This window comes from Telopea speciosissima, chromosome 5, assembly GCF_018873765.1.
Source record: "Telopea speciosissima isolate NSW1024214 ecotype Mountain lineage chromosome 5, Tspe_v1, whole genome shotgun sequence".
Classification (NCBI taxonomy): Eukaryota; Viridiplantae; Streptophyta; class Magnoliopsida; order Proteales; family Proteaceae; genus Telopea; species Telopea speciosissima.
Genome location: NC_057920.1, coordinates 35141989 through 35214077, shown reverse-complemented (window position 1 = coordinate 35214077; position 72089 = coordinate 35141989). Strand labels below are relative to the sequence as shown.

General features: G+C 41.6%; 1 protein-coding gene across 1 annotated transcript; it reads left to right on the top strand.

The window, feature by feature from the left end:
* The first annotated feature begins 57699 nt into the window (after positions 1 to 57699).
* On the top strand, positions 57700 to 63750 carry LOC122662952 (structural maintenance of chromosomes protein 4-like). The gene is made up of 14 exons (XM_043858658.1): positions 57700 to 57855; positions 57944 to 58033; positions 58156 to 58257; positions 58381 to 58557; positions 58644 to 58774; positions 59820 to 59898; positions 60154 to 60311; positions 60387 to 60462; positions 60693 to 60821; positions 60902 to 61046; positions 62988 to 63118; positions 63224 to 63235; positions 63318 to 63470; positions 63556 to 63750. The coding sequence occupies exons 1-14, from the start codon at positions 57700 to 57702 to the stop codon at positions 63748 to 63750; spliced, it is 1734 nt and encodes a 577-aa protein (XP_043714593.1).
* The last annotated feature ends 8339 nt before the right edge of the window (positions 63751 to 72089 follow it).

Genomic DNA, 72089 nt, shown 5'->3' with positions numbered 1-72089 from the left:
AATTTTTAAAGGAGAACATCTTCTTCCATTTTGGTACTCCCCGTGCTATCATTAGTGATCGGAGCAAGCATTTTTGTAACCGTCCCTTTGAGGCCCTTATGAGGAAATAAGGTGTCATTCACAAGTTGACCACACCCTACCATCCCCAAACTAGTGGCCAGGTTGAGGTTTTAAATAGGCAGATAAAATAAATTCTTGAGAAAACCGTCAACCCGAAACGCAAGGATTGGTCTAACTGGTTGGTAGATGCTTTGTGGGCCCATAAAAAAGCCTTTAAGATCGATCTTGGTCAACCTCCGTACCGTCTGATATATGGAAAGGCGTGTCACTTACCTGTTGGCCTTGAGCACAAGGCTTTTTGGGCTATCAAGAAGCTTAACTTTGACCTACCCACTACAGGTGCCCATAGGAAACTCCAACTATCTGAGTTGGAAGAGCTTAGAAATGAGGCATATGAGAATGCTCGGATTTACAAGGCAAAAACCAAGGCTTTCCATGATGGGCACATTTTGAGAAAATCTTTTGGGGTAGGTCAGAAAGTTTTGTTATACAATTCTCGTTTGCACATCTTTTCAGGTAAACTGCGTTCTAGATGGGATGACCCTTATATTGTTCAGACTGTTTATCTTCATGGGGCTGTTGAGGTTGCCAATCCTAGTACAGGTGCTACTTTCAAGGTAAATGGGTAAAGATTGAAACCATACATAGAGATGCCCACTCCACTTGTAGAAGAGGTCATGGATCTCCATGAGCCTCTTTACCTTGAAGAATGACCTCCTGGTATGTTTGCCCTCCCTTGTCCTTACTCTTTATTTTCTACATGCATTGAGGACATTGCATAAATTAAGTGTGGGGGAGTGTGTTGAACTTGATGGTGAATTTTATGAATTTTGATTGTGGCGGTAGTTTGGTTATGTGCATAAGTCTCTTGGATTGCAAAGCGAGAGAAAAAAGGAATTAGATGCCCTAGCATGGCAAATAATAAAAAAATCCCTTTTTAAGGATGGTAGTTGGTTTGTATCCGGTGAGAGGGATTGAGTTAGAAAATATGAGCGTTATTTCATTTGATGGCTAGAATCCTCTTTGTGTTTTATGGACCCTTTGATCTTTTGACTAGTAGTTGAGACCAATTTGTTTTGGCAAAGCATGAAAGTGAATGAAAAAGAAAGAAACAAGAAAGGAAAGTGGAATTCCTTGGGACTAGACAGGGCACTGTGCCTCATGAAGCAGGGTGACTTGATCGAAATTCCTTGGAAGGAAACTCAAAAAACTCTTGCATCAATGTCTCAAAATCTTATTAGATATATGCAAAAAGCGAAGCTACCAAGTACTTGGGTTTCTGGTGTATGCTCCACCATGTCATTCAGGAAACAGTAGTGGAGTAGAAAAAGAGTTTACTACTGTAAAAGAAAAGCTTTTGCCTTACTGCCTGAAAAGAAAGTGTGGTCAAAAATACTCAAAGCCTAAGTCTTTGGTTCCATCGATGCTATGAGTGGTTTACTTGAAGGTGAGTAGTGTTTAGAAAATATGAAGAGAGCCCTTGAACTTTATGCATGCTTGTTACTTGAATTGATGTGAGGTGATAAAATTCAAGTGTGGGGGAACCTTTGGCTCCTTGATTTTTAATTGAGTATTTTTTGGGATTATGTGCACTTTCTTACTTATGCCATGATTGAAATTTGCAGCATTCTTTCTTATTGAATTTTGGGTGTACATTCACTGCAAACACCCACAAGACACAATTCGTCCACTAGGGGTAACCTAGGGGTTCAAAGGCTTGTTGCACAGGCTAAGTGCAACCGTGATTCCTACAAAAGTGAGTTAGGACTTTTGCATTTTAGGATAGTTTTTGTTTTGTTTACTTGAGGACAAGTAATGTTCAAGTGTGGGGGAATCTGATGAGCACATTTATGTGTGAAATCTTAGGGCATAAAGCATATATTTTACCACATTGGACAGAGTTACTTTGGTGTTTTCTTGTGCTTTTCAGGTTTTGTGCTATTTTAGGCTATTCTGGACTATCGGGAGCTGCATATCCCAAGTTACACGTAAAGTTACCATTTTTCTTTCCATGGCTGTAAAGAAGACTAAATTTAGAGCAAGATGGACGTGACGGAATGCAAGTACGCATTCGTTTTGGCCACCATGCAATCGATTATTCTTTTTAGGCCAGGAAAGGACAATGGGTCAGAAAGGAGCTGTAGTGCAAGCTCATAGTCATTTTACCACTGCCCAAGGACATTTTTGACATTAAAGAAGGTACTTCTAAGCAATGGTGGAGATTTACTGCAAGTACAGGATTGTTTCGATAATTTTTCATTCTTGAAGAGAGAGAAGGACTGCTACCCACATGGGGGGACCCACACTACCACAGGGTTCCACGATTTTTTAAGGCCCATAGCTGTCCACGATTTTTAGAGGGTGCACACACACCCTCCATGATTTTTCTAGAGGACTTAATGGGTATTTGATTAATTGATTGAGTGGAATCCTAGTAATCACCCTTATTCTCTCTCTTCTCCAACTTTTCAAGGGCACTTTTGAAATTTTATTGGGATAGATTTCTTTTGAAAAATATTCTCTCATCCATGGAAGGTTGAAAAGTCAAAGATGCCTTGATCTCATTGCTTGGAGAAGATATCTACAAAGAAAAGGAAGCATAAGTTAGAACTAGAAAATTACTTTTGTAAACATAGAAGGTTTATGTAGCTAGGATTCTCTTCTCTCCCTCTTTCTATTTTTTTCTCTTTTTCCTTGGGAATCAAGGCATTGTAAAGGAGGAAGGAGAAGGGAATATTCTCTTATTTTGGATTTCCTTCTCCCACTCTCTCTCCCCTCCACGTTTTTTTAGAAGGAGAGAGGCCCCAAAATCGTGGAGCCCCTCTCCCTCTTCCCTTTTCTCTTCTCCTCTCCCCTTCTCCCTATAAATACCCATAGCCTTGGGGCTTGTAATTTGTTCAAATTTTAGTTCAATTAATTAGTGAAATTTCTTCTTTTCTTCTTCTAGTTTTTGGCTTTCTAAATTCTAGTTTGATTTTATGCTTTAAATTCCATGATTGTAATGCTTTTGATTCATGCTTTAATTTTATGTCTTCAATATGGTTGTAATAATGCTAGTTTAGTTTCAATCTTTCTAGTCTAAGTTCCTAAGTTGATGACAAGACTTGGAGATTTAGAAAAGAAAGCCATGCAAGGTTTGTTCAAGTATTCAAGCTCTTCAATTACATTCATGCAAGCAATTTCAGTCCGTGTCAAGCACATCCAGGTTTTTACTCTCTAAACTCTTAATCTCATTCTCAGTCTCTTCTATCTCATTCTCCTTCTTCTTCTTTTGTTTTTTTTTTTTTATGTGGTTGTGGTGTGTGGCTGCAATTTATCCCTCCAATCCGCTTTAGTTTGATAGGTTAGATGGATATGTGTTAGGACGCCAATTTAATTCATGCCAATTTAGTTTGTTAGACGCTTGTGAGTTAGGACGTATTAATTTTTATTAGTTTAATTAGTTTAATTTAACACTTTAATTTGGTTCACTTTGTATTACTTTAAAGTGAGTAAAATAGGATGGCGTATATCTCCTTGAGTTCGACCCGTAGCTACGATTGATCCGTACGTTTGCGGTTATTATTTTGTGCAAACAGCCTCTTTCACGACGACCACCCCGGTTTGATCTCGTGTTAACCATGTTTGATTGCTGAAAGGAATTTCGCATATGAATAACTCTATACTTATCTTTACTAGTGAAAGTTCTAATTTGATCTGAAATACATAGGATAGCATCTTTCTAGGTTGCAGTTTGATAACATTTCCATATAGCAAGGAGAATTTCATAACTTAAAAAGAAGAAAATCACATAAGACAACAGGATCAATTTCTATAATAGGTATGCATCTTTTAGTTTATACCTGTGTTTAGCAAGCAAGTTGTTCCAACCTTTTTCCTGTAATATAAGCTTGTAAGTCCAAGTACACTAGGTCTCCTAACCTCATCGACTAGAGCAAGATAAATATAGCAGTCTTCGGCCCTGCTGGTGTCAAGATGTGCTAAGTATACTATTAGGTACTTCTTTGCTTGGGTTTCAATCCTCTGAATTCGAGCTAGCCTCTTTTTTAGTCGTCTAATGTAGTGCATGTCGCTGGGGTTTGTCAAGCTCGAACAACACAACCAACCTTGCCATGGAGAGATTTTTTTTTTTTTTTTGGACATTAGGTTCCTATGGTTCCCTATCTTGGATGGATGTACTTAAGGCTGCATGAACTTAGGTAAAACAGTTAAAAATCTTAAATGAGGTAAACAAGGATAAAAGCAAAAAAGCTGTATTTACAAAATTTAAGGCATCAGTCAATCACAAGCATATTAGAAACTTAAAGGATGATGCTAATTATAATTCTCTTTCCAGCTTGTGTCGGCACGCCACTCCCGATACCTAAATATGTTTAGTCAAACTTACTTGTTTTATATATATATTTTATCCCTACCTATCTATGTGCGGAGTTCTACTCTCAATATCCATACAGAAGTTCTTACATCCAAGTTCATATATACCCTATTTATATAAATGCAAATATACATGCCATGGGTTTCGCTTTACAAAAATCTCCTCTCTTGTTTTCTTTCTTTCTTGTATTGCATTAATATATATATATCTTATATTATTACATAAGTTTTTTTTTTTTTTGAATTTACCCCTAATGTCATCATGACCAACTACATGGTTTTAAAATGTCCAAAATGCATGTTTATGCAATGTTGATTCAAGCCAAAATTCAGAAATTACATTACTGCTGTCAGCCATTCTCTAGATGTTTGACTGGACGATTGGGTCAACCGTTCAGTGCAATCATCCAGAGAATCAGGGACTGATACAAACATAGTCTGAGGCCCATTTCTTTCACTTCTTTCCTCCATCCTAAGAGCTTTGGACCTTCCAAATTGTGCCCAAAGGGTTTTGCAGGTTACCCCCCACCATTCCAAGGCATCACATCATCATTCCTTCGTATCTACGCGTGCCCTAGGTGAGTTTGACAAATTTTCCTCTCTCTTTTCTCTATTTTTCCCCTCTTTCCCTTTGTATAAACCCTAACTTCTCTCTTTGCTGTATTGCAGCCATGTCTACTAGCAAAAGACATAGCACATCAAGGAAAACAACAGCCCCCAAGCGCCTACGGTCTGATTCATCGCCGCCACCATCACCGACCGTGCCATCACCCACATCTGGGGGTGATTCTTCATCCAAAGACCTTGAGTTCGACCAATTCTAGTTTGCATGTTATGAGTATGAGCAAGAATGGGAGAAGTTCAAAGACAAGAGTATTGTTAATGGAAGGGTGGTGCAAGTGGAGAACTTTCAGCAGTTTAAGCTTTTCAAGAGGTTCAATGCTTTGGGTTGGGCACCTATGCTATCTCCGACCCTTCCATGCTACCCAAATCTGGTTTGGCATTTATATTACAACCTTGGTCCGGCAACCGGAGTGCAAGGTATTGGGCTTCAGAGTAGGGTGAAAGGAGTGGACATGACCTTCACCCCAACTATCTTGGCTGAGATCCTACAGATACTTGATAGGGGTATTAGGTGTTTTTACAAACCAAGGGTGGATATCTCATATCAGTTTTCTATGGAGACTAGGGCTGAAGTGTTCAAGGCTCTTACTGGGTCAGAGAGGGTTCCAGAGTCTGAGGGGAGCTTTAGGCCCTCTGCTAGGATTTTGAGTAGGTGTATCTCCTACAACATCTATCCCAAGGGAGGTAACAGAGTTAGTATTTCTATGCTCTGTGCCTACATTACATATTGTCTGTTGAAGGCCGGAAAGGGGGGTCCCAAAATTAACCTACCCTATCTACTTATGCAGGTTATGCTTTACCATGCTCAGAACCCAGCTGATGGGAATCTACCTTATGGGAGGTTCCTCACTCAAGTCTTTATGCATTTTGGAGTTTCCCTTAATGGGAGTATGAGGGAGGTGATGGTCTAAAACCCATTAGTAAGACCTCCATCAAGAAGATGAGGATGTTGGGTGAGCCTGAGAGTGCTTCAAAGGATGTTGACAAAGAGATGGAGGAAATGGAGGAGGAGGATGAAGGAGCCGAGGATGTAGGGGAAGTAGGTGTGACTGGGGAGATACATGGGAGAGTGGATGATCCTGTAGATCCAGGCACACAGTTTGGTGATCTTCCTGTGCATGGCCTTGCAGAGGCTTCTAGTTCGCAGGTACCTACTCCAGTATCTGGGGTTTATGGTTGGGAGGATATGATGGCATAGTTCAGAGGTATACATACCCAACTTACCCAGATATCATTGAGGATGGACCGTGATTTTACTTCCCTGGAGGGAAGAGTGGGTTCTATTGAGCAGCGACTGGACTTCTGGGATTCCTATTACCAGGTTAACTCGTAGCAGTCTCAGCCTCCGCGGAGCGATGATCCACCCCAGGAGTAGCCTACATTTTCTGATGTCTAGTTTAGAAGTCTATATTTTATTTCAAGTTATGTTTTATGCATTTCCCTATTATCTACTATACTTTCAATATTTTTCTTCTAAGTTGTAATCGGGTGTAGTACTTTTAACCCACTCATGATGTAATGTCTTATGCCAACTTTCAATCTTTGAATCCTATTTTCCTTTACATTATGTCAGTTCCTATGGTGTGTTATTCACAAGTAATCTTATGTTTACTGAATTTTCTATATGTTTACTTTTTGTTATTAGTTGTTCTATCTCCGTTGTTTGTGATTATAGAAAGAGCTTCTTGCTCTGATACCAAGCTCTGTCACACCCCAAACCACCCCCAGGGAGGATTAGGTAGGTGACCCGAATTACATGGTAGCAATCCGCCAAACCCCGAGGATCTAGAAGCTATTAATATTATTCACAAACACACACACCCATAATGATTGATAAGAATTTAAATACAGAGTGCAGCAAAAACTAATATTTACATTAACTATGAAGTTGCGATACTCGCAATACAGTTACTGTTTACACAACTCCACCAACTGGGCAGTCACTACACCTCCAACCAATAGCTTCACAAAACAACAAAAGGGGCAAGACAACAAAAGCCACACACAAGCTATACAAAAAGGGAAAGGTTAGTAGACTAATATCTACATCAAAAGAATCCCTTAGGTTAGAAGAGGTAAGTTGCCCGCTCTTCATGGGCCATCTTCAATTGTCATCGAGATCACCTGTACCAGAGGGATAGCCTCCATCTGGGTCCATACCCACACTGTCATAATCCACTTCACCCTCCTACTAGAGATGAGCCTCCCAGCCAACATCACGTCCACCTGTAAATTCATGTAAGGAATATACAAGAGTGTGAGCTCCATCGAGCCCGTGAATGAAAATATAACCATGCAAGCACAACCAAATGAATCCTACATGAGATGAGGTTCTTTGTTATTATTAAGCCACCTAGCATCACAATTAGGGCAGGTAAAGGTGCTACTACAATCCCCAATACATGTATCCCTGGTGCGGGCTTCTAACCCCTTCCCGCGATACACCCATTAAGTTGTGGGAGAAGCCCGGTAGGCTCCACCATGCTCTTCATGGTTAGCCCAACCAGCCCTCTGGGATTAGTCTGTCATACCACCTTTCTTGAAGTTTGGCATTCAGCTGAGCAAACACCTTTTTGGTTTAACTTCTTTTCTTTTCTTTTTTTTATATAGGTTCTCTCACAGACATCTAACACCTTAACCCTTGTTGGCAAGGATTCGTAGCACGGGTGATGATACCCTAACCTAATGCATTCTATATGACATAGTATGAGTCGGGTTGTGTCAACCGTATCCCATTCTACGGGCTACTACGGGCCTCATTTCCAAATCGGCTACGGCATCTAATCTAGCATTTTCGCAAGTATAACATTAGCATTCAATTCCAATAGCCATCAGATACGAATCATAATCAAATAGGAATATAAAGTAATTTAATAAATAAAATAGTAAATATTGTTGTTGTTGTTGTCATGACTCATTAGTCATGTCACACCTACACCCATGGTGTAATTCCACTCACCTTGTGTCAATCTCACATGTTCTTCAGCTGGCTCGGTCCCAGTCGGTGTCTGACACTGCACCTCATGTTCGGGGTTATAACCTAAGTTGACCGGACCATTAGAACATGTCAAACACTTTCTCAAAAGGGTCTTACAGTTCCAGGATTGGTTTAGGTTTGCTCAATCATTGTTTAACAATTATGGGAACAGTAGCATGGTTCTTTTCCATGTTTGGCTTGGGTTACAGTGTGGGTTTCTGACCCCTTTTTAGGTCCACTGATACACCCAAGACATGGTTACTAGAAAGGATGGTTGGGGTTGGGTTTTAATGTAATTTTTATGCCCCCAACACTATCCTAAGCTTGCGGGTGATGGTCTAATAGGCTAGAATCAAATTAGACCAAGTACAACAGCATTAGACGGTTCACTGGACATTTGGACCAAATGTCTAGTGCATCCTCCAATCCCTGTTGGACATGGGTTTTCTTGCTCAGAACTTGATTCCAGTAGCTGGATTCATCCCATCTTTGATTTGGGATGTAATCAGAGGGTAATATAGCTTATAATTAAGCTAAATCAATGGTTATGGTGGTTCCTAAATCAGTTTGTCTAGTGGTTGATGGGTTTGGGTTCAAACATCAAACAAATTAAGCATACAAGGCTGAGATTTGACATGCAGCCATTCAAACCTCATTTACACACACAACAGTAGGCATGCACATGCATTACAGCCAAAATCTTAAGCCCTAGTATGCAAAACACTCCATGCATGCAAAGATCCATGCTCCTAGCTCACTATCTATGGTTTGCATGCATGATCAGGCATGAAATCTAGCTAGATGCATCGCTGGAATTTAAGATGCATATTATAGAAATCTGAAATAGTGTTGGATCATATAATTTCCCTAAAACTAGTCATGCATGCATGATCTAAGCAGCCTGAAGCTCCAGACAGTGATTCCATAGGAAATCCTACAGAGACAGCCATATAGCTTTGATCTTTGGGGTTCAAAATCAAAGAACAGATTTGGATCAAGGTTTAGAGGGTAGTTCTTAGGCTTGGTGAGCTTAGCTTGGGCTGTGGAGGAATTCAGCCAAGGCTTGCTCAAGTACAAGCCCTCCTTCTCTTCCTTCTCCTTCCTTCTTTCTTCTTCCCTTCTTTCTCTCTTCCTAACTTTCTCTTTTCTTCTCTGCTGTTTAGGAACAGTAACAGCCTAATTTCTAAGCTGGGCCCCTATTTATAGTTCCTATAGAATTAAAGTCTAATTGGCTAGGCAGTCCTATAGGAAAAATGCATTTTTAAAGGGATTTTTGCCTAGTTTAGCTACATAGGTGGGGTCTACATGGATTCCCATATGGGGATTGTTTTCTAAAATTCAAGGGTACATATTGCTGGTGTTTGAACGTAGTAGGTTCAGCTCCCACAAGCTTGGAATGGGAAAATGCAGGTTTTGGCATCACTAGAGCTTTGGGCCAATCGTTCAGTGCATCATCCAATGAATGCTGCACTGCTGAATTTTTGCCTGTGGTTTTCATAGGGGTTTGTTTTTCCACATGGTACCTTCCCCACACCCTACTACCCATACAAGGAGGATATATTTAAGAGCATGGCCCCCTTAGTACTCAGGAGAGAGAATTACCTGTGCTCTGTGTTGTACAGTAGGTGATGGGTTGAGCAGCTACAGGGTGTTGCAACCCACCTTCTCATAGGTATGGTGGATGTACTCAGTGGGGGCTTCTGATGAGCACATTTATGTGTGAAATCTTAGGGCCATAAAGCATGCATTTTTATACTTGGAATGGAGCTACTCGAGGGTTTTGTTTGTGTTTTCAGGTTTTAGGTGAATTCTTGTGAAAATGGAGCAAATGATGCTAAAGAAACATTTTTAAACTGTTTAGTGGTGTTTGGCAGTAGCCGGAAGCGTCCAGGAGTCGAGAAAATCAAGTTTGGATTGAGCACTGAAAGAATCATGCCAACTAGTCAAATTTAAACATGATTATAGTGGGCCCCTTAGCATAATTTTGAGGTGTTAATAGTATGGATGCGTAGCCCATCGAATTAGCTTCACAGCGGTTCAAACGGCACTTGATTTCGAGTTGAAACGAAGAAGTTACGGCCGTTTCCGTAACGACACACAAAAATGGCATGTAGGGGTTTGTTTGTAATTATCGAAAATTGGCCGGGGACAAAGTAAAGTGGAAGTTCAGATTCGAGAGGCTTTAGCATAATTATCAAAAGTTATTTTTCCTGTTAGTCGAAAGATTCCATTTGGAAGGCTCTGGAGCAGTCCAACTTCAACTTGAGATATCTTGGGCTCCCGAACTCCAAATTGGACGAAATTTGAGTCTATTTTGGGTGATTTTTCGCAAGGAATGCAATAGTGAGGCCTATATAAGCACCCCATGCTCCACGTTTTTTGAAGGACAGAATGGGTATTTTATTAGTCATCACTTTCTCTCTCCTCCAACTTTTCAAGGGCACTTTTGGAATTTTACATTGAATAGATTTCTTTTGAAAAATATTCTCTCATCCATGGAAGGTTGAAAAGTCAAAGATGCCTTGATCTCATTGCTTGGAAAAGACACCTACAAAGAAAATGAAGCACAAGTTTATAATTAGAAAGTTACTTTTTGAAAAATAGAAGGTTTATGTAGCTAGGATTTTTATCTCTCTTAGTTTCTATTTTTCTCTTTTTTCTTGGGATTCAAGTAATGTAAAGAAGGAAGGAGATATTCTCTTCTCTTAGGGAATATTTCTCCCACATCTTCTCTCTTCTCCCTTCTCCTCTCCTCCCCCCTATAAATACCCCTTGCCCTTTAGGTTGTAACTAGTTAATTTTTAGTTAGTTCTAGTTCAATTTTAGTTCAATTTTTATGCAATTTTTAGTTCAATTGATTAGTGAAATTTCCTCTTTTCTTCTTCTAGTTTTTGGCTTTCTAAGTTCTAGTTTGATTTCATGCTTTCAATTCCATGGTTGTAATGCTTTTGATTCATGCTTTCATTTTATGTCTTCAATATGGTTGTAATAATTCTAGTTTAGTTTCAAGTTTTCTAGTCTAAGTTCCTAAGTTGATGACAAGACTTGGAGATCTAGAAGAGGACGCCATGCAAGGTTTGTTCAAGTATTCAAGCACATCCAGGTTTACTTTCTAAACTCTTAAACTCATTCTCTCTCTCTTCTATCTCACTCTCTTTTCTTCTATCTCATTTTCCTTCTTCTTCTTTTATTTTTTTTTTATGTGGTTGTGGTTTGTAGCTGCATTTTTGTTCCTTTCAATTCGCGTTAGTTTGATAGGTTAGATGCTCATGTGTTAGGACACCAATTTAATCCCTTAGATGCATAATTTTGTTAGATGCTTGTGAGTTAGGACGTGTTAGTTTAATCATCATTAGTTTAATTTAGTACTTTAATTAATTTGGTTCACTTTGCATTGCTTTAAAGTTAGTGAAATAGAGTGGCGTACATCTCCTCGTGTTCGACCCATAGCTACGATTGACCCGTACGCTTGCGGTATTATTTTAACTCAAACAGCTTCCTATTGATTGTAACCACTGGGGTGATACACCACAGATCATTGGTGTGGGTAGCTGTTGATCCCTGTTCTTTAAGCAAAATCTAAGTCAGATTGGGGCAGGTTTGACACAGACACCCATCATTGTGATCCTCGATCACCGACTCCGGGTCATCAACATCGATGAAATCATACTCAAAAGGATGAACCTCAAAGCTCCCCACAAATCCATCATGTGCAACCACATCTAAAAAGTGTGCACAATGGGGGGTAAGCTCCACTAATCCCAGTGAGGGGATTGGGAAGCAATCACAAATAGTTCATGATGTATGAATTCTTTTTTCATTATTAACCACCTAGCAAATATGTCTAAGTCACTAGGTCGATGCTACTATGATAAATCGGGAAGCATCCATGGGTCACTTATCGCTATCATCACGATGCAACCTCAATTTTTGTCTTGGGAACCTGCAGAGGTCATGGTATCCTATCCCACCCATCTGGCAAACCCCGATAACCAATGATAATCCCTGACCCGACCTCTCCCACCTCCATAGGCAGTAGGGAGTCTTGGCTACCCAACACCTAAGCTTCTGTTGGTAAGGGTTGTAGCAATGGGAATATCATCCTAACCATAAGATACTACATGATACTATCGTATCGCGAGGGTATTCCGGGTGAATCAACGTCCCATACCATCTAGTACCCGGGTACCAACTCGTCACAGTGCATGATAGATCAATTATATCGCATGAAAACAATATTTAATAACCCATTTAATAATCCCGGTGTCGGCATACACCCTGACCATTGTAATCCATTCCATACATTTCCAAACACATCCACCGCACATAAATCAATATACATATGCATGAATATTTCATAATTGAATAATGCAACATTTGTATTTATGGATGATATTTAAGGCACGATACATGTTATAATGCAAAACACTCCCCAAAAGAAAATCACCCCCAACCCACTCACCTAGAGTTACTTCAAGTAAAAGTTCCAAGATTCGTTGTCCCCGTTCGTCGCCCCCAACACACCTCACCAAAAAGTGTAAAGTTGCCTAACAATGTGTGAGAATGGGTGTCATAAAGTATAGAAGAAATCCCCAAAATATCCCAGCAAAACTGCCCAAGGATATACAATTCAGGGCAGGGACGGTTGAAGTGGCGGTTGCTTCAGTACTTGCGATCGCCCACCATGAGGAGCCCTGGGTCAAAAGGAATCAAGGGATATATGGTTTAATCCCATGGATTGACCAATTTCTAGGATTTTGGAGCACAAAACCCTACTTTCACAAGGTAAGGATAGAGGAGGGTCAATGGGACACCAAGAGGTGGGCATTAGCACCACATTAGTTTACCTAGAAGTCCTACAAGCATACCTTGGGCTCGAAGTAGAACCCAAGACCTTACCCAACCCATAGGAGACTTCCAAACCCAAAAATAGAGGGGGGAAAGCGAGGGTAGAGGGTCTAGGGGCTTACCTTTATCCTAAGTGTGAAGAGTCTTAATGGTTGGTCCTTCCAAGTGGCCCATGTCCCCACCAATCTCCCTTCTCTGCTCTTCCTTCTTCCTTTCCTTCTCTCCTTCACTCTCCCACGATTTGGTTGGTGGAGAAGTAAATGAGCCAATGAATGCTCAAGGTTTCTTTTTATAGCTTAAGTGACCTCTAGGGCACGTTTGGTTGGCTAGCTCTAAGGTCCAAAACCATTTAATTGTTAAGTTGAGCAACGCGGGCCCACTAATCGACATCCACGAGGTATAGAAGGTTAGGGTCAAGGTTGACGATGCCCGAGACACTAACACACTGCCAGATTCACGGGCAAGTGGGCCCCGTAAATTTTACCTTTTTGAAGCCTTATAGCATGGGCGGTTTCATCAGTAGGTGCAACCGCCTAATCAACCACCCTTGTTGAGAAAGCCTTTTTCAATGCCTATTACTTCCAGGCCTTGGCTCACACTCATAGGGCTTCAAGGCGGTATGTGTACATGACATTGCGGGTTAGATGCTTACCAATGTGTGATCTCATCACTCATCAAGGTGTACTTTCCCAAACCCCGAAGGACTTCCTCATCTTGATGCATACTTTGCAAAGGCAACGAGTGTCAACGTTACAGGATACCGGGTTCTCCTTCCGAAACTCCTCACTCCTGGGGCTGTTACAAGGAGGGTAGTCGCTAAATTCATCGTCGACAAATTTCCCCCAATCTCAGATGAGGAATCTATCCTCAACAACTAATCTCATGTATTGATTGATGATCTTGTGGGTTGGTTTGATGACCATCGCAAACAACTCACCGGCTTAGGTTGTTGCCTCATCTACATGGCACATAATTAAGATTAAATTAGTACGGCCTTGGGTATGGGTACAACATATTCAATCATCAATAATGCATGAGATGCGGTACACAAGACTTTAAATTAAATTAAGTCAATCTAACCCACTTACCTAGTCTCTTAGACTTGGAGGATCAATCCCGCAATTCATTATCCAAGTGTACACGTACGTCTTCACCGAGGGTTTGTGTTTTCCCTAAATGATAGATTGTACAAGTGTGAATTAGTCACAAATATCCCAAGAAAATATCCCCAAAGTGTCCCTCATTCAACTATTGATTTGCCCCCAAAAGGTTGGTGATGAGCGAGGACACAATGGGCAACTAGCATGAGGACACAATGGGCAACTAGCATGAGAACACAATGGGCAAGCACCAGGGGCAACAGTGCCCAAAATAGGCAGGGGTGGCAGATGGGGTGGCTAATGGTGATCTACCACTCCTAGGCGGTTGATACAGCAGCAAGGCTTATGAACAGGCAGTAGATGGGGCGACTGATGGGATCCGCCGCCTAGGATCAGCCGCCCATGCCCAAATTTGTTATATTTTAGCTTGGGCTTCAATATAGGCCATCCCAAGCACCAAGGCAGCTCGGGTGTCACCCTCTACACAATCCATTAGGTCTATTACACTCCGGGAATACCTCTAATTTATGGGGAGGGATTAGGCTATGGTTCCAATGCTTGGAAACCCAAATCTGATCAAAAACCCACAATGGTTGTTGGGGTTTGCATACCTTGAGCTGGAGAGGGTGGAATGAAGTCTAGAACAAAGAGATTATCAATTAGGTTAGCTACAGATGTATAGTAAGTTTCCCAATCACATCCCTATAGAAAAACCCCAAACCAAAATCAATTAAAGAAAGAATTGAGAGAAAGGGGAAGAAATAGGTAAACCTTAGTGATCTAGAGCAAGGGGAAGTGAACCAGCAGCACCTCCCTCCTCCTTCTTCCTTCTTCCTTCTCCTCTTTCTCCTCCCTTTTTCTCCTTCTTTAGCTCCTTCCCACGAATTTGGTAGTGAGGCTGAGAGAAATGGGGTTTTAAAAGCTTATTTCTATTTATAGGCAAGTGTTACTAAGGCCTATTTGGTTGGTCTATGAAAACCCCAACTTAAAACTACATTTTTCTCATGTATGGGCTATGTAGAGCCATCACCATGACCCCACAAGGTATGAAAGGGCATGGGAGTGTCCCACATCATCTTTTAAGAGTTCATCAAGGCCAAGTGGACCCCACATCACAAAATCCTATTTTAAAGCATTATAGGCCAAGGCGCCTGGTCAGCCAGTGACTTGATTTTAGGCCATGTTGAGCCTTGGGTCTCACCCTAGGTCTGGTCCCTACCCTAGGACACATAGGGGCTATCAAGGTAGGTCAAGCCCTTCCCTTAAATGGCTGGACTACAGGGTTTGGGTCACTCACCAATGGTCCAAGGTAGGTCTAGGTAGGGTGTGGGTGTCACACTAGGCACCTTGCTAAATCCTCTAAATCCTTGAGTCAACATCAGCCTTTTGCTGGATCCATGCTACGTCGTATAGTTATCCCTCTATCATTCCTCTATGGACTTTGCCACTTAGACAACTTCAACATAAGTTTGTAGCCGGTGGGTCACAAGCACTGCACTAATCCCCAGACTTAGACCTTTCTTAAATTTCTTGGCCATCATTCTATTCAATTCACATGCTCCGGTGCAAAGTAAAAAATATCTTCAGATTTTTGTTGGTATTCCAAAACAGACTTTGAGCCTTGTAGTAACTCCATAAACTCTGCCTCCTTACGGTCACGAATGTTTTTGGGAAAGTAGTTCCCAAAGAAGGCATCCCTAAAGTTCTCCCAGGTGGGGCTAGGATGCGTGGCTATCATCAGTTATTAATAGAAGAGTGAGATATAATTACTACGGAAAAGGATATAATGCGTTATACACAGGAATCACGGAGAAGCAGCTTGTCTGGTCTCTACCTCTAGAGCACCCCAACAACATGATAGAGCTGATAGATCAAGAGTGGGGCTAAGAGTTTGAAAAAACTAACACTTAGCAGAAACATCAACAATCTACAACACCAGACCCAAGAAGGAAGCAACAACGCTAAAGATACAAAGCAAAATGACATGTGTCTCGCAAAATGCTCGATCGAGTCCTTAGGCACTAGAGGCTAGCGTCGCCCGATCGAGCCTTCAGGGGGGGAAGGAAATACTCCCACCACTTGGTATATCCTAGGGGAAAAGAAGAGTATCTAAACGTCAGAGTAAAAAAAAAAATCTCTCAACCTCGGTCAAGAGTAGCAAGGCAATATAAAAAGACAAACGTCGTCCAAAGCCAACAGTGGAAACGTTTACAATAAAAGATTCATTTTATTGATTGCGTCGAATGGTAGTAGTAATTTAAAAGGTATTTTACAACATTACAAAGAGGCCAAGGGCCTGAATGAAAGAATTCTTCAATGTCTCGCTGATCTTCAAGGTATTCCAAGTCTTTAACGTCAGATAGAACTTCTGGATCTCCAAAGTCTCCAACAAGTGAAAAGCCTCCAAGGTCAACCAAACCTCTGAAGTTGTCCCAGAAGGTCAACATGTGGAATGTCCAGCCTCTAGGTCATGTGAAGAGATTCCAGACCAGTGTCGTCGGGCAGTCCTATGAAGAAATCTTTGATGTTCTTCACAAGAGCCTCGAAGGCCAAACTGACCACTATGCTCATGGGAACCATAGTAAGATTGGCTATCCCCCGGCTCTGCCCTTTGCCCAGGGACCATATCCTAAGAGAAACACCATCGATTGGAGAAGCAGGAGGCAAGCCCCAAGGTGCGTGATCTTCCTCCTCCCAAAATTCAAGCCATAGATGACTCCTTAAGGTGACTGAGGGGGAAAACAAACCTAGTTGTATCAGCACCACAACCACCCCAGGCGTCATCTGAAGATAAGGTTCGGGTTTGTAAGGCCATCGAAAGATAAGGTCTGAAAGATAGGTTGTAGGCAAATAACCACCAGAAGAAAAATGATAGGCACATGCATAGTTACAACATAGTGCCAACCCCCACTTGAGAAGGTGTTTCAGGCGATGCCATACCAAAACAAGAAACTTCAAGTTAGAACAACAAGCACCACAACCCAGAGCAAAGGTAACAAAAGTGGACTTCATGGCGTCTGTAAAGGAGAGAATTGGAAGGTACAAGACATAGTATGATGAAGAAACCACCCTTATATAGGAGAAAGAATGTTTAGGATGAGAAGAGCATGCAATGGTCCGAATTGAAGGATTGACCAGCACCTAAGAGGATTACGGAAGGAACAACTGCACCAATAATAAATTTATTAGGAGCTCCATTGTAAAGTTTAGGCCTAGCTATTAATCGGGAAGCGATGGAAACGACGACATCTGTGACTTTGTAGACACTGAATTTTGTCACCCCCCCTCGACAATGATGACAACAGGACATGGATAGACATCGATAACTCTCTTAAGGACTCTTGCCCCTACATCTGAGCCAAATTACTCTGGCATCCCTAAAAATGACTTATAAGACCCTTTTACGAAATGCTGAAGGAGGTACTGCTCACATTCCCCAACCACGGCGGTCCCGTTATGCCTGGTGATGTCATGCCTAGAGCACAGCGTCGCCGTGAAAAGGCATTCCACGGTGCCATGGTAACCCACCACGGCGCCATGGAAAAGGACAGACGTCATCTACGGTGCCGTGGATAACCCTTCCATGGCGTCGTGAAGGCCTTCCATGGCGCCATGGAGGACCATCACGGTGCCGTGATTTGTGGGGCTCCCCTATAAATAGGAGGGTCCCCCTCCCCCATTTTCATGAAAAAAGAGGGTGAGGGAGACCTTCCCTGTTCGTTTTCTTAGCCTTTTTGCCTTCTTTTGGGCCACTTTGAGGGATTTCGAGCAGTTTTCTTAAGCTATGGGTAGATCCGTCGATTACCCACTTGAGTGACCAGTGCTCCCATTCTAGTTAAGTCATTATTCTGTTTGCATACGGATAACAAAAACCCCTTATACAGTCATTTCTCTACCCGAAGTCTGAGTAAAGAAACTCATCTCATATAGCTCTTACTCTATCTGACAAGAGAGAAGCAAGCCGATCATCTGTCTCCACCTGAGTCGTGGGACATCACATATTTCTCATTTGGTATATTTCTCTTAATTCTTTTTATTTCTTGACAGGTATTTGTCTCTTTCCTTTTCATTTTGGCATAATGTAGACCATTAAAGTAACTCACTTTAATGTACATGGTAGATGATTTTTTCTTTTCTTTATCATGTTTAATGCATCATAATCTAGTCTTGCATGTTGATATAGGGCATATTATTAAGGGAGAATTTTTGAAACCTTGCATCTAGTAGAAAGACCGGTTTAACCGGATGAGATGAGGTGCTAATACCTTCCCACGCTTGTAACCTGACCACTTACTCATAATCTCTTACCAGATCATATGGAATCATGTAGCCCTTTCTGCTAACCCCAGATGAGGCTACACCCATTAGGTTCTACGCCCTAATCCTAGGTGGCGACTTCATTTCTATGAAGCATGATCCCTATCCCCTATAATGATGTATCGAAATGACACGCGATAATCCATGAAAGGCAAATCTTGTCGCCATAAGGCCGAGGAAACCCCCCTCACAAGGACTGCGGTACTCATAGACTGCAAAAGATTGTTTCTCCAGGAACTGGATATCTCCCAAAAATATTTTCAATTCAATCCTTTTTTTTTTCTCTCCACTCGGACCAATCCGCTCACTCGGCTTCTTGTATTTAAAGTGATTCATGTATTTACTCCAATAATACTATTGTTCCATACCATTATGGAAGAAGATCCAAGTAAGATATGCAACGTGGTGATTTTCCATTGGAAGACTACGAGTACAACGCTTGAAATGACATGCGATAATCCATGAAAGGCAAATCCTATTGCCATAAGGCTGAGGAAACCCCCCTCACGAGGACCGCGGTACTTACAGACTGCAAAAGATTGTTTCTCTAGGAACTGGATATCTCCCAAAAATATTTTCAATTCAATCCTTTTTTTTTTCTCTCCACTCAGACCAATCTGCTTACTCGGCTTCTTATATTTAAAGTGATTCGTGTATTTACTCCAATAATACTATTGTTCCGTACCATTATGGAAGAAGATCCAAGTAAGATATGCGACGTGACGATTTTTCATTGGAGGACTACGAGTACAACGCTTGAACACCACAAATGGAAACATTTTCCAATATGAGCATTAATAAAGATTCACTGGAAAAAAGACGACTATTCCACGTGAAGCGCCAGATTCCCATAGATACTAGCAAGAGTAAAGGCAGAGAATAAGAATCGTTCTTCCAGAAGAGCCTTAATAAAGTAACGATTGCAACTCGCATTACGAAGAGACGACAATGGCACCACCATAGCCAGCCTCCAGATTGGTGGCAATCGAGAACCAACAGGAAGCCGTAACACCTGGACACATACGATAAGTCTACAACCGCCCAACAAAAAATCTTGACCAACCTTGTGAAAAAGCATAAAACATGGAGCTAGAGCATCATCCAGGAAAGTAAAGCGCAAAAGAGTGGGGAACGCCAGGAGAGGTGTTCTACTCCAACACACCCAAGGTGGATCTGTTGGAGTGGGGGTGTCACACAACCCCCTGGGAGGATTAGGTAGGTGACCCAAATTGCACGGTAGCAATCTGCCCAACCCCGAGGATCCAGAAGTTGTTAATATCATTCACAAACACACACACCCATAATGATGGATAAGAATTTAAATACAGAGTGCAGCGAAAACTAATATTTACATTAATTATAAAGTTGCGATACTCGCAATACAATTACTATTTACACAACAGCACCAACCGGGCAGTCACTACACCTCCAACCAATAGCTTCACAAAAGAGCAAAAGGGGCAAGACAACAGAAGCCCCACATAAGCTATACAAAAAGGAAAAGTTAGTAGACTACTATCTACATCAAAAGAACTCCCTAGGTTAGATGAGGTAAGCTGCCCACCCATTATGGGCCATCTTCAACTATCACTGAAATCACCCGTACCAGAGGGATAGCCTCAGTCCGGGTCCATACCCACACTGTCATAATCAACATCACCCTCCTGCTCGAGATGAGCCACCCAGCCAACATCACGTCCACCTATAAAATCATCTAAAAAGAAATATACAAGAGTGTGAGCTCCACCGAGCCCGTGAATGAAATATAACCATGCATGCACATGCAAGCACAACCAAATGAATTCTATATGAAATGAGTTTCTTTATTATTATTAAGCCACCTAGCATCACAACTAAGGCAGGAAAAAGTGCTACTGCAATGCCCAATACATGTATCCCTGGTGCGGGCTTCTAATCCCCTTCCCGCGATACACCCATTGAGTTGTCAGAGAAGATAGGTTGGCTCCAGCATGCTCTCCATGGTCAACCCGATCAACCCTCTAAGATTAGCCTATGATACCACCTTTCTTGAAGATGGGCACCTAGCCGAAAGATACCTTTTGGTATAAATTCTTTCACAGACATCCAACATCTTAACCCCTGTTGGCAAGGGTTCGTAGCACGGGTGGTGATACTCTAAACAAATGCATTCTATATGACATAGTATAAGACGGGTGGTGTCAACAGTATCCCATTCTACGGGCTACCACCAGCCTCATTTCCAAGTCGACTACGGCATCTAATCTAGCCTTTTCACATGTTTAACATTAGCATTCAATTCCAATAGTCATCAGATATAAATCAGAAATCAAATAGGAATATAAGTAATTTAAATGAATAAAATAGTAAATATTGTTGCTATCATTGTCATGACTCATCAATCTTGTTACACCTACACCCATGGTGTAATTCCATTCACCTTATGCAAATCCCATTTGTTCTTCTGTCAGCTCGGTCCCAGTCGGTGTCTGACACTGCACCTCGTGTTCGGGGTTATAACCTATGTTAACAGAACCATTAGAACACATCAAACACTGTCTCAAAAGGGTCTTAGAGTTCCAGGATTTGTGTAGGTTTGCTCAATCATTGTTCAACAATTGTGGGGACAGTAGCATGATTCTTTTCCCAGGTTTGGCTTAGGTTATAGTGTGGGTTTCTGACCCCCTTTTTGGGTCCATAGATTTACTCAAGACATGATTACCAGCAAGGATGGTTGGGGTAAGGTTTTAGAGTGACCTTCATGCCCCCCACACTGTCCTAGGCCTACGGGTGATGGTCCAATAGGCTACAAGCAAATTAGACCAAGTACAACAGCATTGGACAATTCACTGGACGTTTGGACCAAACGTCCAGTGCATCCTCCAATCCCTGTTAGACACGAGTTTCCTTGCTTAGAGCATGGTTTTATCTGTTGGATTCATCCCATCATTGATTTGGGATGCTTTGAGAGGGTAATATAGCTTATAATCAAGCTAAAGCAATGGTTATGGTGGTTCCTAAATAAGGTTTGCCTAGTGGTTGATGGGTTTGGGTTCAAAAATCAAACAATTTAGTATGCAAGGCTGAGATCAGACATGCAGCCACTCAAACCTCAAACGTACACACAACAGTAGACATGCATATGCATTACAGCCAAGATCCTAAGCCCTAGTATGCAAAACACCTTATGCATACAAAGATCCATGCCCCTAGCTCATCATCTATGGTTTGCATGCATGATCAGGCATGAAATCTAGCTAGATGCATGGCTGGAATTTAAGATGCATACATTAGTAAGCTAATATAGTATAGATTCATATAAATTTCCTAAAACTAGACATGCATGCATGATCTAAGCAATCCTGGAGCTCCAGGTAGTGATTTCATAAAGATTCCTACAGAGACAAGCTATATAGCTTTGATTTTTGGGGTTCAAAATCAAAGAACAGAGATGGGGTCATAATTATGTAAGCATTTCAGGCTGGGTGAGCTTACCTTAAACTGTGGAGGAATTCAGCCAAGGCTTGCTCATGCACAAGCCCTCCTTCTCTTCCCTTCTCCTTTCTTCTTTATCTCTTTCTTTCTTTCTCTCTTCCTTTCTTTCTCTTTTCTTCTCTACTGTTTAGGAATAGTAACAGCCTAATTTTTGAGCTATGTCCCTATTTATAGTTGTTATAGAACTAAGGTCTATTTGGCTAGGCAGTCCTACAGGAAAAATGCATTTTTAAAGGGATTTTTGCCTAGTTTAGCTATATAGGTGGGGGCCACATGAATTCCAAGATGGGGATTGGTTCCTAAAATTCCAAGGTACATATTGGAGGTGTTTGAAGGTGGTAGATCCAGTTCTCATAAGCTTGGAATGAGAAAATACAGGTTTTGGCATCACTGGAGCTTTGGGCCAATCGTCCAGTGCATCATCTGGTGAATGTTGCACTGTTGAATTTTGCCTGTGCTTTCCCCTGGGATTTGTTTTTTCCATATTGTACCTTCCCTACACCCTATTACTCATACAAGGAGGATATATTTAAGAGCATGGCCTCCTTAGTACTAAGGAGAGAGAAATACTTGTGCTCTGTGTTGTACAGTAGGTAATGAGCTGAGCAGCTGCAGGGTGTTGCAACCCACCTTCTTACAGGTATGGTGGACGTCATTTGTGGGGGCTCCCTATTGATTGTAACCACTGGGGTGATACGCCATAGATCATTAGTGGGGGTGGCTGTTGATCCCTATTCTTTAACCAAAATCTAAGTCAGATTGGGGCAGGTTTCACATTCTCCCCACCTAATAGAAATTTCGTCCTCGAAATTGACATACCTTGTGGTCTAAAAAGCTGAGTATATTTAGCACACATTTCCTCCTCATTCTCCCACGATGCTTCCTCTAGTGGGCGGTTCTCCCATCGATGCTTAATGAAATGCGACCGGGCGGTTACGGAGGTTATGCTCCTTTCTATCTAGTATCTCCATCGATTGTTCCTCATAGGTCATATCAGCATCCAGCTGCTCTAGTTTGGCCGAGAGTACATTTGTTGGGTTGTTGATATATTTCCTTAGCACTGACACATGGAATACAATATGGACGCCTTCTAAAGATGGCGGTAGGGCCAGTCGATACGTTGCTGGTCCAATCCTCTTTAGAATTTCGTCCGGACTAATGTATCTCGGGCTCAGTTTTTCCTTCTTGCTGAATCGCAGCAACCCCTTTGTTGGAGAAACTCAAAGAAATACCTTCTCACCAACTCCAAACTCAATGTCCTTCCTCCGATTGTCGGCGTAGCTCCTTTGTCTGGACTGAGCCGCTCTTATCTTTTCTCTGATCACATCCACTTTCTCACAAGTTACTTGTATCATCTCAGGACCTAGATACTTTCGTTCCTCGACTTCATCCCAGTATAATGGTGTACGACATTTTTGGCCATACAGGGCTTCATATGGTGCCATGCCAATGGTGGAGTGGTAACAGTTATTGTAGGCAATCTCCACCAAGGGAATGTGGGCATCCCAACTATCCCTTATTTCTAGTATGTAGGCTCTGAGCATATCTTTCAGAGTCTGAATGGTCCTTTCAAATTGTCTGTCTGTCTGGGGGTGGAAAGCTGTGCTAAGATTTAGCTGAGAACCCAAGGACCGATGTAAGCTCTTCTAGAATCTTGATGTGGATCGGGGGTCCCGATCGGATACGATACTGATGGGCACGAAATGTAGGCAGACTACATTTTCAATGTAGAGTTGTGCGAGCTTTTCCATGGAGTAAGTTGTCTTGATGGGAACAAAGTGGGTTATCTTGGTTAGTCCATCGACTATTACCCATATTGCATTCATTCCCTTTCCTGTGTTGGGCAAATTGGTCACAAAATCCATAGAAATCCTTTTGCACTTCCACTCTGGAATTGGAAGCAGTTGTAGCAGTCCATAAGGTCTATGTCTCTCTACCTTTAGCTACTGACAGGTGAGGCATTCAGACACGTACAGGGCTACGATCTATTTTATCCCAATCCACCAATAATATCTCTTCAGGTCCTTATACATTTTTGTGCTGCCTGGGTGTATTGAGTAGGGTGAGTTGTACGCTTCCTTGAGAATCCGGTCTTATACATCATAGTCATCTAGCACGCACAGCCTATCCCTGAATCTTAATGCCCCATTATTGGCTATCGAGAAATCGAGGTCTTTATGAATTCCTCACTTTATCTACCAGATGATCTTTGCTAGTTCGGGGTCTCTGGGCTGCTTCTCAATTATTTCTTCTCGAATCGATGACTGTATGTCCATAGCTGCCAGCTGAACATCTGTTCCCTCGATCATGAGTTCCAAGTCAAATTTTTGAGCTTCTTCTATTAACTGTTCACTAATGACCAAGGAAGCGAGGGATGCGGTTTTGGATTTTCTACTAAGTGCATCTGCCACTACGTTGGCCTTACCAGGGTGGTATTAAAAATTGCAGTCATAGTCCTTTACCAATTCCAACCACTGCCTTTGTCTCATGTTTAATTCCTTCTGGGTGAAGAAACACTTCAGGCTCTTGTGGTCGCTGAAGATTTCGCTCTTTTCACCATAAAGATAATGCCGCCAAATTTTTAAAGCAAAAACTATTGCAGCCAACTCTAGGTCATGAGTAGGGTAGTTCTTCTTGTGTTCCTTCAACTGCCTTGAGGCGTAGGTGACCACCTTTCCTTTCTGCATTAGTACACTGCCCAATCCTGTTTCGTGTACACAACCATGCCACCGGTGACATCTAAAATGATCAGCACTGGTGCCGTCACCAATCGATTCCTTAGTTCTTGGAAACTTTTCTCGCCGGCGTCGATCCATTCGAACCTCGCACCCTTCTTTGTTAGCTTTGTCATTGGTGCCGAGATGGGCGAGAAATTTTCAATGAATCAACGGTAATACCCAGCTAATCCTAAGAAACTACGGATCTCTGTGGCATTCTTTGGTGTCTCTACTCGAGAACCGCCTTTACCTTATCTGGGTCTACTTTGATACCTTCCTCGGTGATTATATGTCCCAATAATCCAATCTAGTGGAGCCAATTCACACGTGCTAAATTTTCCAAATAGCTGGTGTTCCCATAATCGCTACAACATGAATCTAAGGTGTTGAGTATTCACTTTTGAAGTAGACAATATCCTATTCATCATGTCCATGAATGCAGCTGGGGCGTTGGTTAATCCAAATGACAACACCAAGAATTCATAGTGTCCATATCGGGTTCTAAACGTCGTCTTATAAATGTCACTACCCTTGATCTTCAGCTGATGGTACCCAGACCTAAGATCAATTTTAGAGAAAACTCTTGCACCCTGTAATTGATTGAATAGGTTATCGATGCGAGGCAGTGGGTATCGGTTCTTGATTGTGAGTTTGTTCAGCTCCCGATAGTCGATGCACTTTCGCATGCTTCCATCCTTCTTCTTCATGAACAACACGGGTGCTCCCCATGGGGACACGCTTGATCGAATAAGTCCTTTCTTCAGTAGGTCTTGCAACTAAAACTACATCTCTTTTAGCTCCATAGGCGCCATTCAGTAAGGTGCCTTGGATACAAGTGCTACACCAAGAACTAAGTCGATCATGAACTCCATTTCTTGATCAGGTGGTAACTGAGTCAGATCTTCCAAAAAAACATCTAGAAACTCCCTAACAACATCGAGTTCCTCTAATGGCCTAATCTTTGCCTCAGTGTCCATTACCATGGCCAAATAGCCTTGATATCCTTCGTCCAACAACTTTCATGCTTGGAGGGCAGATAAGGTTATCCTCTTGGGTTTCTTCGTTGGTTCACTTTGATAGGTGAAAATCGAGCCATCCTTCATCTTAAATAAAGTTTTCTTCTCCGCACACATAACGTTTGCCTCATAGGCGGACAGCCAATCTAGGCCTAGTATTACATCACAATCCTTTATATCAAACTTTATCAGGCGGGCTGTCAGGTTCTTCCCATAAATTTCCACTAGACAGGGGTCATAGACTTCCCTTAGACTCACGATGCTTCCAGTCAGAGTGCTAACTACTAAATCATGCCCTATGTCCTTTGGTTGGATGGTCATCCTATCCGCAAAAGCAATAGATACGAAAGAGTGGGATGCGTCCAAGTCGAACAACACTCGTGCAGGAGCAGATGATGTAATCAAGGTACCTAGGGTTTGTATAAAGATAATAATGCAATCAAATTTTCTTGCACCCAACTGGTTTGGTTCCTATAATATAGTAGTGTTACAAGCACATACCTATCATTACTTCTGGGTTCGCCTCCGCTTCTTCATTGGTTAGTGCGAACACCTTTCCTAGTGTCTGGTTGTCCCGGGGCTGAAAGGGTTGGGCGAAAGACTAGATCGGCAGGTAAGAGTTGTATCTACGGCTCACACAATCTCTAGCTAGCTGTCCAGCTTTATTGCATACAAAGCATTTGTTGGATAGTGCAGAGGAGGGAGAGGCCTGGCTCGCTTGGCTCATCGCTGGTCGAGGTGGCGGGGTAGTAGTTGTTGCTTGACTAGGAGTAGGTTGAGCATACTGAGTAGTCCGATTGTAAATAGGATGGAAAGGTTGAGGGGTTTGGCTTATTTCTTTCTATCGATACTGTATCGGATTGGGGCTCGAGCTGGTCCCTCGAAATGCCTTGTTTGGCCACCCGGAATTTTGATAGTTACTTGGCCTTTTGCCCAATCCAGGCGACGCAGTGGTCTTGTCCTTTAGTCTATCCTCCAGGGTCTTTGCCTTATCGACCATCTGTGCATAGTCTCGAATGTCTAGGAGTGATACAGTGGATCCGATCTCCGGCTTGAGTCCTTTCTCAAACTTCTTTGTCTTACTAGCTTCTCCCTTCATGTGCTTTGGTATGAAATGGAACAAATCCTCAAACTACTGCGGGTAATCTAGCACGGTCTTCGATCCTTGTATGAGGGCGGAGAATTCAGCTTCCTTCTTGTCTCTGAAACTCTCGGGAAAATAATTCTTAAAGAAAACTTCCTTAAATTGATCCCAAGTAGGGTTGGGATGAGCTGCTTCCAAGTTAGGTCGCGTCTCCTTCCACCATGCTTCCGTCTCATTTTGTAATTGGTACCCGGTGCATATCAATTTCTGAGCATCGGTACACTCGAGTACGTCAAATGCTTTTTCTAAGGCGCTAATCCATCTCTCTGTGTTGCATTGCCTCAGAGTTAAGCTTGAAGAATGCAGGCAGCTAGAGTTTCTTGAATCTCTCCCTCACTTTGGATGTGGAGCTATCTGCCACGTGTTGAAGCACAGGTGGTGGAAATTGTAGGGGCCAATTGGGTGGTGATGGTGCCGCTTGCTACTGCATTATAGTTGCAAATTGAGCAGTCATCTGGCCCAATAGCTCTTGTTGTTGTTGCATAGTCTGCATCATGGTTGTCATGATGATATTTACTTCACTAGTGGCCATACCTGGAGGGTGTACGGTTGCAGTAGCTGGGGCACCTACTGGCACCGGATTTGGGATAACTCGGGGTACTCTTGGAAGTAACCGATACCTCAAAATTTTGTGCTTTGGCTCTATCTAGCAGCTCAACTTGCGGAACGAATCGAGGGCCTCTTCCACGACAACCACCCCGATTTGATCTTGTGTTAACCATGTTTGATTGCTGAAAGGAATTTCGCAAATGAATAACTCTATACTTATCTTTACTAGTGAAAGTTCTAATTTGATCTAAGATACACAGGATAGCATCTTCCTAGGTTGCAGTTTGATAACATTTCCATATAGCAAGGAGAGTTATATAACTTAAAAAAAAACATCACATAAGACAATAGGATCAATTTCTATAATAGGTAAGCATCTTTTGGTTTTTACCTGTGTTTAGCAAGCAAATTATTCCAACCTTTTCCCTGTAATATAATCCTGTAAGTCCAGGTACACTAGGTCATTCCTAACTTTGTCGACTAGAGCAAGATAAATATAGAGGTCTTCCGCCTGGCTAGTGTTAAGATGTGCTAAGTATACTATTAGGTACTTCTCTGCTTGGGTTCTAATCCTCTGGATTCAAGCTAGCCTCTTTCTTAGTCGTCTAATGTAATGCATGTCACTTGGGTTTGTAGAGCCCGAACAACACAACCAACCCTGCCATGGAGAGATTTTGGACATTAGGCTTCTATGGTTCCCTATCTTAGATGGATGTACTTAAGGCTGCATGAACTTAGGTAATATAGTTAAGAATCTTAAATGAGGTAACATAAGGATATAAGCAAAACAACAGCATTTTGCAAAATTTAATGCATCAGTCAATCACAAGCATATTAGAAACTTAAAGGACGATGCTAATTATAATTCTCTTTCCAGCTCATGTCGGCATGCCTCTCGCGATACCTAAATATGTCCAGTCAGACTCACTTAGGTTTTTTTTTAATATTATTATTTTTTTTATCCCTACCTCCATGTTCAGATTTCTACTCACAATATCCACACACATGTTCTTACATCTATGTTCATATATACCTTATTTATGGAAATGCACGTATACACGCAATGGGTTTCGCTTTACAAAAATCTCTTCTTCTTTTTTTTTGTATTGCATTAATATATATATCTTATATTATTACATAGGTTTTTTTTTTTGTGAATTTACCCCTAGTGTCATCATGACCAACTAGATGTTTTTAAAAAATGCCCAAAATGCCCATTTATGCAATGTTGATTCAAGCCAAAACTCAGAAATTACATTACTGTTGTCAGCCATTCTCTGGATGTTTGACTGGACGATTGGGTCAAACGTCCAGTGCAATCGTCCAGAGAATTGGGGACTGATATAAACACAGTCTGAGACCCATTTCTTTAACTTCTTTCCTTAGCCTTGAGAGCTTTAGACCTTCCAAATTGTGCCCAAAGGGTTTTGCAGGTTACCCCCCACCATTCCAAGATATCACATCATCATTCCTTCGCATCTACGCATGCCCTAGGTGAGTTTGACAGATTTTCCTCTCACTTTTCTCATTTTTGTTTCCTTTTTCCTTTGCATAAACTCTAACTTCCCTCTTTGCTATATTGCAGCCATGTCTACTAGCAGAAGACATAGCACAACAACGAAAATAGCAGCCCCCAAGCGCCTACGATCTGATCCATCGCCGCCACCATCATCGATCGTGCCATTACCCACATCTAGGGTTGAATCTTCATCTGAAGAGCTTGAGTTCGACCAATTCTGGTTTGCACGTTATGAGTACAAACAAGAATGGGGGAAATTCTAAGATAAAAGCATTGTGAATGGAAGGGTGGTGCAAGTGGAGGACTTCCAATAGTTCAAGCTTTTCAAGAGATTTAATGCTTTGGGTTGGGCACCTATGTTATCTCTTACCCTTCCATGCTACCCAAATCTGGTTTGGCATTTCTATTGCAACCTTGGTCCAGTGGCCGGAGTGCAGGGTTTTGGGCTTCAGGGTAGGGTGAAAGGAGTGGACATGACCTTCACCCCAGCTATCTTGGATGAGATCCTACAGATATCTAATAGAAGTATTAGGTGTTTTTACAAGCCCAGGGTGGATATCTCTAATCAGTTTTCTATGGAGATCAGGGCTCAAGTGTTCAAGGCTCTTACTGGGTCAGAGAGGGTTCTGAAGTCTGAGGAGAGCTTCAGGCCTTCCGCCAGGATTTTGAGTAGGTGTATCACCTCCAATATTTACCCCAAGGGAGGTAACAGAGTTAGTATTTCTATGCTCCGTGCCTACATTACATATTGTCTACTGAAGGCCAGAAAGGGGGTCCTGAAATCAACCTACCCTATCTACTTATGCAGGCCATGCTTTACCATGCCCAGAACCCAGCTGATGGGAATCTGCCTTATGCGAGGTTCTTCACTCAAGTCTTTATGCATTTTGGAGTTTCCCTTAATGGGGAGTATGAGGGAGGAAATGGGCTGAAACCCATTAGTAAGACCTCCATCAAGAAGATGAGTATGTTAGGTGACCCTGAGAGTGCTTTAGAGGATGTTGACGAAGAGATGGAGGAAATAGAAGAGGAGGAAGAAGGAGCTGAGGATGCAGGGGGAGTGGGTGAGACAAGGGAGATGCAAGGGAGAGGGGATGATCCTGTAGATCTAGGCACACAGTTTGGTGATCTTCCTGTGCATGGCCTTGCAGAGGCTTCTGGTTGGCAGGTACCTCCTCCAGCATCTGGGGCTTATGGTTGGGATAATATTATAGCACAGTTCAGAGGTATACATACCCAGCTTACCCAAATGTCATCGAAGATGGACCGTGGTTTTACTTCCCTGGAGGGAAGATTGGGTTCTATTGAGCAGCGACTGGACTTCTAGGACTCTCATTACCAAGTTAACTCACGACAGTCTCAGCCTCCGCGAAGAGATGATCCACCCCAGGAGTAGCCTACTTGTTTTGATGTCTCTAGTTTTGAAGCCTATGTTTTAGTTTCAAGTTAAGTTTTATGCATTTCCTTATTATCAGCTGTACTTTCTATATTTTTCTTCTAAGTTGTAATCAGGTGTTGTACTTTCAACCCGCTCATGATGTAATGGCCTATGCCAAGTTTCAATCTATGAATCTTATTTCCCTTTACATTGTGTCTGTCCCTATGGTGTGTTATTCACAAGTGATCTTATGTTTACTGAATTTTCTATATGTTTACTTTCGGTTATTAGTTGTCCTATCTCCACTGTTTGTGAATATAGAAAGAGCTTCTCATTCTGATACCAAGCTATGTCACACCCCAAACCACCCCTGGGAGTATTAGGTAGGTGGCCCGAATTGCACGATCGCAATCCGCCAAACCCTAAGGACCCAGAAGCTATTAATATCATTCACAAACACACACCCATAATGATGGATAAGAATTTAAAAACAGAGTGCAGCGAAAACTAATATTACATTAACTATGAAGTTGCGATACTCGTAATACAGTTATTGTCTATACAACACCATCAACCGGGGAGTCACTACTGTTACACCCGCACCCCAAATATACCCCTATACCCCGAGGCAATTAGGCCTTTACCTAAGGGGCAATGTCACGGTGGCACTGGCCAACACCTGTAACCTCAGACTTAAAATATTACTAAGAGTATCCCCTCGAAGACCTGAAATGTGGGCCGAAGCCCCGTAACTTTCCTTGAAGTTTGGGCCCTGATAGCAGCACCGAAAACACGAACGGACTCACTCGTACTAAATCCGCTCGAGGATCCGTCCGTACTGTTACTTGCCCTTTGGGTAATTTTCCTATGGGACCTACATACCCGTGTCCCAGATACTATAATTGGACCTTTAAACCATATGGATCCCCCACCCTTACCATTGATTGGTTAAGTAGGCTATGGAAGTGGGCCCACAAGGCCTAACTTAAATGAATAATGGGTTTTATACACCCTAACCTAAAACCAAACAAGCCTTAGAGGACAATTAAGTCCTATGGACTTAGGGTCCAACCCCAACAAGACCCAACTAACTAATTGGACCTAATGGTCTATGACTTGGACTAAACATGCCCTAAGACCTAAACTAAAACTCATTTAGACCTAAAGACCACTAAGTGTTTTGGGGGTACCTAAACCAAACACAACCTAAGGCCCATTTAACCGATTAAAGGATAAGGAAACCCCTCTTATTCACTTATCTCTCCCCGTCCCAAGGAAATCGTGGAGGAGAAGAGACACGGAAAGGAGGAGAAGGAGGAAGGAAGAAGAAGAAGTAGAAGTAGGGGAGGAATAGGAGGGGAAGGGAAGAGGATGGAAGCCATGCCAAGGTGGCCAGCTGCCCCACCTCTCCTCCCAAAGCTGACCGGACCAAGGGGAGAAGAGAAAGAGGAGGAGAAGAGATGGAGAGGATGGTTGGAAGAAGGATCTCACCAAGGTAAGACTCCAAGCTTGGTACCTTTCTCTCTCCATTTCCATTTTGTATTTTTGATGGTTTCTTGAGCTAGGGCTAACCTAGGGTTCCATTTGGGACTCAAGGTGATGCTTAGCCCTAATAATGCAGACCAAACCCCATTTGAAACCTACATGTGCTGCATTGTAGCCACTGTTGATGAAGCTTTGGTTTTGAACCTTGAAACCCAACCCTTGGACCAAATTGAGACCAAACCTTGTAGGATCTTGGATCCATGAGGTGAACCTAGGTTCTAGTGACCCTGGGAAGGCTTAGACACCCCTCTATGACTCTGAAAAGCTAGGGTGCTCCAAGCTTCAAGCTGGAGCAAAAGCCCTTTGAAATCTCGGAGGAGACTGCCAACGGACGCATGATCGGATCCACCAATCATGGTACCGTCCACGAGTCCACCCAATATAACCCCTATGTATTGAACTAACCGGATGAAGGAACGGACTCAAGTCTGTTGCATCTGCCCAAGGCCAATTGCTCTTGGGTATGTCTCAGGGATCGATCGGATACAGGGGCGAACCCAAGAAACACATCTGCCCATTGATCCGCTCCCTTTCTGGTGTGTCTCAGGTGTCGAACTGATGCACGATCAGATCCAAGTAAGATGTTTGGTTCGTGGGTCCGCTCGCTTTATTTTTGCCTTTTGGCCTGAACGGAGTCAAGGACGGACTCACCTCTGCTGAAATTGTCCGTGAGTCCGCTTGTGCAGTCTAGGTTGAAACTTGATTTTAACCTTGGGGGCCTAGCATGGGACCCACCTATACAAGCTTTAATGATTATTTTTGTATTCCTAGGCTACCCAACTTGATGGATAGCATGGAGCCTAGGTGAGATTCATGTCAACCACACACGGCCACACCCGTGTTAGGTAAGTGGGTTCTGGGTGACTTTGTTGGGTTTTAATATATATAATATGCCAATCTTAAGCATGCTATTATATAATTATAAGCATTATGCGCATTGCATTGTTATTCAAATGTGAACTATATGAATGTGATATTACTCTCACCACTGTATCGGGCTATGGTACCGGGTGTGCCTGTGCTAGAACCCCAATCTATTTAATTATGAAAACTGTTATATGCCATCCTGATCTGTATGTATCGTGCCATGCTGGTACCCGGGTACTAGATGGAATAGAACTTTGATGCACCCAGAATACCTCTCGGGACGATAGGACTTGCATATAGTATATCTGTTGCTAGGATGCTTGTTTCCTTATGCTACAACCCTTGCCTACAGGGGTTTATGTGTTGGATAGTCTGAGCACCTGATGGCTATGGAGGCGGGAGAGGCCAGGTCAGGGGTAGTGATGGCTATCGGGGTCTGCCACTGGGTGGTCATGATGGCTTCTACCGACGTAGGTCCCCTTGTGATAATTGAGGTTTCACTGGGGTGATAGGATAAATGACCCTCAGTGTCTCCCGAGTTATCACAGTAACATATACTTGACCGATAGAATTGGGTGCTAGGTGGAAAATGAATCTAACATTAGCATACATCATTCTGATATTGGTATTATTTGTGTGTATGTGTGTGCATTCCCCTTTGCTCCCTCACTAGCTAGTGTAGCTAACCCCGTTGTGCAACCCTTTTTTAGCTGATATGCAGGAGGTACTACTCTTGACGAGCACCGTTGGATGCGAATCAAGTGGAGCCAGTGTTAGTGACTTGGATATAGATGTACACCCAAGAATGGTTCCCTTGGGGCAATTATTTATTCTAAAATTTTTGTACTCATCCACAATCATGTATAAACTGTATGTTTATTTATACGGAGAGATTGAATGGTTACATTTATGAACAGTGTAATATGTGTTATCATTAGAGAACCGATGCTCTATAATTTCACATGATTTAATTTCGCTTCCGCTAACTCTATAATTGGAACGATTTATTCTATTTTGGTACGTTCCTTTCTACTATCAATATGTGATGACAGGGTGGACTGTGGCTTGGGACACTGTATCTGTGATCCTGGTAGGTGTTGAGATGACACATATTGTCCCAGTCACCCCCTATGCGGTAAAATATCTTACATTGGGATGGGAGCGTGATAGAGTAGTATCAGAGCAATGATGCTCTACACCGACCATAGTCTGGTGTAACCTCTTGATTTACTTTCCACAAATTAGGTTCTAAATTAAAAATCTCAAGAACATAAATTGTTGTATGCGGACTTAGGAAGAAGACTGATTGGAGTGAAAACAAGAACCTAGAAAGATAATAGGCAACATGGAACTTAGAACTCGAAATATAGGCTGTTGAATATAATCACGCAATTGCTTGGTTGAGTCCTAAGTAGAAAATAGATGGGCATATATATGCTATAATTCATAAACGATAATGAATTAAACATAACCAACCACAATAATCCACAATGATCTAAACAAGGGAGAATTAAGCAAACAAACAAATATATATATATATATGTAAGAGAGATTACAAGTCTAAATTGTTCCAAATCCTTCCTTGAAGACAGTCAAGTCCTTTCCAACTCCAAAATCCATGATTTCACCCACTTTAACCTGAACATGTGAGTTTACCTTGTCAAATCAAGGAAATACAAATTTAACCATAATTGTTCCAAATTCTCTGGTTGGGCATAACTGTGCCTTTTTCAACCCAAACCACAAGATTCCACCTGTGCCAACTCAAAATACCTGAATGTTCCACCCCAACTCAGGGTACATTCATCCACCATAATTAAGAGTTCCTAAAAGTTCACCAAAGTAACTATTCATAAGAAAAGAAAAGTGCAAGAAAACTAAAAGGAAAAGCAAAAGCAAATAGTTTCAACATCCGCAAATATCCTTCCAAAGACAAGAAACTAAAAGAACTGATCCACTATGACTTCAAAAAATGGTTGGAGAAGAACTGAGCTAGCCATCTACACCACCGCCACCACCGCGACCCAGGAAGGCATTAATATCATCCACTCCTCGCTCTATGCCCTCTAGACGTCGAGCCTAATTGGAGAATTGCTTCTTGACATCATCGAAGCCGTCCACCATCCTCAGGTTCAGTCGTCAAATAGCCATCAAGATGTCGCTAACTCCCCCTAGTGCACCTGAAGTACCTGCTGCAGATGGCCCTGAGCTCATGAACTCGAGGTCATCATCACTGTCATCCTCATCCTCCTCCCTAACCCCTTTTCCATCCCCATACTAAACTTGCTCTCCTGCAATATCATAATCATAGTACAAATTCACCTTTTGCAGTGAATTGAACCCAATAGGTCCCTCAATCCATGTTTCCTTGGGTTCACGGTCAAGATCAATCCCAAGGAAGAAGAAAATCCTAGTAAGCAGCCAACCATAGGGTAGAGTATTGTTGCGGGTAGGATCCATCACCGTGCGGGCCATGTGCTGCATGACCATGTGAGGCAAACATATAGGCTAGCCAGCGTACAGAGAATGGGCCAAAACTACAGACATCAGAGGAGGCAAGGTGTTGTGTGCCTTAAAGAGAGCCAGATTGGTCCTGGCTATAAAGATCAGAACATGTTGTGAAGGAGGGAACTTGGAAAGATCTTCGTTCTCCTTGAATCTATCATTGGATTGAACCTTAAAAAAATTTTGTTTCTCATGTGGAGGGAGGCACTTGTCTAGATGACTACCTAGAGGATAGTATACCCTCTCACCTTCTGAGGATATGGTGAGAAGAACCCCCAACTCCACGGCATTGAAGCTAATGACCACTCCCTTTACATAGCAAGTCAATCTGGAGCCGTCGTCATCCTCCTGGACCATTGCCAGATTTAAGTAGAATTACCAAACCAAGGTGGGGTAGTAGAATTCTGGTTGAATGAGTATGTTGGTCCATTTCAATCTATCAAACCTAGCCCCTACCTCGTAGGCCAAAAGCTCGTCCACTGTTACATCTCTCTCCACAAGAATCTTCCTATTGAAGAGATGCTCCCTGAAGATTCCTTCAGTCTTTTTCGAGGTAAACCGATTCACATTATAAGCCGTAGGAGCAGAAGGCACAATGGATAGATCTCTCTTCCTTTTGGGACCCATGATTAGTTACCTACACATAAGGCACCAATCAAAGAAGGACAATAAATGTAAGCCAATTGGAACGATGCCATATGGTTGGCAAATAAATTGTAAAAGAGAAATACCTAAGTGATATAGAAATGGTTTGAAGAGAAGGCTATACATGATGAGAAAATTAAAATATACACATGTAAATGATGAGAATAAGGAATATGGAATATGGATACCATTGGAGATATATTGAGAAGAAAAGAAACAAGATCAATTCACACACGAAGCCTACATGAGATCCCTAGTGTTGGAATGTGGAGAATGAGGTCAATGTGAATGGTATATGTTGTTGACTACTTTACATCCCAACCAATACCAAACAAGCAAGTTATTGAATGAGAAACCCCAACAAGAGACAAGAACTATTTATTTAAGGAAAAAGGGGATAAACTCCAAGAATTTTGTAAATAATCCCATGAATAAGCAATACGTTTAGGATACACCAAGGGAATGAATTATTGAGGGAAAATGAGATAAATACCAAGGAATTTTTACTAAACTATTTGAATGAAAATTAGGAATGTACTTGAAGATATGTTAATGGGATAATATCTATGAAATTAAGATGCATACAATGGATTAAACACAATCTTGAAGAGTTTTCCCAAGGCATTGAAGGTTTGAGGATTTTACTTTACTCAAAACCTAGAACCAATCTAAGTAATTCAACTACTTATGATAAACATAGCAATCAATCTTTAAAATGCTTGTAACTACTTTAAAATTTATAAGAAATACAATAAACAAACAAGGATCCCACCATATAGTGCCATAGATCAATTAGGGCTTGATTTAAACCCAAAACCTTAGTCCGAACCGATTTTGGCATGGATTTGGTGTACATGATCATGAAAGTGTAAATAAAATCAAGATATGATCAAACACTTGGAATGATTCATCCCAAATCCAAGAAGAAAAGGAAAGAGAAGATGAAGAGGCACAAGTAAAATCCTACAATGGGAGAAGAAGAGAATGGAAAAGAGAAAGAGAAGAGAGGCATTACCCCGAGTGAAGGAGAGATCGATTCTAGGCTTGGAATCAACCAAAGTGGGGCAAGGAGACTAGGACAAAATCCCTTAGAGCCTTTTCTCCCCTATAGTTGCATCCCCTCTTGGAGCCAAAAGTGAGTTTTAAAACTTGCGGCGCTGTTTTGTTAAAATTCTGCGAACGGATCCACTTATCATCACTCCGCCGGTCAATCCTCCTCGCGTAAAACTTGAAATTTTGGATTGTTAGCCTGAGCGGATCCACATTCATAAGTCCACCCATAGATCCATTCGATTCATTTCCTCTTGGCCATTAAACCTTTTGAGAACGGATGAATGAACGGATTCAAGTTTCGCATCCACCCGTTAGTCCACTCTCCCTATCTTTGCAGAGGAACCACGAACGGACCCAAAGTACTGACACCGCTCGTGAGTCTACTCGATTTCTTTTAGGATTTTAAGCCCAAATTTTGGAGACCTTTTGACCACACCTATATGTGATGATTTTATGCATATACCCTAGATTTGACACCCCTTTTTCTTGGCCCATGCATAGTTATTGCTTGCCCTGAATGTAAACTACGGTGTCAACATTCTTGGGCCTACATCAACCCGACTAGCCAATAAGAAATGGCAAGCATTAGTATATGCTGTGTCTCCCCTCCTATGCGAGAGAAGGAGAGTTATCTTTGAGGATGAAAATCCTTAGACCCTGTTAGTAAACGAACTAGGAGTGATTGATAGGACCAAACCCATGTGGTGTAGAAACCTTTATTGGGGTACATAGGGTCCATCTCTCAGTCAAGCCTGAAAAAGGGAACACTAGGCTGGTTGGACTAACTTAGCTCAGATAATCCATTAGAACCACGTGTACTTGGAGATCATTCATGACACCTTAAGCTAGTAACGACTCTATTTGTACTTTACTTAGTTCATCCAAACCTTGTTTAGACTCATAGAGGGAGTCCTACACCGTGATTTGATTTCCAAAATGACCTAGTATACCGTGCCTAAAAACTGCTTGTTCCTATGGATTGGCCTAGGTTACAGATATGTCCATAGGGATATGAATGTAATTATTAAATTATACCTATGATTGGTATGAAAATAATAATATAAATATGTTTCCTTAAACTCTTGCATGTGGCTAGATTAGTTCTTTTGGGCCTCGAATGTGACTTTGGTTAGACCTTATCATGGTAGCTAGTTTAAGCCCCAACCCTAATCAACCAGACCCTAAGTTAATAGGAAATGAGTTTAATAATGACCGGATAGGTTAGTTTTGGAACCTAGTCAAAAGAAATTGACTTGGACTGAAGACTAGTAAAGGATTGGTTGGTTCTCGAAAGGGGACTGACATAGACTTTCCCTGTGGGATGATTGAATAGTAGGTCTACAAGGTTGTGAAGGCTGAAGTTGAAGGATGTAACAAGACCTTTTCCAACGACAGATATGAAGGGAGTAATGGGTCACAAATGCGTTCCCTACGTACTGGGAGTGACACATATGGAGATTCCATCAATATTCCAAATCATTCTAAAGTTAGGTTAGGTAATGAGATGACCGAAGTGAAATTATTCAAATGTAAACCCTGTGTTGGGGACTAGACAGCTTAAGCCCTACAACCCAAGAATGACCAGAATAGTGAAGGCCAGAGTGGTATCACCTGATCTGGAAGAACTAGGGAAGTTTCTATTCCTGGTGGCTTAGTTTAGTGTATAAAGCCTTAAGTTACCTCTGGTATATTATGACCACTGGCCCTAAAATCAATTGGAACCTAGGGTTATTGTGAACCACACTCCCTGTGGTACTGTGACCCTATAAGGAAAGAAAATTTTAGAACCTGACCCTGCTATGTCATGTAAGTACTGCCTTATTTTGACTCGACCTTTGATGTAGTCCAAATAGTGGGCAAATGGAAATGTTGTTACTCAACAAGTCCTTACCCTTAAGACCCTAGCCGCCCCTCAATTTTCGAAGACAAAATTTTTAATAAGGTTGGGGGGATTTTACACCCGCACCCCAAATATACCCCTATACCCCGAGGCAATTTAGGCCTTTACCTAAGGGGCAATGTCACGGTGGCACTAGCCAACACATGTAACCTCAGACTGAAAATATTACTAAAAGTATCTCCTCAAAGACTTGAAAATGTGGGCCAAAGCCCCGCAACTTTCCTTGAAGTTTGGGCCCTGACAGCAGCACCAGAGCCACAAACGGACTCACTTGTACTGAATCCGCTCAAGGATCCGCCCGTGTTGTTACTTGCCCTTTTGGTAATTTTCCTATGAAACCCACATACCCGTGTCTCGGACACTATAATTGGACCTTTGGACCATATGGATCCCCCACCCTTACCACTGATTGGTTACGTGGGCTATGGAAGTGGGCCTACAAGGCCTAACTTAAATGAATAATGGGTTTTATACACCCTAACCTAAAATCTAACAAGCCTTAGAGGATAATTAAGTCCTATGGACTTAGGGTGCGACCCCAACAAGACCCAACTAACTAATTGGACCTAATGATCTATGACTTGGACCAAACATGCCCTAAGACCTAAACTAAAACTCATTTAGACCTAAAGACCACTAAGTGTTTTGGGGGTACCTAAACCAAACACGCCCATCTAACCCTTTTAAGGATAAGGAAACCCCTCTTATTCACTTATCTCTCCCCCTCCCGAGCAAACCATGGAGGAGAAGAGACAAGGAAAGGAGGAGAAGGAGGAAGGAAGAAGAAGCAGTAGAAGTAGGAAAGGAATAGGAGGGGAAGGGAAGAGGATGGAAGCCATGCCAAGGTGGCCGGCTGCCCCACCTCTCCTCCCTAAGCTGACCGGACCAAAGGGAGAAGAGATGGAGAGGATGGTAGGAAGAAGGATCTCACCAAGATAAGACTCCAAGCTTGGTACCTTTCTCTCTCCATTTCCATTTTGTATTTTTTATGGTTTCTTGAGTTAGGGCTAACCTAGGGTTCCATTTGGGACTCAAGGTGATGTTTAGCCCTAATTTGGGAGCCCTAATAATGCAAACCAAACCCCATTTGAAACCTAAATGTGCTGTATTGCAACAATGGTTGGTGAAGCTTTGGTTTTGAACTTTGAAACCCAACCCTTGGACCAAATTAAGACCAAACCTTGTAAGATCTTGGATCCATGAGGTGAACCTAGGTTCTAGTGACCTTAGGGAGGCTTAGACACCCCTCCATGATCCTGAAGAGCTAGGGTGCTCCAAGCTTCAAGCTGGAGTAAAAGCCCTTTGAAATCTCGGATGAGACTGCCAACGGACGCACAACCGGACCCACCAATCGTGGTACTATCCGCAAGTCCACCCAGTATAACCCCTGTGTATTGAACTGACCAGATGAAGGAACGGAATCAAGTCTAGTGCATCCGCCCGAGGCCAGTTGCTCTCGCGTACGTCTCAGGGATCAATCGGATGCAGGGGCAGACCCAAGAAACACATCCGCCTGTTGATCCGCTCCCTTTCTGGTGTGTCTCAGGTGTCAAACGGATGCACAATTGGATCCATGTAAGATGTTTCATTTGTGGGTCTGCTCACCCTATTTTAACCTTTTAGCCTGAACGGAGTCAGGGACGGACTCACCTCTGCTGAAACCATCTGTGAGTCCGCTCGTGCAATCTTGGTTGAAACTTGATTTTAACCTTGGGGGCCTAGCATAGGACCCACCTATACGTGCTTTAATGATTGTTTTTGTATTCCTAGGCTACCCAACTCGATGGATAACGTGGAGCCCAGGTGAGATTCATGTCAACCACACACGGCAACACCCGTGTTAGGAGAGTGGGTTCTGGGTGACTTTGTTGGGCTTGAATATATATAATATGCAAATCTTAAGCATGCTATTATATAATTATAAGCATTGTGTGCATTGCATTGTTATTCAATTGTGAACTGTATGAATGTGATATTACTCTCACCACTGTATCGGGCTATGGTGTCGGGTGTGCCGGTGTCGGAACCCCAGTCTATTAATTATGAAAATGGTTATACACCATCCTGATCTGTATGTGTCGTGCCGTGCTGGTACCCGGGTACTAGATGGAATGGGACGTTGATGCACCCAGAATACCTCTCAGGACGATAGGACTTGCATATAGTATATCTATGGCTAGGATGCTTGTTCTCTTATGCTACGACCCTTGCCACCAGGGGTTTATGTGTTGGATAGTCTGAACATCTGATGGCTGTGGAGGAAGGAGAGGCCAGGTCAGGGGTAGTGATGGCTATCGGGGTCTGCCATTGGGTGATCATGATGGCTTCGACCGGCGTAGGTCCCCTTGTGATAATTGAGGTTTCACTGGGGCGATAGGATAAGTGACCCTCAGTGTCTCCCGAGTTATCATAGTAACATATACTTGACCGATAAAATTGTGTGCTAGGTGAAAAATGAATCTAACATTAGCATGCATCATTTTGATATTGATATTGTTTGTGTGTATGCGTGTGCATTCTCCTTTGCTCCCTCACTAGCTAGTGTAGCTAACCTCAATGCACAACCCCTTTTTAGCTGATATGCAGGAGGTACTACTCTTGACGAGCACCGTTGGATGCGAATCAAGTGGAGCCAGTGTTAGTGACTTGGATGTAGATGTACACCAAAGTATGGTGCCCATGGGGCAATTATTTATTATTAAATTTTTGTACTCATCTACACTCATGTATAAACTGTATGTTTATTTATACGGAGAGATTGAATGGTTATATTTATGAATAGTGTAACATGTGTTATCATTAGAGAACCGATGCTCTATAATTTCATAAGATTTGATTTCGCTGCCGCTAACTCTGTAATTGAAACGATTTATTTCATTTTGGTACGTTCCGTTCTGTTATCAATATGTGATGACATGGTAGACTGTGGCTCAGGACACTGTATCTGTGATCCTGGTAGGTGTTGAGATGGCACGTGTTACCCCCTATGTGGCAAAATATCTTACATCAGGATGGGAGCATGACAGAGTGGTATCAGAGCAATGTTGCTCTGCACCGATCACAGTCTGGTGTAACCTCTTGATTTACTCTCCACAAATTAGGTTTTAAATTAAAAATCTCAAGAACATAAATTGTTGTATGCAGACTTAGGAAGAAGACTGGCTGGAGTAAAAACAAGAACCTAGAAAGATAATAGGCAACATGAAACTTAGAACTCAAAACATAGGCTGCTAAATATAATCACGCAATTACTTGGTTGAGTCCTAAATAGGAAATAGATGGGCATATATATGCTATAATTCCTAAATGATAATGAATTAAACATAACCAACCACAATAATCCACAATGATCTAAACAAGGGAGAATTAAGCAAACACACACACACACACACACACACACACACATATATATATATATATATATATATATATAGATGTAAGATAGATGACAAGTCTAAATTATTCCAAATCCTTCCTTGAAGACAGTCAAGTCCTTTCCAACTCTAAAATCCATGATTTCACCCACTCTAACCTGAACATGTGAGTTTACCCTGTCAAATCAAGGAAATACAAATTTAACCATAATCGTTCCAAATTCTCTGGTTAGGCATAACTTTGCCCTTTCCAACCCAAGCCACAAGATTCCACCTGTGCCAACTCAAAACACCTGAATGTTCCACCCAAACTCCGGGTACATTCATCCACCATAATTAAGAGTTCCTAAAAGTTCACCAAATCAATTGATCAGAAGAAAAGAAAAGTGCAAGAAAACTAAAAGGAAAAGCAAAAGCAAATAGTTTCAATATCCAAAAATATCCATCCAACGACAAGAAACTAAAAGGATCCATTATAACTTCAGAGAATGGCTGGAGAAGAACTGAGCTAGCCATCTGCACCACCACCACCACCCCGACCCAAGAAGGCATTAATATCATCCACTCCTTGCTCTATGCCCTCTAGACTCTGAGCCGGATCATAGAATTGCTTCTTAACATCATCGAAGATGTCTACCATCCTCAGGTTCAGTCATCGAATAGCCATCAAGATGTCGCTACCTCCCCCTGGTGCACTTGAAGTACCTGCTGCAGATAACCCTGAGCCTATGAACTTGATGTCATCATCACTGTCATCCTCATTCTCCTCCCTAGCCCCTCTACCATCCCCGTACTGAACTTGCTCTCTAGCACTGTCATAATCATAGTATAGATTCATCTTTTGCAGTGCATTGAACCTAATAGGTCCCTCAGTGCATGTTTCCTTGGGTTCACAGTCAAGATCAATCCCAAGCAATAAGAAAATCCTAGTAAGCAGTCGACCATAGGGTAGAGTATTATTGCGGGTAGGATCCATCACCGTGCGGACCATATGCTGCATGACCACGTGAGGTAGACAGATAGGCTGGCCAGCATACAGAGAATGGGCCAGAACTACAGACATCAGAGGAGGCAAGGTGTTGTGTGCCTTAGAGGGAGCCAAATTGGTCCTGGCTATAAAGATCAGAACACGCTATGAAGGAGGGAACTTGGAAAGATCTTCATTCTCCTCTAACCTATCATTGGAGAGAACCTTAAACAATTTTCATTTCTCATCTGGAGGGAGGCACTTATCTGGATGACTGCCTGGAGGATAGTATACCCTCTCACCTTCTGAGGATATATTAAGAAGAACCCCCAGCTTCACGGCATTGAAGCTAATGACCACTCCCTTTACATAGGAAGTCAATCTAGAGCCGTCGTCATCCTCCTACACCATTGCCAGATTTGAGTAGAATTCCCTAACCAAGGAGAGGTAGTAGAATTCTGGCTGAATGAGCATGTCGGTCCATTTCAATCTATCAAACCTGGCCCCCACCTTGTAGGCCAAAAGCTCATCCACTATTAAATCTCTCTCCACAAGAATCTTCCTATTGAAGAGACGCTCCCTGAAGATTCCTTCAGTCTTTTCTGAGGTAAACCGATTCACATTGTAAGCCGCAGGAGCAGAAGGCACAATGGATAAATCTCTCTTCCTTTTGGGACCCATGATTAGTTACCTACACATAAGGCACCAATCAAAGAAGGACAATAAATGTAAGCCAATTGGAACGATGACATATGGTTGGCAAATAAATTGTAAAAGAGAAATTCCTAAATGATATGGAAATGGTTTAAAGAGAAGGCTATACATGATGAGAAAATCAAAATATACACATGTAAATGATGAGAATAAGGAATATGGAATATGGATACCATTGGAGATATATTGAGAAGAAAAGAAACAAGATCAATTCACATATGAAGCCTACATGAGATCCCTAGTGTTGGAATGTGGAGAACGAGGTCAATGTGAATGGTATATGTTGTAGACTATCGAGAATGAGGTCAATGTGAATGGTATATGTTGTTGACTACTTTACATCCTAACCAATACCAAACAAGCAAGTTATTGAATGAAAAACCCCAACAAGAGACAAGAACTATTTATTTGAGGAACAAGGGGATAAACACCAAGAATTTTGCAAATAATCCCATGAATAAGCAATACGTTTAGGATACACCAAGGGAATGAACTATTGAGGGAAAATGAGATAAATACCAAGGAATTTTTAGCAACTATTTGAATGAAAATGAGGAATGTACTTGAAGATATGTTAATGGGATAATATCTATGAAATTAAGATGCATACAATGGATTAAACACAAACTTGAAGAGTTTTCCCAAAGCATTGAAGGTTTGAGGATTTTACTTTACTCAAAACCTAGAACCAATCTAAGTAATTCAACTCCTTATGACAAACATTGCAATCAATCTTAAAATGCTTGCAAATACTTTAAAATTTATAAGAAATACAATAAACAAACAAGGATCCCACCATATAGTGCCAATGATCGATTAGGTCTTGATTTAAACCCAAAACCTTAGTCCAAACCGATTTTGGCATGGATTTGGTGTACATGGTCATGAAAGTGTAAATAAAATCAAGATGTGATCACACACTTGGAATGATTCATCCCAAGTCCAAGAAGAAAAGGAAAGAGAAGATCAAGAGGCACAAGTAAAACCCTACAATGGGAGAAGAAGAGAATGGAAAAGAGAAAGAGGAGAGGCAATACCTTGAGCGAAGGAGAGATCGATTCTAGGCTTGGAATCAACCAAAGTGGGGCAAGGAGACTTGGACGAAATCCCTTAGAGCCTTTTCTCCCCTATAGTTGCATCCCCTCTTGGAGCCAAAAGTGAGTTTTAAAACTCGCAGCCCTGTTTTGTTAAAATTCTGCGAACGAATCCACTTATCGTGACTCCGCCAGTCAATCCGCCCCGCGTAAAACTTTAAATTTTGGATTGTTAGCCTAAGCAGATCCACATTCATAAGTCTGCCCGTAGATCCATTCGATTCATTTCCTCTCGGCCATTGAACCTTCTAAGAATGGACGAACGAATGGATTCATGTTCCGCATCTGCCCGTTAGTCCGCTCTCCCTATCTTCGCGGAGGAACAATGAATGGACCCAAAGTGCTGACACCGCTCGTGAGTCCGCCCGATTTCTTCTAGGATTTTGAGCCCAAATTTTGGAGACCTTTTGATGGACCTATATGTGATGATTTTATGCCTATATCCTAGATTGACACCCCTTTTGCTTGGCCCATGCATAGTTATTGCTTGCCCTGAATATAAACTACGGTGTCTACATTTTTAGGCCTACATTAACCTAGCTACCTAATAAGAAATGGCAAGCATTAGTATATGCTGTGACTCCCCTCCTATGCGAGAGAAGGAGAGTTACCTTTGAGGATGAAAATCCTTAGACCCCGTTAGTAAGCGAACCGGGAGTGATTGATGGGACCAAACTCATGTGGTGTAGAAACCCTTATTGGGGTACATAGGGTCCAACTCTTAGTCAGGCCTGAAAAAGGGAACACTAGCTAGTTGGACAGACTTAGCTCATATAATCCATCGGAATCACGTGTACTTGGAGATCATTCATGACACCTCAAGCTAGTGACGACTCTATTTGTACTTGGTTCATCCAAACCTTGTTTAGGCTCATAGAGGGAGTCCTACACCATGATTTGATTTCCAAAAGGACCTAGTATACCGTACCTAAAAACTGCTTGTTCCTATGGATTGACCTAGGTTACAGATATGTCCATAGCGATATGAGTATAACTATTAAATTATACCTATGATTGGTATGAAAATAATAATATAAATATGTTTCCTTAAACTCTTGCGTGCGGCTAGATTAGTTATTTTGGGCCACGAATGTGACTTTGGTTTGACCTTATCATGGTAGCTAGTTTAAGCCCCAACCCTAGTCAACCAGACCCTAAGTTAATAGGAAATGAGTTTAATAATGACCGGATAGGCTAGTTTTGGAACCTACTTAAAAGAAATTGACTTGGATCGAAGACTAGTAAAAGATTGGTTAGTTCTCGAAAGGGGACTGACATGGACTTTCCCTGTGGGATGATTGAATAGTAGATCTACAAGGTTGTGAAGACTGAAACTGAAGGATGTAACAAGACCTTTTCCAATGACAGATATGAAGGGAGTAATGGGTCACCAAATGCGTTCCCTCCGTACTGGGAATGACATATATGGAGATTCCATCAACATTCTAAATCATTCTAAAGTTGGGTTAGGTAATGAGATGACCGAAGTGAAATCATTCAAATGTAAACCCTGTGTTGGGGACTAGACAGGTTAAGCCCTACAACCCAAGAATGACCAGAATAGTGAAGGCCAGAGTGCTATCACCCGATCTGGAAGATCTAGGGAACTTTCTATTCCTGGTGGCTGAGTTTAGTGTGTAAAGCCTTATGTTACCTCTAGTATATTATGACCACCGGCCCTAAAATAAATTGGAACCTAGGGTTATTGTGAACCACACTCCCGGTGGTACTGTGACCCTTTAAGGAAAGAAAATTTTAGAACCTGACCTGCTATGTCATGTAGGCACTGCCTCATTTTGACCCGACCTTTGATGTAGTCCAAATAGTAGGCAAATGGAAATGTTGTTGCTCAACAAGCCCTTACCCTTAAGACCCTAGCCGCCTCAAATTTCGAGGATGAAATTTTTAATATGGTTGGGGGGATGTTACATCCGCACCCCAAATATACCCCTATACCCCGGGGTAATTTAGGCCTTTACCTAAGGGGTAATGTCACGGTGGCATTGGCCAACACCTGTAACCTCAGACTTAAAATATTACTAAAAGTGTCCCCTCGAAGGCCTTAAAATATAGGTCGAAGCCCGCAACTTTCCTTGAAGTTTGGGCCCTGACAGTAGCACCGAAGTTATGAACGGACTCACTCATACGGAATCCGCTTGAGGATCCGCCCAGGCTGTTACTTGCCCTTTTGGTAATTTTCCTGTGGGATCCATATACCCATGTCCTGGACACTATAATTGGACCATTGAACGATATGGACCCCCCACCCTTACCATTGATTGGTTAAGTGGGCTATGAAAGTGGGCCCACAAGGCCTAACTTAAATGAATAATGGGTTTTATACTCCCTAACCTAAAACCTAACAAGCCTTAGAGGACAATTAAGTCCTATGGACTTAGGGTGCAACCCAAACAAGACCCAACTAACTAATTTGACCTAATGGTCTATGACTTGGACCAAACATGCCCTAAGACCTAAACTAAAACTCATTTAGACATAAAGACCACTAAGTGTTTTGGGGGTATCTAAACCAAACACAACGTAAGGCCCATCTAACCCTTTAAAGGATAAGGAAACCCCTCTCATTCACTTATCTCTCCCCCTCTTAAGCAAACCGTGGAGGAGAAGAGACAAGGAAAGAGTAGAAGGAGGAAGGAAGAAGAAGAAGTAGAAGTATGAGAGGAATAGGAGGGGAAGGGAAGAGGATGGAAGCCATGCCAAGGTGGCCGGCCGCCCCACCTCTCCTCCCTAAGCTGACCGGACCAAAGGGAGAAGAGATGGAGAGGATGGTTGGAAGAAGGATCTCACCAAGGTAAGACTCCAAGCTTGGTACCTTTCTCTCTCCATTTCCATTTTGTATTTTTTATGGTTTCTTGAGCTAGGGATAACCTAGGGTTCCATTTGGGACTCAAGGTGATGCTTAGCCCTAATTTGGGAGCCCTATAATGCAGACCAAACCCCATTTGAAACTTAAATGGGCTACATTACAGCCATGGTTGGTGAAGCTTTGGTTTTGAACCTTGAAACCCAACCCTTGGACCAAATTGAGACCAAACCTTGTAGGATCTTGGATCCATGAGGTGAACGTAGGTTCTAGTGACCCTAGGGAGGCTTAGACACCCCTCCATGACCTTGAAGAGCTAGGGTGCTCCAAGCTTCAAGCTGGAGCCAAAGCCCTTTAAAATGTCGGATGAGACTGCCGACGGACGCACGACTGGATCCACCAATTGTGGTACCGTCCGCTAGTCCACCCAGTATAACCCTTGTGTATTGAACTGACTGGATGAAGGAACAAATTCAAGTCTGTTGCATCCGCCTGAGGCCAGTTTCTCTAGGGTATGTCTTAGGGATCGATCGGATGTCGGGGCGGACCCAAGAAACACATATGCCCGTTGATCCGCTCCTTTTCTAGTCTGTCTCAGGTGTCGAACAAATGCACGATCGGATCCAAGTAAGATGTTCCGTTCATGGGTCCGCTCGCTTTGTTTTTACCCTTTGGCCTGAACGGAGTCAAGGACGGACTCACCTTTACTGAAACCGTCTGTGAGTCCGCTCATGCTGTCTTGGTTGAAACTTGATTTTAACCTTAGGGACCTAGCATGGGACGCACCTATACATGCTTTAATGATTTTTTTTTGTATTCCTAGGCTACCTAACTCGATGGATAGCGGGGAGCCCAAGTGAGATTCAAGTCAACCACACACGGCGACACCCTTGTTAGGTGAGTGGGTTCTGGGTGATTTTGTTGGGCTTGAATATATATGATATGCAAATCTTAAGCATGCTATTATATACTTATAAGCATTGTACGCATTACATTGTTATTCAAATGTGAACTGTATGAATGTGATATTACTCTCACCACTGTATCGGGCTACGGTGCCGGAACCCCTGTCTATTTAATTATGAAAACTGTTATATGCCATCCTGATCTATATGTGTCGTGCCATGCTGGTACCCAGGTACTAGATGGAATGGGATGTTGATGCACCCAGAATACCTCTCGAGACGATAGGACTTATATATAGTTTATCTGTGGCTAGGATGCTTGTTCCCTTATACTACGACCCTGACCAATAGGGGTTTATGTATTGGATAGTCTGAGCACCTGATGGCTATGGAGGCGGGAGAGGCCAGGTCAGGGGTAGTGATGGCTATCGGGGTCTGCCACTGGGTGGTCATGATGGCTTCTACCGACGTAGGTCCCCTTGTGATAATTGAGGTTTCACTGGGGCGATAGGATAAGTTACCCTTAGTGTCTCCCGAGTTATCTCAGTATCATATATTTGACCGATAGAATTGTGTACTAGGTGGAAAATGAATCTAACATTAGCATGCATCATTCTAATATTGATATTGTTTGTGTGTATGCGTGTGCATTCCCCTTTGCTCCCTCACTAGCTAGTGTAGCTAACCCCATTGCGCAACCCCTTTTTAGCTGATATGTAGGAGGTACTACTCTTGACGAGCACCGTTGGATGCAAATCAAGTGAAGCCAGTGTTGGATGTAGATGTACACTCATAAATGGTTCCCTTGGGGCAATTATTTATTGTTAAATTTTTTTACTCATCCACAATCATGTATAAACTGTATGTTTATTTATACAAAAAGATTGAATGGTTACATTTATGAACAGTGTAATATGTGTTATCATTAGAGAATCGATGCTCTATAATTTCAAATGATTTGATTTTGCTTCCGCTAACTCTGTAATTGGAACAATTTATTCCATTTTTGTACGTTTCTTTCTGTTATCAATATGTGATGACAGGGTGGATTGTGGCTTGTGGCTTGGGACACTGTATCTGTGATCCTGGTAGGTGTTGGGATGATACGTGTTGTCCCAGTCACCCCCTATGTGGCAAAATATCTTACATCGGGATGGGGGCGTGACAACTACACTTCTAACCAATAGCTTCATAAAACAACAAAAGGGGCAAGACAATATAAGCCCCACACAAGCTATACAAAAAGGGAAAGTTAGTAGACTACTATCTACATCAAAAGAATTCCCTAGGTTAGATGAGGGAAGCTACCCGCCCATTATGGGTCAGCTTTAACTATCACCGAAATTACCCATACCAGAAGGATAGCCTTTGTCTGGGACCACACCCACATTGTCATAATCAACAATGCCCTCCTGCTCGAGATGAGCCTCCCAGCCAACATCATGTCTACCTGTAAAATCATCTAAAAAGAAATAAACAAGAGTGTGAGCTCCACCGAGCCCTGAATGAAATATACCCATGCATGCACATGCAAGCACAATCAAATGAGTTCTATATAAAATGAGGTTCTTTATTATTATTAAACCACCTAGCCTCACAACTAAAGCAGGTAAACGTGCTACTACAATCCCCAATACATGTATCCCTAGTGTGGGCTTCTAACCCCTTCCCGCGATACACCCATTGAGTTATCGGAGAAGACCGGTCGACTCCAGCATGCTCTCCATGGTCCGACTGGCCAGCCCTCTAAGATTAGTCTGTGATACCACCTTTCTTAAAGGTGGGCACCCAGCCAAAATATACCTTTTGGTATAAATTCTCTCATAGACATCCAATACCTGAACCCCTATTGGCAAGGGTTCGTAGCACGGGTGGTGATACTCTAACCAAATGCATTTTATATGACATAGTATGAGTCGGGTGGTGTCAACCGTATCCCATTCTACGGGCTACCACCAGCCTTATTTCCAAGCTAGCTACGACATCTAATCTAGCATTTTCACATGTTTAACATTAGCATTCAATCCCAATAGTCATCAGATATAAATCAAAAATCAAATAGGAATATAAGCAATTTAAATGAATAAAATAGTAAATATTGTTGCTGTCATTGTCATAACTCATTAGTCATGTTACACCTATACCCATGGTGTAATTCCACTCACTTTGTGCAAATCCCGCTTGTTCTTCGTTCAACTCGGTCCCAGTCGGTGTCTGACACTGCATGTCAAACCCTGCCCCTGACTGACTGGAATCTTGACTGAAGGACAGGAACCCCAGACATGGCAACCAAGAACACTGTGGAGTATCACTCCAGTGGTTGAAATTGATGAAGAAACTCTGTACAGGTCCTCCTACATACCTGGCAGAAGATGGACAACTGACCCTTGCAACTGCACAGCTCATAGCATAATGTACTGCCTGAACTCCAGGTATTCTCTCTCCTCTTCACAACTGTGGGTCCCACCCTTGAAAATGTGTGTAAAAGACCCTAAATGGCATGTGGGTACAAGGCCCTGACCCTGGGTCAAACCCCTGTGCAAGCCCACAGAGTTTCAGCCTTGCTCAATTCTTTGGGCGATGCAGACATCACCTAGAGACATCGCCCAAAGTGCAAAACAACATTATTTTAATGATTTAATCTATGGGGACCACCCATATTGGACATGGGCACCCTCCATAGGTTGAGGGGAGTCTGAGGGACCACCTCATACCCCTGGATCACTGTGGACCCCACCAGAGTGCACAAAATGGCTGAGAATGCAGTCAACAATGCATTCTAGAAATGGACCTTAGCAGCCAAATAGACCCTAGTCATGGGTTAAGCTATAAATAGGAGTACCTTAGGCTCATTTAGAGCTCTTGGTACTATTCAAATCGTGAGGGAAGGGAGAAGAAAGAAAAGAGAGGAAAGAGAGGAAGAAGAAGGAAGAAGAGGAGAAGCAGCCCTGCACTTCAAGGCCCTGATTTCGTGCCTTCTCAGACCTGTGCAGGTATAAACACATATGCTCATACCTATTGCTCCCTTTGATTCATATGTTTTGATGGTTTTTTTATCACTGGCAGCCCAAAACAGCTGGGAATTGCCAAGTACCACCTCAGATCTGCCATGCAAACATGATGCATGGAAGATCTGAGTGTTTAATGGTGATATTCATACTTATTTTACAACCTGGAACCAAAACCAGGCTGTGCATGGCTGCACTGCTCTGTTACACTGAAAATAGGCTGTTTGGAGTCCTAATTTCTTGTCCTGGCTGCATGGAACCTAAACCTATGTAGCAATGGCCTTAGATTACCATTTTACACTTGAATCTAGCCTTACATGTAGCCAAAACCAAGTTTTGAAGCTGAAGAAATTGTGGGTTACTATTCACTGGGCTGTCTGGGTAGCCTCTAGCAGCTACGTGGTGGGCTTAGTTGAAAATCCACAAGGACCAGTTACAGATCACCCCTGGGGGTCCATGATGACCGAACATGCATGAGGGAATGATGTGGCCACTACCCATGGCCAGCAACTTTGGAAACTCAGCTAGATCACGTTTTTTAAATCTCTGGGCGATGCACTGGACGATGCAGACATCACCCAGAGATATCGCCCAGTGAATGGAATTTGGCAGTTTTGATGTTCTGACTTGGGGGACTTCACCCATTGGCCATGATACTGTGTAGGGAGGTGGAAAATGACCAGAATGCCCCTCCCCACATTTGTCCATATGTGGGAATGCTTTGGGAACCCAAGTGGGCCCCGTAGGACTTGGAAACCTTGCCTGTGATTGGTCCTGCAGCACTGTCAAGTTGGGGATAGCAATGTAAGGCTAATATGACCTAGGATCATGTACCAATACAGTAAATGACCATTTTTCCCTAGGCCACCATCTCTGGATGATGCACCGGGACATAGGCCTAAGGCCCAGTGCAAGGCCCAGAGAATTCCAAGTGAAGACCAATTGTACCCCGAGTCAACCCAGTGAGCATAGATCAACCCTAGGACCTTCAAAAATAGTTTGGAATATTAAAATGATAATTTCTGATTTATATCTAGGATTTGATCCCGTGCTCAAGGCCTACAGCCAGACTGCAGCCGGAACTGAATTTGCAACTGAATTCTTAGAACCAGACCCAAGTGAGTGAAATATTATCGTGTATGTATGTGTAACTGCATTATTATGCCGACAGCTAAATTCTTAATTTATTAATGCTGTGCTATTTAAATTTTGTTCAAATACTCAAAATTACTACACATTGATTGTCTGTTGATCAACACTGTGATTCTTATCTGATGATTGTGAATGTTAGACTAGATGCCGTAGTTGGCTTGGAAATGAGGCCGGTGGTAGCCCGTAGTATGGGATACGGTTGACACCGCCTAACTCATACGATGCCATATAGACATGGGGCTAGAGTTTCATCACCCGTGCTACGCACCCTTGCCAACAGGGGTTAAGGTGTTGGATAACTGTGAGGACTACCATAAAACCCTAGAGGCATTTACGCTGGGAAGCCTCAGCACAGTGGGGATGCCCTAGGGCAAATATGCCGGGAAGCCTCAAGCTATAAGCTTGGGAAGCACTGAAAGGTGAATTTTTGGCTGAATGCTACATATAATGATTTTGCACCGGTTTGGTGAATTGATATTGAGTCGGTTACCTCACAGGAGTTAATCCAGAGGGCCGGTCAGGCTGACCTGGGTAGGGAGATGCTGGAGCCGACTGGTCCTCTCCGACAACTCAATGAGTGTATCGCGGGAAGGGGTACCTAAGCCCACACCAGGGATACATGTATTGGGGATTGTAATAGCACTAACCTGACTTAGTTGTATTGTTAGGTGGCTAATGAATTATTTGGACTTGCATATCATGTAGGATCATGTGGATTGTGGTTGCATATGCATGCATGATGTTATGTTTTGCTCACGAGCTCGGTGGGGCTCACACTCTGTTATATATGTTTTTCTTCTAGATAATTCTGTAGGTGGATGCCGCAGTGGCATGGAGGCTCATTACGAGGAGGAGAGCCCTGGTTATTATGATGATATTGGTGTGGACCCCGACGGAGGTCGTGCTGGTGATGCGTGCATTCTCAGTGGTCATTGATGAAGACCAGTGAGGAGTGTACTTGATGTTTTTTGTCTTGGGGACTCCTTTTTGTTTTTGTTAGGAATTTATCCCCGTCGTGCTTGTGGTGCAGTCTTAGTTTTCTTTTCTTTTGGTGTTGAGTGATCTCACCCTGTATATGTATATGTATATATTTTCTTTGGCTTTTGTTTCTGTCAGCTTCACTCTTCAAGTTGTGGGTGTATGGGAAATGTATCAGAACAAACTTATGTATGTATATATTATCATCATTCCCGTATCGCTACGCTTTCTCTTATATTATTATAATTGTAGTTTATCTGCGACACTCTAATCTTGCTTATGGTAAAGTGATGAATGTGGGACCATGAATGTAATAACTGCTTCTAGATCCGTGGGGTTTGGCGGATTGCCACTATGCAATTCTGGTTACTTACCTAATCCTCTCAGGGGGTGGTTTGGGGTGTGACACTGCATCTCGTGCTTGGGGTTATAACCTATGTTAACCGGACCATTAGAACATGTCAAACACTATCTCAAAAGGGTCTTAGAGTTCCAGGATTTGTTTAGGTTTGCTCAATCATTGTTCAACAATTGTGGGGACAGTAGCATGTTTCTTTTCCCAGGTTTGGCTTGGGTTGCAGTGTGGGTTTCTGACCCTCTTTTTGGGTCCACAGATATAGTCAAGACATTGTTACTAGCAAGGATGGTTGGGGTAAGGTTTTAGAGTGACCTTCATGCCCCCCACACTGTCCTAGGCCTGTGGGTGATGGTCCAATAGGCTAGAATCAGATTAGACCAAGTACAGTAGCACTGGACGATTCACTAGACGTTAGGACCGAACGTCTAGTGCATCGTCCTGTCCTTGTTGGACATGGGTTTCCTTGCTCAGAGCTTGGTTTTAGCTGTTGGATTCATCCTATCTTCGATTTGGGATTCTTTCAGAGGGTAATACAACTTATAATCAAGCTAAAGCAATGGTTATGGTGGTTCCTAAATAAGGTTTGCCTAGTGGTTGATGGGTTTGGGTTCAAACACCAAACAATTTAGTATGCATGGCTGAGATCATACATGCAGCTACTCAAACCTAAAAAATACACACAATAGTAGACATGCATATGCATTACAGCCAAGATCCTAAGCCCTAGTATGCAAAACACCTTATGCATGCAAAGATCCATGCCCCTAGCTCATCATTTATGGTTTGCATGCATGATCAGGCATGAAATCTAGCTAGATGCATGACTGGAACTCCAAGTAGTGATTCCATAGAGATTCCTACAGAGACAAGCTATATATAGCTTTGGTTTTTGGGGTTCAAAATCAACGAACTGAGATGGGGTCATAATTATGTAAGCATTTCAGTCTTGGTGAGCTTACCTTAAGCTGTGGAAGAATTCGGCCAAGGTTTGCTCATGCACAAGCCCTCCTTCTCTTCCTTCTCCTTCCTTCTTTCTCTCTTTCTTTCTTTCTCTCTTCCTTTCTTTCTCTTTTATTCTCTGCTATTTAGGAATAGCAATAGCCTAATATCTGAGCTGGGTCTCTATTTATAGTTTTTATAGAAATAAGGTCTGTTTGGCTAGGCAATCCTATAGGAAAAATGCATTTTTAAAAGGATTTTTACTTAGTTTAGCTATATAGGTGGGGCCCACATGGATTCCAAGATGGGGATTGGTTCCTAAAATTCCAAGGTACATATTGGAGGTGTTTGAAGGCAGTAGATCCAGTTCCCACAAGCTTGGAATGGGAAAATACAGGTTTTGGCATCACTGGAGCTTTGGGCCAATCGTCCAATGCATCATCTAGTGAATGCTGCACTGCTGAATTTTGCCTGTGTTTCCCCCTGGGGTTTGTTTTTTCCATATTGTACCTTCCCCACACCCTATTACTCATACAAGGAGGATATATTTAAGAGCATGGCCCCCTTAGTACTCAGGAGAGAGAAATACATGTGCTCTGTGTTGTACAACAGGTAATGGGCTGAGCAGCTGCAGGGTGTTGCAACCCACCTTCTTATAGGTATGGTGGATGTCATCTGTGGCAGCTCCCTATTGATTGTAACCACTGGGGTGATACACCACATATTATTGGTGTAGGTGGCTGTTGATCTCTGTTCTTTAAGCAAAATCCAAGTCAGATTGGAGTAGGTTTGACAGGGGGGGCTTTATGTTATACCATATAATATCCACCCAATGATAGTATGATGCATGGCATCAACAAAGGCATCCGATCTGGTGAACGAAAGAGATCATACCCACACAGGACCCATCCTGAGGGTATAAGATCCATTCGGAGTAGCGAAAGGTAGCTGGCTCACTTATTTGATCAACAGGCCTTGCTAGAGCAAGTCTACATGCCTTGACACATCATCTTCCACTAAGTATGGTTACTCAACAAAGGCCTTGGCATATCATCACCCACTAAGTATGGTTATCCAGCAAAGGAAACCACCTCCCACGCCACAATGGCATTAATGAGCATTTAATGATGCTTACCAAACAAGGCTCCCAGACATGTAGGAGACTTTATCAGATAGGGACTCTCCATGACCTGATAAATATGAACACTCCACCTCCTGACAATAGGATGGCTCCACCATTTGTCAAATCAAGACCTTCTCGTTACCATGCCAACCAAAGGGATCAACCCTATAAATTAGAAGGTAACACCACATGCAAGGGGATAACACTCTTGAAATTCTTACTGTTTCATCTGTTTGCTAGAGAGACCTAACTTAGACATCGGAGAGTCCCCCGACGGTACCCACCAACTCTCATCTCCCTTGCCTATTTGCTACTTTGTGCAGGTCCCACCCTTGGAGGACCCATCAGAGGTTTCTTGACACAACAACGTGTATCTTATGTATGTCCATGCATGTGTACCAGTACTTTACATATTACTATACATTCTCCCAACTTTGATTGGGAATAGACAATTTAGAAAAGAAAAACCATGAAAATAGTCGGTGCAGATTTGTCTTGTTACTTCTAAAAATAATCTTCTTCAAAGTGTCGATTTGGCAAAATAACTGGAATTAAAGAAAACACAAGAAGATTCTCCTAAATCAAATGCAAATCAATCACAATACAACAAAAGGAATTATGTGATTCTTGCTTCCCATGGACTTGGAGTATGAGTTGGCCTGAGTCGAGGCCTATTTTTGTAGTATGGGTTTGGGTGCAATCCGTAGGCACACCCTGGCCTTTTCACTAGGGATGTAAACGGATCGGATTCGGCTCGTATTTACTACTATCTGAATCTGTTTACCAAGTGACATATCTATATCAGATCTGATATCTGACAGATTTTTAAAAGCTAAAATCATATTCAAATTCGGAAGTCTATCAGATATCCGGATATTATTATCTGATCCGATAAACTATCTGATTAGTAAACGAATCTAACCTATATCAATTACGGATTTTTGACTCGGATTATTGATTTACAACTCAAATTACCAAAATATCCTTATTAAAGTGTTTATAATAAGGGTAATATAGTAACATACCACATGTTTTTTACAAAAATACGATACTAATCGAGTAATCATATTTTACAATCAGATAGTAAATTAACCATATATTATCCAGATCTGAATTGGAATATCCGAATCTGAATCCGATTATCTTTTGGACGAATTCAAAAATTTTCGAAAACCAAAATTCCTGATTGAGAAACCCCTAAACAGATTTGAACACGAACCGACATGGATTTTCGTCTATCCATTTACATCCCTACTTTCCACCCCTCCTCCTGTCCCGACCAGGCGGCCTAGTCAGTTCTTGAGTAGTGTGGTCTGGGCTTGGCCTAAATGGGCTCTGCCAAAACTGTCCCAGTTTCACATATCTAGGTTCTACATTTCTATGACCTCAAATACGAACGCTGGCCTGGGTTCTTTTCGAAATCCGTTTCTTTTCAATTTCCCGCGTCCGAAGCTTGGCACTGGCAGCGAGGACTTACACACACAGAGAGAGAGAGAGAGAGAGAGAGAGAGAGAGAGAGAGAGAGAGTTGATTTTCAGATACGGTCTGTGCAGTAGCTGCCCATCTCTGAATCCTCTTCACCGACTTCCATAATCGAATCGTAAAGTTCTTTCTTAGTTCTCGTGTTCGGACTTTTCTGCTCGAGACCGAGATGGGGGTGCCGAGTGATTTCTCTGAGGAATGCATGACCGGCGATTCCGAATCTAATCGGAGAGGATCCAGCAAGCCCAGATTGTTCATCAAAGAGATGGTGATGAGAAATTTCAAATCTTATGCTGGAGAGCAAAGAGTCGGACCATTTCACAAGGTTAGGGTTTTGAGAGTGTTCCTATCTTTTATTCAGTTCTTTTGTTTAATGGTTGAAAACGTTCTATTGATTCATCTGTTGTGTGCAGAGTTTTTCGGCAGTGGTTGGTCCCAATGGTAGTGGGAAGAGTAATGTGATAGATGCGATGTTATTTGTGTTTGGGAAGAGAGCTAAGCAGGTTTAACTTCACTACTACTCCATAGGAATATGTTTCTCCTGTGCTGTATCAACCAGAAAAATGTATTCTTGGACTCTTTTTCTGATTAGACATTGTTTCTGTGTGTTGTTGCATGGGTGTAGATGCGCCTGAACAAAGTTTCAGAGCTCATCCATAATTCCACTAATCACCAGAACCTGGACAGCGCTGGTGTCTCTGTTCACTTCCAAGAGATTATTGATCAAGTAATCCCAGTCTTGCTTGTTTTGTGTCACTTCCTCATCAGATAAAAAAAATTAAAATAAAAAAAGATGCGAAGGGAAAGTTGCATTTGTGGTTTACTAATTATTGCTTTCCCTTGATTGCAGGATGATGGAAATTATGAGGTCGTCCCCGGAACTGATTTTGTCATTACAAGAGTTGCATTTCGAGACAACTCTTCAAAATACTATATAAATGACTGTGGGAGTAATTTTACAGAGGTTACCCGGAAATTGAAAGGAAAGGGGGTGGACCTAGACAATAACCGGTTTTTAATTCTCCAGGTTTGAAATGTTTGATAGGCGCTTCAAAGTCCAAATAACCTGTTTGTGATTTGGTTTTAAACCCTTCTTCTTTCACTTTTATTCAGGGTGAAGTTGAGCAAATATCATTGATGAAGCCGAAGGGTCAAGGACCTCATGACGAAGGTTTTCTTGAATATCTTGAGGATATTATTGGAACTAACAAATATGTGGAAAAAATTGAAGAATCCTATAAGCAGTGAGTTCCTTCATCTCTTAATTCTTGTGTTGGTGAAGTTTGCTGCCTCATGTTTCAGTTACTACAGTCTTATTCATGTCTAGCCTTATTATTCATGTGGCATCATATGGAATTCTTGTTGGTAATATACGCAAATCAACTATAAAAATCATGATCTTAATTTTCTTTCCTTTTTTCTTTGGGATTTTAAGTTATTAATTTCGGGTATAAGGCTTATGCTGAAAATGGCAATGCAAGGAGGCATGTTTCTTGAGGACCCTATGATCTGATTGTAGGTTTCCCTTTTGTTTTTCATGTAAATCTATTACTGGCATATGGCAATTTAGGAAACAATGCTCTTTTTTCCAATAGGGGCAGCCTACCTTTTGTTCCATATGCATGTTAAGAACTTTATACAAGAGCATGATACAATTTCCCTTCTAACCATAGTACAAAAACTTGTTTCGTCTCGGTCGAGATTTCGAGAATTTCGAGTATCTCGGTCGAGTCGAAATGAAATGCAACATTGAATTGAAAAAATGCAATATTTTGAAAATTTCGGTGAAATTTCGGAAATTTCAAAAATCTCAGTCATTTTGGCATTTTACACCCACAGAAAAAATAACATATTTCAACGCGGGAATTTCGGTCAGACCGAAACACCGAAACAAAACGAGATTTTAAACCTTGCTTCTAACAAACTGATTCTTCAGCCAAACAATACACCAGGCAGTGTGTAAAAGTGATCCCCACTTCCTCCTGGACCTTTCAAAGTAGGATATTGACCATCTCCTGTCCCTTGACGTCTGTAGCCATCATTATATCTAATTTAGCATACTTCAAAGAGGCACTATAACTTATAGCACTTAGATGCCTTATCCTATGGTGAAAAACTTGTTACCCCAACTGAGCTAAATTAAATCTTACCAGTCCCTACTCAAGCTTTTCTTTGTCAATTTATTACTGCCACTAGCATCAACCTTGAAGATGTTCTTTCTCAGGGAAATTGTTAACTATGATAATTTCATAACAAAATCAAATATATTGGTTGTTTTTGGTATCTTAGGTTGGAGACCCTCAATGAGAAAAGGTCGGGAGTAGTGCAAATGGTAAAATTAGCTGAGAAAGAAAGAGATAGCTTGGAGGTAAGTGCAGATTTTGCGAGGGGATACTTCCTCCTTATTGTTAACCATTGAGTACCTTAAAAAAAAGGGTATACCCAGTGCACGGGGCTCCCACCACTGCAGGGTCTGGGTAGGGTCATAATGTACGAAGCCTTACCCCCGCTTTGCACAGGGGCTGTTTCCTGAGACTTGAACCTGTGACCACTTGGTTACTGTTGCACCAAGGTCCACCCTCTAACCATTGAGTACCTATATCTTTATAATTCTATGGTGCAGGATGTTAAGAATGAAGCTGAGGCCTACATGTTGAAGGAGTTGTCCCTGTTGAAATGGCGAGAGAAAGCTACCAAATTGGCCTCTGAGGATGCTACTTCTCATGTGGTTGAACTGAAAACAAATGTATCCAACTTGGAAGAAAATCTGAAGAATGAAAGGTAGCTGTTATCGCAAATCAAACAACCTTACGTTTAAGCAGCAATATATTAATTGAATGTGGCATAATTCTTCAGGGAGAAGATTCAAGAAAATGCTAAGACACTGATGGATCTTGAAGGAGTACACAATAAGTATATGAAGCAACAGGAGGTGTGCAATAATTTTATCTGATATTTTCCATATTCTGGTATTGATCAAAGTCCAATTCAATAGCATTGTCCTGATGCCATATTGTCTTTCTTAATAAGAGAAGGAATTAATTAAGTGGTTTGTATATGTTAGAAGTAGCTGATCAAAGCACCCACGTATTTTCCTATTATGAGATACTGCTACCGTAGACACATACTGAATCTGCTTATTGATTGTGTGGTGTAAATTAGGAACTTGATGATAACCTCCGAACCTGTAAGGATGAGTTTAAAGAGTTTGAGAGGCAGGATGTGAAGTATCGAGAAGATTTAAAGCACATAAAGCTGAAAATCAAGAAACTAGAGGACAAGCTTGAAAAGGTGCGTGGGAACTTATAATCTTCTTTTCAAAAACATTAATGGATCTAATTTTTTTTCTTTCTTTTTTCCTTATATTGCAGGATTCATCCAAGATTGAAGAGATATTAAAGGAGTGTGAGGATTCAACAACTTGGATTCCAAAACTTGAGGAAGGTGTACCCAAACTACAACAATGCCTTTTGGATGAGGAGAAAGTCCTAGAGGAAATTAAGGAGAGTGCTAAAGGTGGGGCCTTTTCTGTATTTTCATCTATTTTCTAAACTGTGATGTTTTAATGTATTCTAAGCTTTGCATGGGGATTTGAATTATTTCTTAATTCTTATATTTTCAAGAGATTGGTGCAAGCATGTTAGAGATGGCTGGTCCCTAAAATTTTGCATGGTGGATATAAGGATCATAAAATGTGTCAGTTTGACTTGATATTGGGGGAATATAACTAGAAGGTGATATTCTGCAACAGCTGATGTGGGTAGTGAAAATTCAGAGTCACCGTAGGGTGCTCCTGCAAGAAAAAGCTACTGATTAAGGTTGTAAATTGTTGAAAGGTATTTCTTGTGTGGAAACGTGGCTTGCCTATTCATATAAATTGTCAAACAACAAAAGAGGAAACACTATAATGGGCTTCACCCTGCAAACACTATAAAATGCTTGCCAAAACATGAACAGTCAAATCGGTTGACTCAAGAATAGTCAGTTCAACCAATATTCCAATTTAACGTAAGGACTAGACACAACTGTTTGCTCAAGTACTCAAAACTACCAAAGTGCAGAGAACAATCACAAAAGTCAAAACTAAATAATGAATAAAGAACAAATTACCCTCGTTTGGGGTTTTTCACTTGAACGGAAATACATTGTTGAACCTAAAATTCGTTACAAAAACCTCAAAAGAAGATTTCTTAGTCTCTCTATTCTAGTCTACCCCACAGTTGGAAAGAAGTTGTTGGTAAGGTTTTGTTGAAAAAGGTAAATTTTATTTATGAAATTATTATTTATGGACCTGCTGCTTTAATCTTATTCAATTTTCCTTCTACTGTTGTGGGTCAACCCACAGTTGGAAAACCAGGTTTTGACTTGGGTGAGTCACCCGAGTCGAGTAAAAAAACCATAAAACCTGGTCAAGATCCTTGGAGATTCACCCAAGCTTAGAAATGCCCAGACTCGGCCCTGGTGAGTATATTTTTCTCTTGACTTGGTAGTTTTGTTAGAGTCATGCAAAAAACCCCAAGTTAGGTCCCTTTCACTTTGTCCAGTTATCTTTTCTCCTGCTTCTCTGTTCGTCTGCCATTGTTGCAACACTACCCGAGCAAAGAACTTCTCTCCCAACACTTGGCAATAGAAATTCATGAAAGAAATTAGCGGTAAGATGGGATGAACTCTGAAGTGTGTTTCACCTGAAAATGGTTGGGATTGAGAAAGAAGTATTGTTGAAGCCATGGTGAAAATATTAAAACACTTCTTCGGCGGAGACTAGGAGAGAGGAATACCAGTGCTTGAGAAGAAAAAAACTTCTTTGGGATAGGCGAGAAGAGAAAAATACGAGTGTGAGATTTCACAAAACTCATTGCCTCAATTTGACAGGATATGCAAAATAGTCAATACCTGCAACAAGGGCATCGGCATATATATTGAAGCATAATAGTATAATACCTTACTAATACCTCTGGTTGGAAGCATATGCGAAATAGTTGACCTTGTTGATTGATTAGACTTGGTATTAATCAGTGCTTGGTTGGGTACTGCCAACTGACTAGTCAATGATGCATGTCTAGTACTTCATTTTGGTCAGTTGGTTGGTATTGATCTGAAAAGTAACTAGTTATTGTTCTAACTACACTGTGGAAGGTTTGATATGTGAAAATGCTGGAGCCCTGAACTTGTTACCTTGTAAATTATATAAATCCCTTGCATGCTAAAGAGCAACTTGGGTCACATTAACCAATATTTCATAGATTAAGGTTCTGTATGGGTGAAACATGATCGCAACTGGATCCTTTGGCATAAGTAGTAGATAAATATATATTGCCTGTTCTGCTATTGACTAGAGACATGTTCATACTGATGCTAGACCTTCACTCATTTATTTCAGTCTTATCTGAAATAATTTTCCTTACCTTACTAGTAAATTGTCGCACTTAACTGCTACCTTCTTTCTGTCAAATACAGTTAAAACTGAGAGTTACCGTTCAGAGCTTGTGGAGGTCCGTGCTGAGCTAGAACCATGGGAAAAACTGTTCATTGATCATAAAGGGAAACTTGATGTTGCTTCTAATGAAAGCCAACTTTTAAAGGAGAAGGTGAAATGGTTATTTTGGTTTTGATTGGTCAATACGAGTAGATGATTTCTGATTGCACACATCGATTTTATTTCTTCCACATTTTTGAATTCTGCATTCGTTCAGGATGTTTATATTGTGATACTGCCCATAGTAGATAGTGGATTGGATGGCATCAATTTTTAATAGGTTGGTTGAATACTGTACTTGTCTGTTTCAGCATGAAGCTGGTTTGGTAGCTTTTGAAGATGCTCAGAAGCAGATGAATGAGATAACGGACAAAATTAAAGTAAAGAGTATGAGCATCGTTAAGTTGCAAAGTGATTTAGAGAAATATAAACATGAAGCATCAGACGCTCGTAAAGTGGAACAGGTTCATATTGTTTTATCTCCTTTTGGTACCTGTATCATCTGTCTGCCAAAATGGGGTACCGTATGACGAATTTAGATGTTCACAGGATTGCTTGAGAGAGCAAGAATTACTTGTTCCTATTGAACAAACTGCAAGACAAAAACTCACAGAGCTTTTGTCTACCATGGAATCGGAAAAGAGTCAAGGATCTGTTTTGAAAGCTATTTTGCAAGCTAAAGAATCAAATCAGATAGAGGGAATATATGGACGGATGGGGGATCTTGGTGCTATTGATGGTTAGTATGTTCTGTAAATTACTGGTATTGTGTTAATTGATCATTTTGACCCAGCAACAAGAAGTTTGTGGATTTCTTATCAAATATCTGAAACCATTTTGTTAAACTATGTGGAGTGATGCACACAAAAGATTTCTGCTTGATGTAGATAAATTTTCAGGGCTTAAATACAGCCGCAAGCACAAACCAGTAGCAAAAACGGAGGTCTAATATGGACCAGGTTCTTGGAGTTTGAGCCAGCCAGCTTTTGGCTAGATTATCCAGCTCGTGGGAGCTGTAGTTAGCTTAGTAGTGTTATTTTATTCCTAGTTCGGGTAGGATTAGTTTATTATTCCTATTTCTAGTTCAGCTATGATTTGTAATAGATACTTAGCTAATAATAGAAATCCTAATCAGAATAGGAGTTTAATTTCAGTTCTATATAAACATTGTAAGGCCCATTGGCCAGGTGATTTTGATTATTGCTATTGCTGACTTGCCTTTGGCCAATACCTGTGAGAAGCAGTGTGTCTGAGATAGGTTGTTATCCTTCTTTCCCCTACACGCATGCTCTGTTTTTCTGATTTGAATCTCTGTTAATCGATTCTGTTGATCTTTGTTTGGGTGTCTGATTTGTGTTATTGAATCCCCTACAATCTGCCATTAACTTCTAATATTCTGTGGGTGTTAAAGTACATCTGGAAGTCATTAATATACCTGCGGTAGCTCTGTTTTTTTATGTCAACCTGAGAGGGATCTAAGCATCAGTTCTGGATAAGATTTTGGGACATCACAGGGACACCCAAGGAGACCACTCGACCAGGTTATTGCACATATCTGACCTGCTGATCTAATTCTATCCAAAATCTCCTAATTTCTGTATATTTGATTCCAGATTTGGTGTTTGTTTAATTACTTTTGAGTCCAGCCATCAGATTTGAAGGTAATTTGGGGGTTTGATTGATCCTACCTAGGGTTAAGTTTGATCCAAGTTTGAGGCCAATCCAACTTTTGGATTTGATTTGGTGTTTGTTTAATTACTTTTGAGTCCAGCCATCAGATTTGAATGTAATTTGGGGGTTTGATTGATCCTACCTAGGATTAAGTTTAATCCGAGTATGAGGCCAGTCCAACTCTTGGACTTGATTTAATTTCAGAATTTCTATTTGTTCGGTTTGTTATTTCAGATTTGAAATTCTTCGATTACTCTCAATCTGACCACTGATTCTTTCCCATCTTCTGAAGGATGCCTATTCTCATTGTTTGTGATTGATTGTTGAAGTTTGACCTTCATCTAAGAAGGTTGACTTTTGTTGAGGTTGTGAGTGATTGAATTGTTATTTTGTGATCCTGTTGTGAGATTGGGTCTGGTGAGCTATTACAGTTCTGGTCTTGCATTAATGCTCTTCTGTTTTACTGATGTGTCTTACAAATTATAGAGAAGAACACACTTGGATATCATGTAGCAAATCAACTCCGATAATATGTCCATATTATATGACGAGCTATTTACATGCTTAAGGAATAGTTTATTTTATTTTATTTTTTTAAGTTTCCAACTTGTGTCTTTAGAAGCAAGGCTACAAGAATTTATATTTAGGCATGAAAATATGCATATATACATATGTACAGCAGCTTTCCTACTCAGGTCATTTAATCAAGCCTGGCCGTGGGAGTCCTTGATTTGAGCCACGTAGGGGGATAATTTGGCCATTCCAACAGCTGGATAGATAGGAGGCACTGAAGATTTGCACATACTGACATCTCAACGATATGTTCCACCATTTGTTGGAATTATATCTCCTTGTATTATCAGCCGTCAAAACTGTTTTTTCAAGATTTTAGGCTGTGTTTGGATTGTTTTTATTTTCAGAACAACAAAAGTGTTTGACTGTTTTTATTTTTGTTTCTATGCAAAAAAGGAAAATCTGTTTGGTAACTCCAAACTTTTTTTTAAAAAATTTTTTGAAGCACAAAAACAATAAATAATTTTTGGTAACATGATATTATTAAGTTTTTTGTTTAAAGATTGTGTACTGTTGAATGCATTTAAAATAAAATTGACTAATATTAATGATCTCATCCTTCCAGTTTAACCATTTTAGTTATTTAAATTTGAACAAAGAAATTTATAGAGGTTGCTAGGTGTTAGCTACCGTTTCATCTAAAAGCTTGAGCTGTTAGGGAAGGGCAACATCAATGTATACATCAACACTCCCCTACATGTGCGGGCTAGGATCCCATGGTCTTTGCAAGTGTAGCTCACACTTCCAATGCACTTCCCAGGAGTCGCACACTAGACCTCCCTGCTTTGATACCTTGTTAGCTACTGTTTATTGTTAGGGTTCCATGCAGAACGCAGAAAAAAATCGTCCCACATCGGATATGAATGGGGAATGTGGGGGGTTTATAGGTACTTGGGCACCCTCTGCTTAACAGCTAACTTTTGAGGTTGAGTTCTATCCAAGTCCCTAACAAGTGATGTCAGAGCCAAAGTGGTGGTAAGGCCAAACTTGGGGCAAAGCTAGGGCGTGGGAACCCAGTGTTATCTCGAATTCTCTTGTGTGGAGGGGAAGATGAGGAAGATCTCGGTAGCTCCCGGGTGGAGGGGGAGATTGTTGGGGTTCCACGTGGAACAAGGTTCGAGAACTCGGGTCTCGGTGGCATCTCGGCTAGGCCAGAAACCGAGTCGAGCCGAGATCTCGGCGAGATCTTGGCGAGTTGATGCATTTTTTTTTTTTTGGGACTCGGACCCCCAACTCGGTGGGTTGTACACATATTTTGGGTCTGAAACTTGGTATCCAGCCTATTTCAGGCCATTTAAACACAATGGCATGCCCAGATTTGCCAAAAAACAAGTCCAAATATGAGTTTCACTTTGGACCATAGGTTGGTAGGCGACGAGTCGTACTAAAACAACATAATCTATATATAATTTAGTAAAACATAGCAAATTAGCAATCAAAACATTCTAATTAGCACACATCAATCAAAACATTCAAATAAAATGTACATTACATCAATGTTCACTTAATTTGTTACATAAAATGAGATTGAACAAGAAATTCATCCCTATATCGATCCACATATAATTCCCATGTCATGGAATTGCTATAGTGTTGCAAATAGTGTGACACGACTTCCATATTAGTCTTCGATCAACATATACCAATCTCTCTATCTTAGGGTACATGGGAGGATTGTTGTATGAGGTGTAAGATCCATTCTTCTCTTGTCATATTGAGTTTGAGGCATGTATGATGGTTTGGGACTAGGAATGTATACCCACACGACCTAGAGCTTTGTTGTCATACTCGATTCTTGTTGCCCATCTGACCATAGGCACTATAATCGAACCGGTGCTCTGCTGGCCATAGTCATAGCCATGATGATCTTGAGATGATTGCCATGAGTGATGCTCACTAGTAGTATCTATACTCATGCTTCGAAACTTGTAAGCATGGTGTTCATCTGCTTTGTTGTCCTCCTCCCGAGCATATGGTGATGTGAGTGTTTGCGACCCTTCTTTCTGTTGTATGTTTTAGGGTAGCCACCATGGTCTTGATCTTGAGTGGCATGCGTAAACTGAGACTCACCGGTGAAACGCACAGGGTCCTCCTGTGTTCCAACTTCTTGCTCGTACTGCTCGCGCATCCCCTCATGACGATCATCATAATAACCGCCACTCCGCATGCCACTAGCAGCAGCAGCTTCACCACCATCACCATCACTATCACTAGCATCACCAGTGTCATCACCACCACCATCATCATCATCAGCAAGACTTCCTACAGTAGGCTCAAAAGGTTTCGGTGACTCTGCATGCGCGCCCCTCTTGCGTCGACATATATTCATCAACATCGGTGCGATTCTGACGCAATGGTGGTGGGGTCGGGCCTACCCCGTTGATCCATATCGGTGTACCACGATCCCTCACCCACTGGAATAGGGGATCCTCATCGTCATCGAGTCCTCTTGAAAAATGTTGGACGATTCAAGGGTTCTTTATCATTGGCCTCAATTCCTTCACGTATGTGCTTCATCCTTAATCTCATATTGAGTGCACATACACAAGTCTCTCAGTCGTTTGCTACCCAACCTATTCCGCCTCTTTGAATGTATCAATGAGAATGTACTCGATTGCGCTCACATCCGGAGGATGAATTAGTTTGTGAGAAGTACTCTCACCGCTACCTTCCTCAGTTGGGTGAACTTGTACCATAAAGCACCCACATGGTTGCATTACAAATATAGAATAGTAAGAATATGTACATTCTAAAGAGATAAAATTATAATTCATAAATGTAATATCATGCCACCTACCAGGGTCTGACTTTTGTCTACCCTCCACTGCAACTAGTCGACCGAAACTTGCTGAGGCCTCTCTGAAGTATTTGATCTATTTTCAATATGAGGCATTAGTATTTCCTATTTAGTAATTACATTCATAAAACCAAAGTGCCAAAGTCCCATACTCTCACCTCATCGTTGCAAGCAGCTTGGGTCTTTGGATGGGGCTCCAACTTCTGAGTAACACTTGAACGCCTCTAACAATTCTATGTCTAGCCCAAGATCATGGGAGTAGTGATACTTTGGATTCAAATAGTATCTTTGGTAAAGTAAACACCACAAATATGATTTGTTAGTGACTTAATCGCTTTAATGCCTTTAGGGTTTTGAATATGTAAATGTAAAAAAGTTATAACATTTAAAGTATAAAGTATGTTGAACTCACCAGCCTTATGCAATGGATGACTCAAGTGCTTCTCCCACCGCTCATCAATGATGTTAGTATAGGACTTTGCACTTCGAGGTATAGCGACTTTAACCATTTCCTTCATTTTTGGATGGCGGATAAATGTGGCCTAAAGTAGGCTTCTTCTCTGTATCAACCATCCTCGATCGCCCACCGGCTCTAATATGCCAACCACTTTCCCCAAGTCCTTCCAAAATCCATCATTTGCAATGGTCATTGTCTTTACCTTTGCTTCTTCCGACTTAGAACCTTGCCAACCAAACCATTCACTGACTTGCAAACATACACCTTAGACTTTTCGCCTTACTTTGAAAGCTCTTCAATGCAATGTAATTGGTGGCAAATCGAGTGACACCAGGCCTCACTAAATCTCCATTGCATTTCTCCTTCATCAAGGCTAAAGCATAAGAATGGTTGTACACAAAAGTTGTCACTTGTCTTGCCCTATTTACCACACCCGCCACCAAAGTCTTTTTCCCCATGTCCTTCAGCATTAAATCAATAGAATGGGCTGCACATGGGGTCCAAAAGAGCCGGATCCTCTTACTCTTCTTATTCATCAACTTCTCTCCAGCCTTTTTATAGTTGGAACCGTTATCCGTCACAATTTGGATAACGTTCCTTGGTCCTACCTCCTCCACCACTTGCTTCAACTCCTTATACAAGTATGATGCATCCTTTATATGCTTTGATGCATCGATAGACTTCAAGAATATAGTCTTTCCATTGCAACTCACCATGAAATTTATGATGGACAGCCTAGTAGGTCCAGTCAACCATCACCATAAGAGTAACCCCATATGTCTCCCACATTGGCTTCAAACCATCAATGTATTCTTTTAGCTCCTCTACCTCCCGAGGCAAATATACATTGTATAATTCAAATGGTGAAGGTCCTTCCATCCGCACACCCCCCTCGCACATCAAGGAATGCATTATAGTATGTTCCTTGTGCTACATTGGCTGGAATGCCATGGTAAAGCATGAATTTCTTCAAGGCTTTTCGTGCTTTCTCTTGTTTACCACCAAATACTTGTGGGATGGTTGGCTGGTAGGCATCTTGTTGCCTAAAAGTGGTGGGATCCTGCTCAAAAATGGGTTCTGGACCTTGTACTCGTGGTCGGGTTTGGGGTCGTGGTATATTTCTTGTCCCAGCTTCTCCTCCTCTCATCTTCTTGCAGACGGTGCAGAGCCACCACTCCTCTTGCTTGCTCATATGCTCTTATATTATCAAAATGAAAACTTTGTCTACTCTCACCAAAGTCTTGGTAAATTCTCCATTCACCTTTGATTGAAACTCACCAGGTGGAGGCCCAATGTCGAGTATCATCTTCGCCACAAACCTCTGCACCAGCCCTCTCTAGTATTGCCTCATTAAACTCTTGTTGCATTCTTTCCCTCTCGATTTTTTTAATCTTCCTCCTTTCAAATGTTGTGTCATTGCCACTTTCACTGGATAGGAACATTTGGGCATGATGAAACATCCTTGCTCGTACGCAAAGTGTTGCTTTAACTGATGGCTCCTCCGGATAGCAACTTCCCACAATAATTGCATTTGGACTTCTTTTTGTCTCGGACATGGGAACTCCATGTTGCCATGCTATATCGGACATTATATACAAAATGTCTTATGTTTGACATCTTACATAAAAAAGCATGTATTAATAACCATGGATCACTTAAAGTAAGGTATTCAAGACTTAAAGTATGCTATTCATAACTCTTAAACGTAATGTCAAGCTACTAGAACTATGAAATAACTATCTCTTATTTATCCCCTAACCCTAGTATTTATTTGTTAATTAAAAATAATATTTTGAATTTTTTTTAAAACTATTTATACCTTAAAGTATAAGAAAAATATAATGTAATGATGAATTTGACACCATTTGAAGTTGAATATTATGTACATATGTTGTACATAATTTTCCATAAGCAATAAGTATTTTTCCTTAATGTTATATATATATTTTTAATTTTTATAATATATTTATTAAATCTGAAAAATAAAATAATTTTTTTAATGAGTGAAAATAAAAAATTAATCCATGGGGCTGTAGAGCATCCCAAGTAGTTTAACATATATCAAAATCATTTTCAAACAATCACTATTCATCCTATTTTTTTTTTTCAAATAAATCATTTATTTTTCCAGAAATTATAATAAATAATTTATTAACTGAAAAAAAAATCCGACTCCATGAAGTGATAGATCGGGCAAAGATGTTCAACATATATTAAAACCACATGAATCTAACAAGGATTACAAAAATTTTTTTTTGGAAAAAATAGATTTGGGGAAGAAATAGAAAACACCTTTGAAATCTTGCAAATAGGTGATGATGCTCCAAATTGGCACTTGAATCTTCACTTTGGCACTTCAATCTAACTCCAAACAGTGCATTCCATCCAACAATCGAAAGAAAGAAGAAGAAATTTGAAGGAGAGGTGTTTTTCCCCTTGGTTTAGAGCCTAAGAACTTCTGTTCCTGCTCTCTCTTATGTTGGAAATGGGTTTTTGGGTGAAAATTGGGCTGAATACAAGTAAATAGCATCTTTGGGCCCAACCGAGATCTCGAGATCTCGGCGAGATATTGTTTTTTTTGTACTAAAAAAAACTTGATTTTCACCTTCGAGATATCACCGAGATCTCGCCGATCGGCGAGATCTCGGTCGAGAAAGTGCACTTTTGAGTACCGACTAGGAACTCGACTCGGTTTTGCCCAAAACCGAGAAACTCGGCGAGATCTCGCGAGTTCTTGAACCTTGACGTGGAAGGCAAAACAAAATAGTCACACATCGGATATGAATGGGCAATGTGGGGTTTTTATAAGTACTTGGGCACCCTCTCCTTAACGGCTGGCTTTTGAGGATGAGTTCTACCCAAGTCCTGCACGTCCCTACGTCGAACACTTGGCCTCCCTACTTTGATACCATGTTTGCTATCATTTCACCTAAAAGCTCAAACTGTAGCTAACATGGTATTAGAGCTGGGAGGTCAAGTGTTTGACTCTTGGGAAGTGCATCGGAAGAGTTTTCCCGCCCTCTCAAGGAGTTTCTCTAAGTTTCAACTCAGGATAACAGTCCTTTTAAATAAGCAGATATACAAAGAAAAGAGCACCTAAAACTTTCTGTCTAGGGTGGATATTCCAGATAAAGACCAACTCCCTCAACCTATTGCCCCTTTCTATATGCTCAAATTAATGCAGCATAAATGCTTCCAGAGGGTTCATGGAGAGTGATTAAGTCCTTTTTTATAGTTATATTCATAACGGTTAGAAAACCATCGTTTTATAGCCTGTAGGTATTCTGTCAATCGACTGTCGAAAGGTCTGGTCGATCATGCTGACTAGCTGTTAAAGCCCAATGACTCTATTTAGCATAACTGTTATTATGGCCACTTGATCGTCAGGCATCCGATTAACCACCTGCAATTTAAAATGCAACTATTGTTCTCGGGAGGTTTTTTCTGAGAAAACAATAGGTATATGGTAGACTGTCTAGTAAGCCGGTTGTATGCCCATCTCCATCCTATGGGACGTTTGGTTGATCATTCACTTGGAAAAACTGGTGTGGTAGTCATGCCCAAGCATTGCTGGCAACCATTTCT

Bases quoted from the DNA above. Each gene is read 5' to 3' on its own strand.
- LOC122662952 (XM_043858658.1), top strand. From the start codon at position 57,700: ATGGGGGTGCCGAGTGATTTCTCTGAGGAATGCATGACCGGCGATTCC. The intron at 58,258-58,380 runs GTAATCCCAGTC...CCTTGATTGCAG, and splicing joins TCCAAGAGATTATTGATCAA to GATGATGGAAATTATGAGGT. The intron at 58,558-58,643 runs GTTTGAAATGTT...ACTTTTATTCAG, and splicing joins ACCGGTTTTTAATTCTCCAG to GGTGAAGTTGAGCAAATATC.